The 64,629-nt window shown below is 36.2% G+C and overlaps 1 protein-coding gene and 2 pseudogenes across 2 annotated transcripts; 2 read left to right on the top strand and 1 right to left on the bottom strand.

Annotated features, from left to right (window-relative positions):
- The first annotated feature begins 5,613 nt into the window (after window positions 1-5,613).
- LOC143573308 (glycerol-3-phosphate acyltransferase 5-like) lies at window positions 5,614-8,487 on the top strand (annotated as a pseudogene). Its single transcript, XR_013142407.1, has 3 exons — window positions 5,614-6,167; window positions 6,699-7,202; window positions 7,910-8,487. The product of XR_013142407.1 is annotated as a glycerol-3-phosphate acyltransferase 5-like (transcript).
- Window positions 8,488-13,337: 4,850 nt separating this feature from the next.
- LOC143573310 (sugar carrier protein C-like) lies at window positions 13,338-24,902 on the bottom strand. Its single transcript, XM_077058223.1, has 10 exons — window positions 24,444-24,902; window positions 23,477-24,106; window positions 23,111-23,379; window positions 22,821-23,028; window positions 18,771-18,883; window positions 18,644-18,721; window positions 15,304-15,510; window positions 13,876-14,026; window positions 13,636-13,830; window positions 13,338-13,538 (listed from the first exon to the last, which is right to left on the bottom strand). Exons 1-10 carry the CDS (start codon window positions 24,900-24,902, stop codon window positions 13,338-13,340), a joined length of 2,511 nt encoding a protein of 836 aa, XP_076914338.1.
- Window positions 24,903-56,841: 31,939 nt separating this feature from the next.
- Window positions 56,842-57,950, top strand: LOC143573307 (putative E3 ubiquitin-protein ligase RHC2A pseudogene; annotated as a pseudogene).
- Window positions 57,951-64,629: the final 6,679 nt, after the last annotated feature.

Raw genomic sequence — 64,629 nt, 5'->3', positions numbered from 1 at the left:
TATCTGGAGCCAAACTTTAAATATTTTCTTACAAAATATTCCGGAGGCTTGATAGTTTGCTAAAATTAAAATTATTTTCATAATTAATATTAATTATAAATAAATACTAAATAAAGTTAAGTAAATACTTAATATTAATAACTTACAAACGTCTAGATTCTCCGAAATGGAGATCCAAGCTCGTGTGAGAGTTACTTCCTCCTCCTCCGTCCATGCTAAGTACTCATGCGGCGTCGCCAGATCTATTGGTTCTTTCTTTTGTGTTTACAGCCCACCTTTTAGGTTGAACTGGATGCCCGTGACGATTGAGTCTCCAGCACCGTTTCTGGCTCCGTTTGGCTAGACCTGAACACCGACATGCGGTTTTGGTGGCTGAGGAAGTTGGTATACATGTTTAAGTTCGGGTCGGGAAAAAGAAATGGATAGTTTAGGTTCGGTTGGTTTCCAGTGTACGGGAAGTTGGTTTGTTGTTTTTCGGAGTAGGGTTTTGGCCAAAACTAAGCCATGGATAGTTTAGGTTCGGTTGGCTTTGTGGAGCATGGCATTGCCCAAAAAGGAGGAATGGATGGTTTGGGTTGTATCTAGGATTCATTTTTGTAGATATTTTGAAGAAGAGATGTATTTTTGTATGAAAGATTGAAAATGTTGGAGATGAAGTTTGAGAAGAAGATGATATATGTGTAAGATCCGTATTTTGAGATAAACAAATAAAAGAGAAGTTTATTATTAACTGTGTGTCGTTAGTTTAATTGTGTGCGTGTTTATGTTTGGATAAGGTTTGGTTGGAAAAGGGAGTGGGTGGTGAGGCCCTTGGAACCCTATATATATACCCCAACCTCTTCTCCATTCCATTTCTTTCCACCATCACACACACTTAAGAACGCACACACACTTTCTCTCTATCACCCGAATCCAATCCCGAGCCAAAAGAAGGAAAAACCTCGTGTGTAAACGTCATCAAACACCAAGAAACACGTCCAGATCTTCGGGTTTGTCCAGATCTGAACCGAACCCGGAGCAAAAGGTAAGCTTCGGCCAAAGGGTTAAGTTTTATGGTTAGAATCGACATGCAAGCCGATACAATGATAGATCGGGTTGTGAAATGTAAGAAAAATATAAACTTGATGAGTTTTAACCTCATGGGGGTGTTATAGGACAAAAGATGATGTTTGGACCATGAAAAACACGGGTATACAAAGTTGGCATGACCCGAAACCCATAAAAAGAGTAGAATCGGGTCCTAAGGAAGAATCTCGGAGGAAAATGGCCTTAAAATGGTAAAAACGAAGTAAAAAGGGGTTTTCGCATGAAAAAGGGCTTCCATCGCATGCCATGCGAAACGAAATAAGCATGAGAAGCGAAATGGCCATGCGAAGCGAAACCTTCCCATGAGAAGCGAAATTCCATGCGAAATTTCATGAAATTCATTTTCTGATGCATTTTTGTTAAATGACTGTTAATGAAAATAAAATTTTTCCGAGCTGACCTAGCAGTTCAACCCCAACCAGGGGCTCTGCTCCTTGGACCCTGCTAGGGGCTGCCGCCCCTAGACCCCGCTACCAGGGGCGCTGCCCCCCCCGGACCCCTGTTAGTTGAGGGTTTCATTAATGTGGGTGTATGAAGTAGTAGTAATAGATAATTGACACTCGTGATGTATTACACAGTTAGCCGTGCACAACTCAGGAAGGGGATTACTATTAACGGTGAACGAAACATGATCCAAGTGAGTTCTAGCCCCTTTATCTGTTATGATTTCGGGGCTGTGTACATACTCCTATGTGATAATAAATTTACTTAATTGATAAGTGTATGATACGCGTATGACTATGTATTGAATGTTATTACCATATGATGATTGTATGAATGAGCATGTATATATTTATTATATACATAAGACAGGTAAAGTATGCACATATGATAAATGTAGGGATGATTGACGAGACAAGTATGGTTATATGGTTATTCGAGGCAAAAGGGGCCAGACCCTTATAATATCTGTGATGTTAGGGACCAGGCCCTTATAATATCTGTGATGTTAGGGACCAGACCCTTATAATATCTGTGATGTTATGACCAGACCCTTACATAATCTGTGATGTTTAATGTAGAATAGATTATGGTATACCATAGGGTTTTATGAAAGAAAGTATGTAGGTACGCATGCATGTATGTAAAGTATGTATGAAAGAAGTAATAGTAAGTAAGATATGAATACGTATCTTCGGATGTGTATGGATGAGAATATGAATGAAATGTATGTTAATTGATTAACTAGAACTCACTCAGCGTTGCTGACTTTTAGTATGCACGCAGGCAAATAGGTTGAGGCAACTGGCTTGAGGAGGGACACATGACATGAACTGAAGAGACTGGCATCCACGATGAAGTGTTATGACTGTTTTAATTAATGTTTATGAAAAGACAATTTGTATGTTAAGACAAAATGAATGTTTTGTAATATGATGTTTGAAGTTTTAAATTATTCCTCGAAGTTTTAATTAACTCTGATATTTAGAATTGTGTTTATGAGTAAATCCAACACCAAAATAGGGCTTCCGGGAACGGGACCTTACAATATGTATATATACATTGTTTCTAGTTTTTTTGGTTTTTGACTGTTAAAACAGTCCAAATAAATAAAATGATAATATTTTTAAAAAGTTAACGACGACAAATATATATCGCCCTTTTATCGCGGGGGGGGGGGGGGGGTGTTTATCGCCCTCGTTGCCCACTTGTCATCCATAAATGTCACCACTAATTTGTCAAACAAAACATGAATGTAAATGTTTACATGTATTTTATTTTCATTTTTAGCATAAACTAGGTAGAGATTTCCAATACAAAAGATTTTATTTGCTTAAGATACAGTTAAGTCTAGAAGAAAACAAATAAATTATTACGATTAGGCTGTATGTTATGGTGGGGGGCTTCGAAGCCCCTCCACAGTGCCATGTCAGCGCCATGTGGACACTGGGGGCATCGAAGCCTCAGGAGATAATGCCCCTCTATGATGAGGGGGGTTTCGATGCCCAACCTTTTTTCTTAAAATGAAAAAACCATTACAATAATATATAATATAATAATAAAAAAAAATACAATAATACTAAAATACAAAATAAATTAAATATGAAAACATATAAAAAAATTACAGCTATTTTTAGTCGTCGTTCTCGCCGTCATCTTGCTTATTACTCCAAAGATGTTCAACAAAATCCGATCGAAGGCTGAAATTTATTTCCCTTTTCGTGTTTTTAATAAATTAGCAAGTTTCTCATCTTCGCTTAGTGTAGATCGGCTCTGGCTCATCGTTGTACTCGCCTTGGCAAATTGCTCTACCCTAGTCTTCCAATATCATATTATGCAAGATAATGCAAGTGTACATTATGTTTCTTAACTTATCCATTTGTTGAAAACGATCCAGTTGTCTAATGCTAGAGCAACGTTTCTTTAATACCCCGAATGACATTTCGATGTCTTTTCTGGCCGACTCGTGTTTTTTTCTTGAAATACTGACGTTTTTCGTCAGTTGGGCACGTAAAGCTAAGAACCAACGTGGCCCACTCTGATACCGTTGACTAGATAATATCCGTATTCGTAGTTAACATCGTTCGTGGAAAATGAGGTGTCGGGTGAGACTCCGTCTGTTGAGGCGGTCAAAAATAGGGGACACATTAATCACAGCTACATCATTGTTTGCACCGGGCATCCCAAAAAATGCATGCCATATACAAAGATCAAATGATGCAACCGTCTTAAGAATAATTATTGGGCCATCATGATCACCCCGATGATATTGACCTTGCTAAGAAACAGGACAGGATTCCCATTCCCAGTGTGTGCAATCAAGGCTACCAAGCATCCCGGGAAAACCGGGTCTTTGTTGATGCATATCATATAATTTTTGTACATCACTTTGAGTCGGCTTCCTCAAATAGTTTATGATATAATTGTGGAATACCTAAGTTTAATAAATTTTATAAAATTCATACTCAAAATGTTATGGTTTTGAAATAAATAATTAGAATAATAATACTCACATTCGTAGAATGTGTAAAGCGCCTCACGAGCCACTGTCTCCGACATCTTTAAATACTCTTCCATGGCGTCGCTCGTAGTCCCGTACGCTAGTTAACAAATTGCCGCCATGCATTTTTACATAGTTGAATATCCCGGTTTACCTCTCGCGTCCGGCCGTTGTTGGAAGAATGCATAAACGCGTTCTAAATCACCAACTATTCGTAAAAATAGTTAGCGACTCATCCGATAACCGCACCGAAATCGTTCCGAATCAAAAGTCGCGTCCGGCGAAAAATAATCTTTCATCAACCAGTCATGAGCACCTACGCGATCCCGTTGAAGATGATGCCGTCTTTTTAGTGGTTGTGAGCTTTTGCAATGCTGGACTAAGAGTTGGGCGGCCTCTCGAATAGCACTAAATATCGTGTCATCATCTGAATCCAAATTGGAAATATCGTCGATATCGGGCTGCAAGTTGGGTATCGAAGATGAGTCGGAAGACATATTTGTGGAGAAAGTTTTAAAAAGTTTAAATAGGAGAATGGGATGTTTGTAGAGATTGGGTGAATGGCATATATATATATATATATATATATATATATATATATAGAGGAGAGATTTCAAATGAGAACCCCTTTGAGTTTTAAGAACTCGAAAGAACTCAGTGTAACGATTTTTTTTTTCGATTTTTTTACACATGCGTAATATATATAGGTTACACACACGTAAAAAAATTACAGAATTTTTTACGCATCGAGTCGACTTTTTACACATGTGTAACGGACGTAAAAGTTAGTGTAACCACTTACAAATTTATTCTCTCTCCCACTTTGACTTTTTTGCCAGATTTAATCTCAACCACATATTCCAATCCATTTAATTAAATGTGTGGCCTAGAATGGAGTTCTTAAGTTTTTACAACTCAACATGGTTCTCAAAATATCCCTCCCCTATATCTATATGTATATATATATATATATCTATATGTATAGATATATCTATATATATACATATATATGTATTTTATATTATTTAAATTTGATAACGGTAATAAATCCGTTGGAGGGGGGGACCCCACCGTCACCGCGCCGGCCGTCCCCTTCACGCCAAACCCTTCCGCACCCCCGGCGGTGTTCCCTCCTCCACAGTGCCCTTCTCCCTCCTAGTCTAACTATTCATTAAATAAATGTGTTTCAAAATCACCTTTAATTGACTTTTTATGAGTTATGAATTTATGAATTGGTGATAAATTTTAGATCAATCTAAATAAGTTGTTGGGGTTAAGTTACCAGATATAAAGCATTATTTATTAACTATAGCAATATATTCAAATTCAAACATTACACTAAAGAAAGTTATTAAATAATTAGGAGACGAAAATTCAAATATAAACGGGCACCATTTGCTATATGGATGGTAGGTATAAAACGATAAACGACCTCATTCTTGCATTACATATAGTCAATCCAACTTCAACCTCCATCCATAATCCCATACACGCTTCTCACCTCATCTTCATCTTCAATCTATTCCTAAATTCAATCAAAACTTAACTCAGCAAAACTAAACACAAATTAACAAAACGTACATATTATGGAGTCTGTGGTTTCTGAGCTAGAAGGAACCCTTTCAAAGAACAAAGATCCATTCTCCTACTTCATGCTAGTCGCATTCGAAGCATCGGGCTTAATCCGATTCACAATGTTGTTATTATTCTGGCCGATTATCAAGCTACTCGATGCATGTGGGAAGCCGGATATTAGCTTGAAACTGGCCATATTTCTTGCAACCGTTGGAGTTCCCATGTCAAGATTGAGTCGGTGGCGAGGGCGGTTTTGCCCAAGTTTTACTTTGATGATATTGATTTGGAAGCTTGGAAGGTGTTTAACTTGGGTGAAAAACGGGTGGTTGTGACTAAAATGCCTACGGTTATGGTTGAGCGGTTTGTGAAAGAGCATTTGCTGGCTGATGAAGTTATTGGGAGTGAGCTTGTGGTTAGCCGGTTTGGGTTAGCCACTGGCTTGGTTCGAGATAATGAGTTCGGATCATCGGTTTGTGATCGTGTTGCAGCCATGTTTGGTGGTAGACAACCGGCCCTAGGGCTCGCAAGATGCCCTTCAGATTCTTCGTTCTTGTCTCTATGCAGGGTAAACCAAAATTACAATACATACACTAAGATATTTATAACACGAAACAATCCATTTTGATTGGGAAAACTCACAAAATAGCTTTAATTTTCTAAAACAACTAATCAATTATAGCACGACAAGTGTCTTTTGACGCAATGGGTTTCAGCTTGACGCATCAGATCCTTTGTCGCAATAGATTCAGTCATTTTGGTGTAGCAAATTCACCCCGGTGCAGCGGATCCATGAATGGCTTGAGATCCCATGTGGTCCACAGATTAATAAGATAAACTTTTTCCATAAAATTAATCGAGCGTCTAATTTGTCGGTGATTGTTGACATGTGTCCTCTTACATATGATCGGTGAAAATTATTAGAAACTATAAACAAAGTCAATAATTTATTTTTCCTAATTTCAAAAGGGTAAGTTTATTTTGTTAATATCATGATCAAAATGAATATTTTCGTTTCCATGAAATTATCATGCATGTGCATGAGAGTTATAATTAACAAAAATTAGCATACAAATAATATTATTTTATGTGATTGCAGGAACAACTAAATACACCATACATAATCAAAGACAAGAACCACATCCCACACCAGAAAACCCAGCCGGTGCCGGTGATCTTCCATGACGGCCGGCTCGTGAAGCGGCCGACTCCTTCCACTGCACTTCTCATCCTTCTCTGGATCCCCATTGGTGTCGTCCTTGCAACCATCCGTATACTAGTTGGACTTATATTGCCAATGTGGGCTATTCCTTATGTGGCCTTCGTATTCGGTTCCAACGTCACAGTGAAAGGAGTCCCGCCACTAACACCGTCAGGGTCCAACGGCGGCGTCCTCTTTGTCTGCACCCACCGGACTTTAATGGACCCTGTGGTGTTGTCCACTGTCCTCCAACGAAGTTTCCCAGCGGTTACTTACTCTGTATCAAGATTATCCGAGATCTTATCACCCATCCCCACCGTTCGTTTGACCCGAACCGCCATGTGGATGCTGAGAAGATCAAAAAGGAACTATCCAAAGGTGATTTGGTGGTTTGCCCCGAAGGTATACATAGTTTGTATTTCCTTTTCATTGGTGTTTCTATTATAAATTTTGGATTACAAGTTTTTATTTTATTCATTATATTTAGTTTTTTTCTTCCTCAAATACCAATCTATATATACTATCTAAAACTATATATTTTTCTATTTATGCTAAAACTTATACTTTATTATTATTATTATTACAAATTCACATAAAAGTAATGCATTTCTATATTTTATTCTAATTTCGTTTTATATTTATATGTTTAATTTTTGAATTATTTAATGCTATATAAGTTTTGAAACTGCTACGTACAGCAGTGATCCTAGTAAAACGGTCAACTGAATGACCGGTCTAGTTATAAAAATATTACTTTTTTTATTTTTATAATATTTGTTATGCGTTATAATTAACACAATTACGTTAGTTTTTACTAAAAATAATAACTTGTAGAGAATCATTTTTGCTCCAATATTTATATGTTTAATTTTTAAATTGTTTATAACACCATACCACTTTTAAAACCTTACATCAAACACATAAAACTAAAATGATCATTGTAATTGGATCCTTTTGTTTAGTATATGAACGACTATGGAATTTCTTATTACAACCCGTAGAACTAAAATGACCGGCCTAGTTATAAAACATTATTTTTTAATAAAATTCTATGGGTTGTCAAGTGCGTATAGTTTTTAGTTACTTACTAATAATAATAATATTAATAGGTACGACTTGTAGAGAACCCTTTTTGCTTCGATTCAGCGCACTTTTTGCCGAACTAACAGACCGGATCGTGCCTGTGGCAATGAACTACCGTGTCGGGTTCTTTCATGCAACAACTGCTAGAGGTTGGAAAGGGTTAGATCCAATATTCTTCTGCATGAACCCTAGACCAGTTTATGAAGTTACGTTCTTGAACCAGTTACCAGCAGAGGCTACATGCTCATCGGGAAAAAGCCCACACGATGTCGCAAATTACGTTCAACGAATCTTGGCGGCCACACTAGGGTTTGAGTGCACAAATTTCACAAGGAGAGACAAGTATAGAGTGTTGGCTGGAAATGATGGAACAGTGTCTTATACAACGATGATGGACCGGGTTCATAAGATGGGGAAAACCGTGAGGAAGGTGGTGGGTACATTTAAACCATTTGTGTTTAACTAGTTAATGGTAATTAGTATAATAATTGTTTGTTTTTTTATGTAATAAGTTTTTTTTTCCTTGCTTATTGTTTACGAACATTTTTTTTAATGTTGGTTTTACATTGAAAGGTTAATTAAATAATGTATGTGGATTGATATTTATCTGGGTTTTATGGTGATTTATTTTGAGACAAACTGGACACACAAATTCCTATAATTTCACAAGAGTAAATTGTAGTTTGTGTCACTGTGATTTGGAGCAGAAACTCGTTAGGCCCCTTTAAAAGTTGAATTGTATGCATCCTTGTGGTTGTCGAACGGCATGATCACATTGCGTCCCTTCATTTATTATCCATTTAAAAATCGTTTGAAAAGACTTTTATGCCTTTTTATGATTTTGCAATTGCATCCCTGCCCTTTGTATGCATACAGTTTGCTTGCCTCCTCCATCTCCAACAAATTCAAAAAATTCAAATATAATTCCAATTCTTATGCAGTTCATTTACACCTTTCAACTCATGTAAAAACACTATTTGCAAATTCAGGTTAATTTAACCTAAAATTCATACACACCCATCGTTCATATCGAGTAGGTTAATCATCAATAATAACTTTACACATTTTTTTTATTAAAAACCATCCATAATCATAACACAAGGTTACCATTATTTATAGGAATATTGGTTTTAAATAATCTCAACTATGTCCTACTGGTAAATATTAGTCCCAATTTTACAATTGTCTGCTGACAGTCCCAACTATTGGTGTATTTGTTTTTAACATGCCGCGACTATCGGATGACTAACTCCGTTAGTTTAATGCTTACGTGACACGCCTTGTTTTCAAAAAGATCTACGTGGCAACATTACGTGACATCTGATGTTGAGTAGGCTGCCTTGTTGGACTCTTTGCAATCGCAACCATCGCCAGAACACACGACTACCACACACTTCACTTTTTAGACTTGCTCCAGAACACACGACCACCCCTGCAACCATCGCCGGAACACAGCCCAACACCCGCTGTTGTACCTATGTCTCCGATAGCAACAACTACTTTCCTGGTTGCTAATTTGGTGGGTGTTCGATTCCTTCCGTTAGCAAACCCTAGAACCACAACCACATTCGCATCAATCAGAATCAATTATAAGATCAAAAAGCCTAATTCAATTTCTTAACAAAAATCCCTAATTATATCAAACCCTTACAATGCCAGAATGCATATTCAGATCTCCGCAACCACCATCACCGGAGACACAATCGTTTTTGGCTAAGCTACAAAGTACGAAATTGACGAAAAACATAGTCCGATCTGCTACAAACCAGCTATCTCTCGGCTCGCCATCACCTGGAAAACCCTTCCGATCTGCTCGGAAAAATTATAGTGTCGAAGCCTAGTACAACGCTCCAGATATGCTCGGCTCGCCATTAATCGCAGGTTGCAGTGACGGTGGATTTGGTAGGGTGATATAGGATGGCTGAATGGAGGAATATGATGGTGGCCGGAATGTTGGAGACGGTGGTTGGTTGTGGTGGGAAAGAAAAGGTTGGGAATCATGGATATTATTATTATTATTATTATTATTATTATGCTTGGTTGCCACGTAAGCTACCACGTAATCAAGTCTTTAACAACTAGGCAAGCCACGTAAGCATTAGACTAACGGAATTAGCCATCCGTTAGTCGCGACCTGTTAAAAACAAATACGTCAATAGTTGGGACTGTCAGCAGGTAAGTGTAAAATTATGACTGATATTTACCAATAGGGCATAGTTGGGATTATTTAAAATCAGTATTCCTTATTTATATACAAATTTGATTGAAAAATTTGTACTTGATTAAGAAAAAAAAACAATCACTAAGGAAAATCCTTCCTAATAAAAATTGCTTAGTAAAAAACAAACCTTGATCAACTCCTCTGTTAGATATAATTAGGCATCAAAATGATACATAGGATCAACACCACCAACCCCCGCCTCCTCATTAATATATACTAGATGCCAACCCTGAGGTTCGGCCAACAACTCAACGACCCCCTAAGATGGAACGAGAACTGGGTCAAGGTGGCATTTAACCTGACTCTAGCTAAACATGTAATTGTTACATCAATAAAGCATAATTAACTACACTAAACAAGATTAGTTTTATCACACGTACCTCGAAAATCTTAACTTAAGCAGCGGAAGATTTGACTAAGTCGTTTCGGATTGTGACAGACGAATATTTAACCAGTCACAATCAATTTACATATAATACATATGTTGGACTTTATTCAACCATCAGAAATTTTACACGTGTCAAATACCCAACTTTTATTCAGATTACAAGTCCAACTAGACAAAAGTCTATATTTTTTCCTATTCAAACACATGACACCATTTTTCCCGCATGCACCACGAAGCTCCGAATTATCATTTACCTGAAAAGTATATTAAAACATTTGTCAACACGTATGTTGGTGAGTTATCATTTAAAAACTATGATGTAATAGCTCTCGACTTTTACATCAATTTATTTCTTATCATTTTAATTAATGAGAATATCATTATTAACTTTGAATCTTGCATCTTATTTCTTAAACAAATCGTATTAGTTGTAAACGAGCAAAGAGTACAACACATGCATGACTATCAAATGAACAACACGAGACATACCAAACTCGAAATATTCCCACCTTCGTAACCAGCATATCTTGCTAAATGAGGGGTGTCACCTCGATAGATATATCAATATTTATACGCCCTAGACCAAGGTTAACGGTTTTCCCATTCAAGTGACTCTTCCCATTTAATACGTTTTGTAAAATAAAATGCGTCAATTAAATATACTTTTCCCCAAAACAGTTATATATAAATCGTTATAAAAAACAAGGGGATTTATGAGAAACTCACTGTTTCTAGTAGATGATCGGTTTTGTCCAAAATTAGCTCGTGCCCTATTCATTTAGTACATGTTTTTAACGATTTATTCCCACAATATCCTTAAGTTGTTCTTTCAACTTAAGCGTTCACACAACCCTTTTAGTCTTTCAGAACCCACTGCTGGCTTTGGTTTGGTTAAGTCCAACATATACTTTCACTCAAACACGCATCACAATATTTTTAAGCGCACACACACACACATATATATATATACTCCCTATATTAACTAAACATATACTTATATATATTATAATTAAACCAATTTAATTGTGGATTAAGCCCAATAACTATGATCTCTAAGAGCTTTTCAACGGTTTAGTCAGTGTTTGTTGTTAAAAAAACAAAATAGTTGTACTTACCGGCTTACCGCGTCAAGATAGATTTTCAAACGGCAGAGGTGAAACAGAGGCGGAATCAAGTAAATTGCGATGCACAAACCTGTAATTACGCAACACTTGATTATCAGCAAAATTCAAAACCTTCTTCGTAGTGTCCCAACAACTCTGACCCAAATACATCTGGTTATGCTGCCCGCTACACGGCTGACACCCTATAAAATGAGTATTAAACGGCCGCCGCCAGCTAAACTTCCCATACCCAGCCTCTTTCAAACACTACACATTTAATTTCTCATTGAATCTGTACATTTACATAATTTCTAAATAATTTACATAAAATTTCCATGGTGGTTAACGGTGGCTTGATGATGAAGATGAGTGTGGGAGCTTTCAAAACAAGCCGGTTGCATCGGTGACGGAGGTCCAGCGGTGTCGCAGCTTCAGCTACTTTCACGGTGGCAAGGATTCAACGACGGCGGAGCTTCAGCGGTGGCGTAGAACTTTGATGGCAGTGGCATATTGTGGACATGAGGAAAAGACTATGAAGATTGATTGTGTTGTGTTGTGTTGAGAATATGAAGAATGCATGATGAATATTGAAAGAGAGTTTTTATGAGATGATAATGTATTGAAGAAGGTTGAGGTGTAGGTAAGATAAAGATTGGGTGGGGGTTTTGTGGCCATTGGATGATGGTATAATCACTGGATAAGAATGATTCTCACTTTATTCACACGGATTGAGCTATTAGCGATGACATCAATAGCGGCGACTCCAGGCAATAGCGATGACGGTTGTGGCCGTCGCCGCTATTGCTCGGTGTCGCCGCTAATAGCTGAATTTCTTGTAGTATTTCCAAATTCAGTACTAAATGAAGACCGTCTTTAATCCACTTGTCGAGTTAAAGTTTGTACCGCTTTAACATTTTTAAACACTCAACTTTTAACATCGATATCTCATTCATCTTAGCCCCATTTTTGAACGTGGTTTGGTTTGTTGAGAAACTCTCTCAACATAGAACCCAAACAATGTATTTAATATATTTATATAAATACAATTAGATATAAATATTGATGTCCAAAATTAGGAAAACTATTTTTCTATATTTGTGAAAAATAATATTTTCACAAAAATTCCAGCATATATTACTCTTCCTTGCTTAATATGAATAGAGATCATTAGGATAACTCTTCCTTGCTTAATATGGATAAAGATCATTAGGATAGTTCCTGATCTTTGTAGTGATCAATAATTTTCTTTCTATTTATGGTAAAAAGGTGTAACTTCTCTTTACACTGCATTCTTGGGTTTAAAATACAAGAAAAAGAAATGATAATATTGGATAGGGGAAGAAAGGAAAAGAAATTATATATTTAAAAAGCATTCTCGAGTTAAAATAAAAAGAAAATAAAGTGTTAATTACATTTTTAAGTTAGATCAGAAGGAAAAGATAGGAAAAAAAATTGTAACTTTACAATTATGTGCTCATAGCAACAGCAACCATGTCACATATCCGTGCTAGAAATCCACTAGATTAATTAATAATTATTTTCTCATAGCAACAAAAACCATGTTCACAAAAGCATTAGCGGCTACTAGAATGACAGAATCATTAGAACAGAATATCCCAAAAAGAGTACTTAGAAACTTAATTAAAGTAGCAACAAAAGCATGTTTCTTAATAGCCGTAATGTATAGGATATCGGACTAAAAAAAGCACTGAGTTTTTATTGTGAAAAACGATAAAATTACTTCAGTCAATGGTGGTCATCATTTTTTCTAGCATATCCCTCTGCATAATGTAAGGACATCCAAATAGTGCACGTGTTTTTTCTGGATGTTCCACCAAATAAAGATATGCTTTCCTAATCTCATTAGGAGCCAAATCCAAACTTTGTAGTTCTATGTAGATCACCTCCTCAGAGTAAACATGTGGACAAGAGCTCTTCATTACCTTAATAATAAGTAGACATTAAAGTAGTCCATAAGGTAGATACTATATCAAAACAAAAATGGCAGTCACTCCTAAACATGATGTTATTTTAAAATACCTTTGTATTTTTTCTAATTGCTTCAGCTACATCTTTAATGGAACTCATGATCTTACACTCGAATTCGTCTTGATCTTCCAGCTTTCTTTTCTTTGTAATTTTTGACTTAGTTATAGTCGGAAGCTTCTCCTTTGATTTTCTTGTGGTTGTTTCAGCATCAATATCACCTACAGTTGGAGGAGTCTCCAAAATAACCTCATTGGTTTAAAGCAATTGATCAAGATCTTCAATTGTATCTACTCTAAGCTCATTGTTCATCTTATTTTTCCTCTCTTTTGCAGTTACAACAGCTGAACCCGTTGCTCTATCTTCTGCTAACAAATATAGCAATTCGTCGTAATAACTTACTTTTGTGTTTTTCCACTTTGCAGCTGCAGCCTGCAGGCTTTTCCTGTTATAAAATAATAAATGAAAATCTTTTTATAACGATAAATATATGAAGGAATTATATGAAACAGGATGGAAAAAGGATAATTACTTATATAAATGAATGATATATATGATTAGTATAGTATTAAAAACAAATTATGAATCTTATTTTGATTAGTGTTTCCCATACTTCTTCCTCAGCCTCAATTAAGTTTGTCTCGGGGTTTCATGTAAAGCCACTCAACGTAATTCCCCGAAATAGATCATAACATTGTGAAAAATGGTGTTTTAGAGTTTTGAGTCGGTTCATTAAATGTCCTTTTGTAAACTCCCTTTCAAGATGTTTAGTTAAAAAATTCACCAAATTAGTGTATGCCTGAGAAGTGAATGTTCCACCAACTCTATTCTCATCATCGTGTTCCTTCTTCATAGCTTCAATGAAATACCGCATCCATCTTGGCATTCCATTAAATCCTCTCTTCCTTCACGCTAGATCCATCATTAACTTTTTTCACCATCGTTAATTTCTGTAGAAATGAATATGATAAAACTTAATATATTTGTATAACTATATAACAAACATTCATTGATATAACTAATACAAATAAAAAACACAAAAACAATAAGTACAAGTTTAATAGATAATCAATATTTATGAGCAATTATTGCATACTTTGCAAATCAAGAAACTAAATCAAAACCAATAATCCAAATTATCAAGAATTGAACATTTTTATTTGGAATATAAAGCTAGCAAAGATGCATTTAAATAATTTACTTCAAAGGTCAAATAATGCTAGGAAATATGCATTTAAATAATCTAATGTAAGAAGAAATATCGTTTATTAAACATGACAGATTTATTTGGAAAATGAACATTTTTATTCTGCTTCTACATTGGTTAATTAAAGAGAGACATCATTTGCAAAATTTAAATAAGTACCTATCCAGGCCAAGATCTTAGTTAGTTAACAAATGAGACAAAGACAAAAATAACAATTAACAAATATCTTAGAATGTTGGGTCATCTATATCAACTTATAACTTAAAGTTTAAAGTAAACTCACAGTAAGGTGATAATTAATATAGCTTGTTCTTCCATGATGTTGGCACATTTTTTCTCTGTGTGGCACAAAAACCTGATGCCCTTTTTGTAATATACTACCCAAGCCACTACGATTTAGTAGCCTGTGATCATGTGTAGGTTCTCCTACAAATTGTAATCCAATAACCCAAAAAGAATAGTAAATAAATGTAACCATGCTTACTAAAAATAAATCTAGTGTGTATTGTAAATACAAATTAAAGAAAAGCTGCACTTTAGTGAATATCAAACTTACAGCATCCACAAACAGTTTAAGAGCAACTTCAGCAAGGTACGCCAGAGTCGTTCCCGAGTCAATTATTGTTCCACCACGGTTATCCGATAAGGCAAAAAGTGACAGCTCAATGGACAATGTTAGATCATTAACAGAACTGTTATGCAAGTTCACATTATAATATGGCCTGAAAACATGCAAATTTATATTATTTTGATGTTTTGAACCATATTAATTCAATTAAGAAAAAAGCCGCTATAACCAAAAGAAAACTTACTGGTGATTGAATAATTGGAGTATAGACAATGAGAGAACACATCAGGAGCAGTTCCTGTTGGGTTCGTAGGCCTTTTTGTTTAGGCCTGGTTTATTATTTGAAGTCCAAATGGCAGACGGGAGTAGGGTGGCCAGACCGAAGCCGGCGCAGTTTAGATTTCTTGTTTAATAAGATGCAAACCCTAGACTCGTCTCTATATATATGACGTTATGTACTTGTAATCCCTTGCCACTCAACAAAGAATACCTAGTTGCCACCCGTGGACGTAGGCCAGTTTAAGACCGAACCACGTTAAATCCTCGTGTTCGTTTATTGCTTTCGCGTTCAGTTTCATGTGTGAGTTCAATCCTAACAAGTGGGATCTAGAGCTTAGGTTCGGATCACACGAAGAACACGGGAACCAGCCGAGTCGCCGCCAAACCATCCAGCCGCCGCCACCCTACTGCGCTAGGGTTCCGCCGCCGCCTAGGGTTTTTCGATTGTCATTAGTGTATACGCTGCCGCTAAACCTAGCCTGACAATCGCAACTAGGGTTCACTATCACCGTGTTTGTGGCCGGGCAGTTTTGTCGACCACATTAGTGAACAAGAAAACGATTGGTTTGTAAGCGAGCAAAAGTCAGGTGCGAGTTGGACTAAGAATAATCTTCGACCGTGAATACAAGGCAGGAGCCCAGATTGTATTTGAGGTTCTTTATTTATTATTTGTGTGGTCCTTGTTTTGCAATATAATTGCTTGTCATCATATTAAAAAAAAAGAAGTTAAGAAAACAAATCAAGATTCTATTTTATTGAATAACAGTTGTTAAGTCAGAAGAAGTCGTTTAAAGAAACGAAGAACCAATGCCAACCGCGTTTGTCAGGTTTTATCGTTTTAGTTTAAAGTTTCAGTTTCCGATTTACAGTTCGTCATTTCGCTGCGGTTTAAATAGGTTGATTGTTTAACAGAGTTGAGTAGAACAACCGCTAAGTTCAGGCCCGTGCCACTGTTGTGTCTGTCTCTGTTTTTATCCAGGTTTTCGTTTTAGTCATTGTAATGGCAGAAGACGGAAATGTTTTGATACAGAAGTTTGATGGACAGGAATTTGGTTGGTGGAAGATGCAGATTGAAGCGTTACTTTGTCAGAAAGACTTAGATGTAGTGCTTGAGAATGAAAAACCAGAAAAGCTGTTAGAAGCAGATTGGAAGAAGTTAGACAAGAAGGCTAGGGCTTGCATTACTTTGTCATTGTCGGAAGATGTGGCGTTTAACATCATGAAAGAAACCATAGCACGTGGTATGATGGACGCACTATCCAACATGTATGAGAAGCCTTCGGCAGCGAATAAGGTCTGTCTTATCCGAGAGCTAGTGACAACAAGAATGAAAGAGGGTGGGTCAGTTACAACGCATATCAACAATCTTAATTCAATCCTCTCCCGGTTAGTGTCATTCGACAATAAGTTTGATGATGAAGTTCAGGGCCTTTTGTTATTATCCTCTTTGCTCGACAGTTGGTCTCAAACAGTGACTGCGGTTTGTAGTTCGTTTACAAAAATTACCTTTGATGGGATTCGGGATCTGATTTTGGGAGAAGATTCAAGACGCAGAAGTTCAGGTGAATCATCAGGCAATATGTTAATCATAGAAGGTAGAGGTAGGGGAAAACAGCGAGGCAGTGGGATTAGGAAGAGGAGTCAGTCTAAAACTCGTAAAGATATTGAATGCTGGGGTTGTAAAGAGAAAAGACACTTCAGGAATTAGTGTCCGAATGGTAAGAAAGAGGTGAACGTTACAGAAGACGACATAGATGACGGGGTCAGTAGTGATGAGGCTTTGGTTTGCAGTGTTGAGAGTAACGTTAATGCTTGGGTGATGGATTCCGGTGCATCGTTTCATGCCACTCACTGTAGTGAGACGATGAAGAATCTAAAGTTTGGGGATTTTGGAAAGGTTTGACTTGCGAAAGATGATATTTTAGAGGTTATGGGTATGGGAGACGTTGATTTGATAACTTCAGCCGATAGTTCTTGGACATTGAAAGACGTGAGGGTTATTCCAGGTTTGAAGAAATGCTTGATTTCAGTTGGGCAATTGGATGACCAGGGGCACGATGTTAAGTTCGGGAATGGGCAGTGGAAAGTAGTCAAAGGAAATCTCGTGGTTGCTCGTGGCAAGAAAATGGGTTCGTTGTATATGGTCGATATGTTACCGAAAGGAGTGGATCCAGTTTTGGTGAAAGACAAAATCCGGTTCACAGAATCTTGTGGGCAGAAGAAGGTTCGTTTTGCAAGTAACAAACCCAGAGCCAAAGTGAAGATTCAGGATGAACGAGCTAGGAAGGTTAAATCAATCGAAGGACATCGTGACAGTGGGAGCACAGGACGTGTTTCAGTTACAGTTCTAGGTTGACAGTGGACTAAGAAAACCAGTATTCCAGCTGTAAAAGTCTCTCCAGTGAATTACTTGCTGAATATGGAGAGTGTTTGTTCTCAGGTTATCTCAGGATCCGGTAGTTCGTTACAGTGGGAGCCGGTAGGGACAGAGAACGGGTCAGGGGCAGTTTTAGCCGTGACTGACTTGTTGGAGCTCCGGGGAGCATCAACGGGCCTTCAGGTTCATTGATGAGAAGGCGGTGGCAACTAGAAAAATTTTAATGTTGAGATTACAGAAGTACGATCAGGAGTGCAGACGAGAGTATTCAAGGCCTCCGAGTGAGATATTTTTGGGTTCATAGGCCTTTTTGTTTAGGCCTGGTTTATTATTTGAAGTCCAAATGGCAGACGGGTGTAGGGTGGCCAGACCGAAGCCCGGCCCGGTTTAGATTTCTTGTTTAATAAGATGCAAACCTAGACTAGTCTCTATATATATGACGTTATATACTTGTAATCCCTTGTCACTCAATGAAGAATACCTAGTTGCCACCCGTGGACGTAGGTCAGTTTAAGACCGAACCACGTTAAATCCTCGTGTTCATTTATTGCTTTTGCGTGTGTGTTCAGTTTCGTGTGTGAGTTCAATCCTAACAGTTCCTTGTACAGAAAGCTGTGAAATTACCGATAACCCGCTTTGACCAAATCCAAAGATACCGTTAAGCGCTATTTCAGACTTAATAAATTCCATGGTTTGAGACGTGCTACAACTGCAATTAATATTGTAAAGCACTTGCTAATAACTAATAACTAACTCACCCAAATACAACGTTAGCCGAGGTTGAACCAACACCAATCATGTCTAAATGCATTACATCAGACACATAATAACCGGAAGTTCCACCTACCATCTTCATAGAACTCATTGGAACCTGTTAAATAGAAAACATTTAGACATTTGTTTTATAACAATTTGCTATCATAACAAATAATAAGCATACCTACAGACCGTTTGAAGTAGGGCAGATATCACAGGGCATGTAAGTGATCCATAACACATCGCTTCATTATAATTTCATCATGCTGGTCCAAAAGTCCATCCTCCGCTATTGAGGTTAATTCAACACCTGTTGGGACTGTCTCGTTCATCATATGCACAACGACAAATATAATTTATAATTGATGAGTAAAACCTAATTGCAGCATACCTTGACTATGCAACTCTTAATACCTCTGCCTGAGATTGATTGAGCGACCAATTATGTAAATTTTTTAAGAATGAAATCCAAAAAGCCTTGATTCTGTATATTTCCTTTATCTACTTTCTGTAACATAGATTATATAACAATACTGGATCATAAACTTATTAATTTCATTTAAGTAACATATTCAGTTGTTGTTTGATTCGTATATCTTGAAGTTTAGTTTTATGATTACTAATATTATTATTTTAAGGAAAATCGGAAATAAATAATCCCACCTTTTTTGTATTGGCCGATAATAATCTCACCTTTAAAAATCACTAGCAATGGTCCTACCTTTTAACTATTTTTGTCTCACTGGTCCTCCGTTAAAAAATACTTAACGTCGTTATGTTTTTTCCCTAGTTTCAAACCGATGTTTTAGGGATTTTGATCGGAAGAACGATACGAGTCGACTGATGTAAAACTTATCTAGAAATGGTGATCCAAACGACGAAACAATGTTTCAATTCAGGTGCTTGAATTTCCAATTAACAAAAATCAAGCCATTTGAAACATCGTTTCGAAATAAGTTTTACATCGGTCGACTCATATCGTTCTTCCGATCAAAAGCCCTAAAATATCGGTTTGAAACTAGGGAAATAACATAACGACGTTAAGTATATTTTAACGGAGTACCAGTGAGACAAAAATAGTTAAAAGGTGGGACCATTGCTAGTAATTTTTAAAGGTGGGATTATTATCGGCCAATACACAAAAGATGGGATTATTTATTTCCGATTTTCCTTATTTTAAGCTTATTTAATCTATCCTACCATCACCGTCAGTAGTTGATGCTTCATCCTCGTCCAGTTAGTAACTAAGTGCCAATTTACAAGATATCACCTAAATCACTAAAGCTACAATCCTGATATTGAATTGATAGCAATCGATTATTAAATCCATTAGCATTCTTAATTGGGGGAAAACAGTTAGGTCACATCCAGGACGCAAAACACAATGTCGATTGCACGAATAAAGCGAACAGTAGAATGATGTGACCAAGTATATAACAGCTGAATGAACACAAAATCATGGAGAATGAATTACTTACAGCTTTGACTAAGATCGAATTCCTGCGAGTAGTGGAAGGATTCTTTTCTTTGCAGCTGTAAACCCTAACTGAAGCTACGAACGATCGAGAATACGAAATCACAAATCCCTAAGGAATTAGAGTAATAGAGTGAAACTGCGATGAAATGCAGATGATGATCAATGCAGTTTGACTTGCGGATTAGAGAAAAGGTGTTCGATTTCGCGATTGAATTGAAGAGAGGAGAGGAGTACTAGGGTTGTTGAAGTCACGAGAGCGTGAGAGATGAATTTGAATTCATAAAATGATAGGGAAAGATAACGCATATATTCTCAATCTCGATTTCAGTTTTTTCTTACTTTTTTTTCTATATCAAGGTTTTGTGAATGTGCCACGGGGGCGTGAAAGATAAACTCAATTCTTGCATGCATGTGCATATTGTCAAAGTGCCATAGGAGCGTGAGAGATAAACTCAACATGGAAAGATGGATCTAATTGAAGTTTGAGAATAGCAAATAATGAACAAGTGGTTACAATGATTGCAATGAATTGAGGCCGAAATGTAATCGATGCTCGCCTGAAACGGAAGCATTGAAGTCGTCAGCGGTAACCCCCATAAATTTAACGGAGTCTTATGAAAAGAGAATGAAAATAGGTGTAACTTACTAAAATGGGCATCCTATCTCCATTATAATAAAATATAGACATTATAATGTAATATAGATTACTAAAATTATCATTAAAAACATGTGCCGTTAAATTTTCAGTGACATATGCAACGTGCCAATAGAATGTTAAACTAGTGGCATAAAAACTAAACGCCACTAAAAATGGGTGTTGAGCAAAGATGTTATACGTAAAGTGCACTACAAATAAAAAGCCATTTAATGGCACACAAAAAGTGTCACAAGAAATCAAAGAAGTGCCACTAAAGAATCCTGATGGAATGAGTGACACGCAAAAAAAGTGTCACTAGAAGCGCTACCACTATAGGCTTTTAGTGACACTTTTTTTGTGTGCCACTACAAACTTTTGGGCTTTAGTGACACTTTTCCCGTATGCCGCTAAAAATATTTTGGACTTCTAGCGGTACTTTTTTTCGTCTACCACTATAAATCTTTGTGCTTTTAGTGGCACTCTTATGCCACTACTAATCTTTTGGCTTTAGTGGCAAATTTTCTTCTACCGCCACTATTAGCTTTTGCCTTTTAGTGGTATTTTTGGGCTGCCACTATAGCTTTTGGCTTAGTGTCACTTTCTTTGTTCGCCGCTACAAACTTTGAACTTTTAGTGGCACTAATTTACCTTGCCACTACAAACTTCAAACTTTTAATGGTACTTTGTGGTTTGCCACTACAAATATAGGGATTTAGTGGCGCATTTTCACAATATAAAATAATAATAAAACTCTTAAATACAAATATAGAAATTATAATATCTTCACCACAACCAAAAGTTCATTGACATTCCAAACATGTACTAAATATCCAACTCTCAAATCATGTCGAAATATTAACCATATAAAAAATAAAGTAACAAATATTTGAATAAAAACTGAAAACTTCATCACGCTTGTTAACCTCTTTCATCATCTTCAATCTTCATGCAAGATACCTACTAAGAAAAGAAAGATTTTTCAATATGCAAAGACATGTTTGTTCCCATACCGAGCCATCAACCCGTCCCCTTAACGGTAACAAATTGATCAACCGTATAATAATAAAAAAGACACCATTTAGTTACAAAATCAATCAATTAACATCAGTATCATGATTTAAATTGTTAATCCAACAACTTTTGGTTTAGGATAATACCGTTAGGAATAACTAACTTATCATCTCTAGTGAGTACATCTTTTATTATTCTCGAGTCAGAAGCTGTCCCTTCCCAACCACTCAGTATGTGAACTTTAAATCAAACGTACACGCGCACAACACATTAATCGTCAGATATCCCTTACGACCACGATATCTATCCGCATCTTTTAACTCGAGCCTCAAGCATGTGACCCGTTATATTGGGGTGCACACATGAGGATGATGATGATACAGTTATACTGGGGTGCATACCACGAGGAGTAGGAGGATGATGATGATGATGATGATGATGATGATGATGATGATGATGATGATGATGATGATGATGTTTGGATGGAAAAGCAATTTAGAAGATTGGGTGTTTCAAGAAGTAAACACAGTACTGCGTTTACTTAATATTTAGAAAATTGTATTGGGATATAACTTTAAATAAATTTGTTCAGTTCAATCAGTTCCTGTTTATAACTCTTGTATGTTTTACGTTCAATCAGTTCCTGTTTATAAATCTCTTGTATGTTTTACGTTCAATCAGTTCCTGTACTCTTGTATGCTTTACCCTATTTAATAATCAGTTTATAAAACTTTGCATGTTTTACCCTATTTAATAATCAGTTTATAAAACTTTGCTAAATGAATATTCGATAAAGCGAAAATGAAACATGAGTGTCTGGTGACTTAATAAAGAACAAAATAGTATCTTGAGGACAAAACGAAAACTAATCTCCTTTCGGAATTAAAAATAAAAAAACAAAAAACGAAAACTAATCAATCCTTAGACCACTTTATTTTCTTGATCATCCTTGTTTGCATTCTTAGCATCCGCCATCTCTTCATCAGCCACGGGAACAAATCTTTTCCAATACGGGTGTTCCTTCCAAATTCCGGCCATCTCTTCAATCGGAATTCCCTTCGTCTCCGGCAAGAGAAAGTATACGACAGTTGTCATTACCACCACCCAGACCAAAAAGAATATAAACAATCCAAACCTAAAAACAAACACATGAAAATACATAAGATATGAATATGCATGTACAAGAATAATTTATATCAGTATAGATTATCACTTACCTAAAGGCACATAACATTGGAAGGAAGATTTGTGCAATGAAGAAGGTGAAGAACATGTTAACCGAAACATTAACACTTTGTGCGGCCGATCGTATCTCCAGAGGAAAGATTTCACTAGGCACGAGCCAACCCAACGGACCCCAAGACCACGCAAACCCGGCAATGTATATGCAAATGGCTAACACTACGAGCGCCGAAAACCACATCTCAAGCTCCCCAGGGTTCCCATTTAAACCAAACTTGATACCTATTGCAATGGTAATTAGAACCTACAAAAATAACACAACAGCTTATGGTAAGAACTTACATAAACAACAATATGAGACCCTAAATTACGTCTATTTATTAATAATTCAAATTCTTTACCTGACACACCAACATTTGAATGCCACCTTCAATAAACCAAAACCTTCTTCCATACTTATCGACCAAGAGGATTGAAACGATTGTTGCTAACATGTTAACAAAACCGGTGATGAGAGCAGAAAAGAGCGATGCGTTGTCTCCAAACCCCATGGTTTTAAACAAAACCGGAGCGTAAAACATGAAAACATTCATGCCGGTTAGTTGTTGGAAAAACGGAATAGCAACTGCGAAAAACACTTGTGGTCTATATTTTCGCTTTAAAAGATTAAGCCATGGGTTTGTAATCATCTTAGATTGTTCACTTGCTTCAACGAGATCGTTGTACTCTTCGTCCACATTATCAACACCGCGGATTTTAAGTAATCTTTCTTTCGCTTCTTGAAGCTTTCCACGTTGAATAAGCGAGTTTGGAGTATCCGCGAGCGTTAGTGACCCGATGATAAAGATTATAGCGGGGACGATAGCACCGCCCAAACTCAAACGCCAGCCCCAGCCGCCCTTGATCTGGGCAAACCCAAAGTTTACGGCATTCGCCGCGAGAATCCCGACGGTGATCGAGAGTTGAAACAGCACGTTGCATGCGCCACGCCACTTGTATGGAGCCACCTCCGAAAGATATAGAGGCACAGACTGTATATACAAATATAAACATTAAACCAAAGAACATAAAGTTGATAATATTATTGTTTTATATGTGTGCCAAGAAAAACAGGTTAAATACTTTAAATTTTTAATTACAACAATGTTTTTCTGTTTTTATAATCTTAATATTAAAAGTAGCATAAAGTAAACTATACTTGTGTTAAAAGTAATCATAAATAATAGCGATATCAATTATAATAAAAAAAATTATTCACTATATGTATCTTAAGTATAATTATATTTAAGTTATTATATTGATCAAGATCAAACTCTAACGTAACAAAGTAATATACAATAAAACAAATAATAAATATTAATGAATTACCTGATTAGCAAATCCAATACCGACACCAAGAAGAATCCGGCCAACAATAAGCATCCAGACCGAAACAGCAAAGCCATTTAAAAGTGCCCCGATGCAGAAAGTGATACCACCAATAAGCATAGAAATTCTCCGGCCACAAGCCTTGGTTATAAAGGATGCAGCAAATGATGCCAAAAGCGCAGCCAGATACAACGAAGACGTAAACATTGTCAACGTTGCACTATTAAACTTGCAATATTGGTTGCTAGAAGCTTTGATTTCCGACTCCTTTTTGTAAACCTCTGGGAAAAACTCCTTCAGAAACGGTGCCATGGATGTCACACCACCAGATATTCCGATATCGTACCCGAAAATAAGACCTCCACAGGCAGCCACCAAACATGTTATTATGACTTTCCTTGTGAGTTCTCCAGGGTAAGCTTTTGAGTTACCGGAAGAGATCACACCACCACCAGCCATTGTTGAATAATGAATAGAATAGAAGAATGAATAATAATAATGAATAACAACTTGGAAAAACAACGTTGTATTTATAGATGTAAAGATTGTTGTGTTGTAGTTGTAAGCGGATTCTTAAATTCTGTTTGTAGTTTATCCATTTAGGATTTTGTGTTTATCTTTTAATTTAATATGTTGAATTTGAATTACAAACTATATGTTATTGAGATTTGTTATCTCTAGTTTAAATCTGTTATCAAAATCATGGATATATTTATTTGTGACGTTTTATATAATAAATAATCCGGTTAATTAGGGTTTTTTACTATTGTTTTATTTTCCTATTCTTTGATCTTAAAATATTTTCTTAAGAATGACTCTCTTAGCTTTCAATTATTTTAGAATAACAAAATATGAGGTTTGTATCAACTTCATAACGAAAATAAATATATGACGTTATCACCTTTAGTTTTTTACAAATTTCATAGACTAGTATGATGATGCAAAACTTAATTTGGTACTACACCTAAGCCTCAAATTTAAAACTTTTAGGTATATATAAAAATTCATTATTTGAATAGGATCCAAAAAAGTTTAAAATTCGAACCGGATAATCAAATTCTGATTTCAAATACTCTATCAAGAATGTTCAAACCAGAATCAATTATAATTTAAGATCTCGAACCAAGCCAATCCAAATAACCCGAATTCGAGTAACATTTTTATTAATTTCCTTTTATATAATACAGTTAATAGTTTGGGCTTGCGGCTAAAACTCATGGGGCTTTAGAAAAATCACTTAGAAAAATAGTCCATTATGGGCTTACTATCTTTAGTCAACTATAACATTTATGCTGACCACTTAACCTAGCCCGCTTCTATCCGTTATTATGTATGATTTAGATTATTCAAGTAATGATCTAGCTCTTTGTTTTGTAATTTTGGAAATTTAAAATTTTGTCATTTTTCTTTAATTTGCTTCATTCAAATAGACCCAAATACTTCATATTGCACTTCATTATCAAATTCCTTACCATGGTCGGTACGAAAAGCATAATTATACAAGCTTGTTGGTTTTGAATCTTGCAGGTCCCCTAACACCGGATCTAACACAACGAACGAATTTTGTTCTAGATAAGCGATCGAGACGGGTGCCATATAAACAAACGATCGAACAAATAATATAAAGATAATATTGAACGACGCTGTAAAGATAATATTGAACGACTCTGTAATCGATGAAAAAAGATTGTTAATATTGAACAAACCGATCCCACCCAAGGTGAGCTCCCCTTGAGTGGTTGTTTACAACTTAAAAAACACACACATACATACGACAAATAAAGTCCTATTAATAGCACAACACAAATCTGCTAGAAGCCTTTTCCCCGTTGAAGCTAAGCATGTGCACCGAAGCTCTCGTCTCGGAACCGGAATTCACGCCCACTTTAATTATTAGTTTCATCATAAATATATTAGGAGTTTCGCCATATTGATATCGCAAGTCACAAATTATTGGCCTTACAATCACCCCCTTGCCTTGTGATATTAAAACTTTGTCAAACCGTGTCTCGCATCTTCACAAATCATCCGATAAATCGAAGCCTCTTCGTTTCAATTCACCCCATCAAACTATGAGCCACCTAATTTCATTCATGAAGGAGTTCTCGCTTCTTTATCCATTCTCTCGGATCTTAAGAAATATAGGTTGAGATGAGGTCGAATATCCACAAATCGTTCTCGAAATACCGGCTTCAACGGTCGAATGACAAAGCTTATTAATTCGTTCGAAGGTCACCTTTCGGATTCAACATCTCGAACGCCTTGAAAATAATATAGAAATAACAAGTTTTGAATGCGGTCAAACAATGATGAAAACCCGATTCATTTTGACTTACCTTGGTCAACCCAATCTATAACCAACTTGCAGCCCAAAAATGTGGTTGAAATTTAAATTTGCATTTGGCCCAGAAGATAATCCACCAGCCCAAGTAAATATTCATTGTTAAACGGACCCAACAATTAATAACTCAACCTAATTTGCAAATGAAATTCATCAATTTTAATCCACCAAAACACAAAAAGCCCAAGCCTACATATGAGCCCAAGAACCGCCCAACCTTCACCTTTGCAAAATTGAAGCTCTTCCAGTATAGCGATGGTCCCATTGATGACATCCAGAAACCCTAGAGTCACACACAATGACAGCACCACCATTGTGACCCTTCTGGAAAACCAATAACTGGACACCGGAAAATCAGGTTCCGGTCACAGCTGCCAATCATCACTTCTAGATCACCGGGAGAGCCCACCGTTCAAATGCGCACCAACGTCATGGGTCACCGAGCAAACAACGGCCGCTAGCCACCTCCGCCGTTAAACGCCACAATCAAAGTATTACCACTACCCATGGTCACCGGCTACCACCCTTGGCTGGAAAACGGTCTTCTGACCAGCCGCATGCTATACATCATCATCATCGCTTCTCTCTAACATCACCAGCCGCTTGTTTTCAGGTTGTCGGCCCTATGCCACAACCTCCGTTCGCTGCAGCTTCTGCCAGAAAAGATGATGATGTTGATGTTGTACCAGGTCATACAAATTTCATATCTGAGATGCGATGTCTTCATATTTCTTCATTAAAACCTCCATTAAACTTCATAAGAATATTCAAATGAACCTATAAACGTGGCTAAGAATCTACATTTACACACAAGACGAACTTCAAGCATCTTTATTTCCCCAAATCTTCACACTTTATTTTCAAACATCAAACTTTATTTCCAGAACTTCAACGGATCATCAAAAACTTCAAGAAATTAACGTCTCGGTTCAGGTAATCGCGGAATTAGAAATCGAATATTAAGAACAAAGTTGAATGAGTTGATTCAAACCCGCTCTGATACCATTTATAGGTCCCTAACATCGGATTTGACAAACGAAACGGATTTTGTTCTTGACAAGCAATCGAGACGAGTGTGGTGAAATCAAACGATCGAACATATAACGTAAAGATAATAAAGGATAATGAACGACTTTGTAATCGGTTTAAAAGATTGATAATATGAAACGAACCGATCTCACCCAAGGTGAGCTCCCCTTGAGCGGTTGATTACACCTTCAAAAAAACGCACATACATATGACAAATAAAGTCCTATTAATAGCAAAACACAAATCTTCTAAAAGCCTTTTCCCCTTTGAAGCTAACGCGTGCACCGAAACTCTCGTCTCGGATCCGAAATTCACGCCCACTTTAATTATTAACTTGACCATAAATATATTACGAGTTTCGCCATATTGATATCGCAAGTCCCAAATTATTGGCCTTACAAATCTTTCTACTTAAACTTTTGAATTTTTAAAAAGCTTCATTTTTGTTTTAATAAACAAATAACTTTAAAAATCGTCCATTTAGTGATACACCATGTTCTTAGCTTTATGAGACTCATGGACTTGTGTATCATTTTTGCATGCATCACAAAAATAACAATCAAATTTCAATTTAGACACATCTCTAACAATATCTTAATTTGGTAACTTTGAAGTAATTTCATACCAGCAAGTCCTAATCTTCTATGCCAAAAAGTTGAATTTTTAACTACAGATGCTATAATCACCAAGTTGATAAGTATATAAATCATTTCTTCTATGACCATTAACAAGTATTTTATTATCTTCCCATATTATGAAATCTCTCTTGTTAAATGTCACATTAAAACCATTATCACATGATCACATTTAGATCATGATCATAGTTTCCATATTATGCATTTTCTCTTGTTAAATGCTCTCCACCGATAACTTTGGACAATATGAAGCTCTCTTTGTTCAAATAGATTAATAACTATGTCAAGGTGATCCTTTGTCTTCGTTTCCTTTTTTAATAGCCATGGAAGGGTTATATGTGGCTATGGAGGATGCTATTGAAGCATGTATTTTTAATGGACCTCGGATTGGTAGAAATGGAGAATGTATCTCTCATTTATTTTATGCAGACGACGTCATATGTTTAGGGGAATGGTCCGAGGCAAACATATATGGTATTGTTCAGATCTTGAACTGTTTTTATTTGGCTTCAGGGTTAAAGTTAAATTTATTCAAATCTAATCTATATGGTGTGGGAGTTCCATATGAGGAGGTGGTGTTATGCGCTTCATCCATAGGATGTCTTCCGACTAAAATTCACTTCACCTATTTGGGTTTACTGTTTGGTTCGAGTAAGAAAAGAGTTGAAGATTGGAAGGTTATCATAGATAATTTCAAACTCGTGTTTCAGTTGGAAGTCGAATTTATTGTCTATTGGAGCCAGAACTCTTTTAAACACTTTGACACTTGGAGCTTTGGGAATATACTTTTTTCCTTATTCGTTGTACATCCAAGTGTTTTGAAGATTTTGGAAAGAATTAGGTTTCGGTTCTTTTGGGGTTTTTAAAATGACGAAAGAAAAATTCATTGGGTGGCTTGGAAACAAGTCATAACGTCTAAAGAAAAAGGAGGTATCGAGATTGGTTCCTTGGAGGCATTTGACAAGGCTCTTTTACAATAGTGGCATTGGAGGTTTGTTTCAAATAATAATTATTTGTGGGTTAAGATGATTAAAGCCATACATGGATTTGAAATAAATCCAAATTATCGTGATAGTAGCGGGTTGGGGTCAGGTGTATAGTCGTCTATGTGTAACTCTTTTAATAAACTACATGATTTGTAAGTAATTCCTCTTTCCGCTATTCAAAAAACAAAAAAGATTGGAAACGGTCAAGAAACTAGATTTTGGTTAGTACTACGTTGGCAGTCAAGTATCCTCGCCTTTTTGTGTTGGAGATGGACACACAGTGTTTTGTTAATCAAAGGGCAGATGGTGTCTCTTGAAATTGGAGAAGAGAGATTAGAGGAGGAACCGAGGAAGAGAAAGTGACCAATTTGCTAATTTGATGGCTGCGTTAGGACACCTAAGTCTGACGGATACTTAAGATAAATGGGTTTGGAGTTTTGGGGATATGACAGACTTCACGGTTAAAGGCGTTAGGAAGGTTATTGATAACGTTATCCTTCCGACCTGGGTTCGAAAGACAATATGGTTCAAATTTCTTCCTAGAAAAGTTAGTATTTGCGCTTGGAGGGTGTTCCTTAATAGACTTCATACGAGAGTGAATATGGTGAGAAAGGGTATAGATATTCTGAACTGTTTATGCCCTGTTTGTAATGATCGTGAGGATTCTATTCATGTTTTTAGTATGTGTTCAGTGTCTAATCGGATTTGGGGTCTTATTGCTTCTTGCTTGGCCTTCCATTGTCTTCCTCTTTAGCTCCGGTTGAGCTAATGTCTTGGTGGGATACGTTGAGAATTCAAACTCGTAAGTAAGATTTGATCGGTATGAATATTTTTATTACTTGGTGGATTATTTGGAGATTCAGAAATTACTTGGTATTTAAGAAGGCTCACCATAACAAAGAAACGCTATTTGATGAAATCTTACCTTTCTCATTCTTGTGGTATAGTAGTAGAAGATGTACATGTAATATTTTTAGGATTGAGTGTCTTAGGAACCCTCTATTTTATTTGTAATGTTCTGATTTTCTTGTTCTAGCTACTTGGTAGATCTGTTTTTCTTTTTTATATAAAATACCGCCTTTCCAAAAAACAAAAAATTGAGCCAAGAGTTATGAATTCTCTTGGTTAAATTGGTATTGATACTTTTATAATCTTACTTTCGTCATTCAAAAACAAAAATAACCTTGGTTAAATTGGTACTTTATTGGCGCCCTGCTAGTCATTTTATAATGTTACTTTCGTCATTCAAAAACAAAAATAACCTGCTTCAAACTACTCTGAATTTTTAAAATAAAAATTATTTTCCTATGTTTTAGTTATTTAACAACTATTGTTGTTACTATTTTTTTTTTGTAAAATATAAGAGAATAAGAGATAATAACATAATCATATTTATGTTATAATATATGTTATAATATACTTAGTGTTATAAGATATGTGAAACCTTAACCGTAAATTTACTTTGGCTAAAATATCATAACTTACTCTTAATAATTCCTATAAACATCGACTTAAACGCATGTGATAACCACAATTCGTGTATATACCTTGCACTCGCATATAATCATCAAATTTTCTTGTTGTGACAAAGCTAATTTCTAATATGTAACCACAACTTCACATTTGTTCTTCGTGTTTGTTAGATTTAATGTTCTTTTTGCTTAACATGTCTTTCTTGGTAGGGAACCGGGTGCTTGAAGTCTTGAATTGTAATAAACAAACTTGACAATACGGATAAATCAAATATTAAACGCAAAGATAAATCAAACTGAATAAGGGTAAACCGTTGAATAACATTGCTAGTATGAGAAGTTGGTGCATACATATGAACCAACCATGAATATAGATTGCTTTTTTCATTCTTGAGGTGTTTTTTTTTTTAATATAAAAGAAATGAAAGAGAATAGAATATAAATGTTAGGGCTTTTTTCTTTCAAAATTTTTCAGCCAAATATGACCTGATTGTGAAGGAAAAGTTTATAACCCATTACAATATTACTAATTTACCCTATTTATGCCTCTTCTTCTTCTTAAATTCAATTAACAGAGATAGACGTGCTATGCTGCTTGCCCTATCAATAATTGAGGTATATTTGTAACATCCCGAAATTTCAAAGTGATATTAATTATATTACTTACTAATAGAGGGAAAGTTTACTCGGGTTGTCAGGAAATAAATAATAGAGTAGGAGTTGGTATGAGTCGGGCTAGTGTTGGATTAATGGAGACGGGTTAAATGAGAATGGGCCTTAGGTCCATGGGATTTCAGGGATATAAATATCCCCTAAACCCAAAAATATCTTCATTTCCTTACTTTCTACACACACTCCAAAAACACACACACCATCTACACCGCCGCCGGGCCGAGGAGAGGAACGGGCAGATCCGAGAGAGAGAGTGAGAGAGAGCGATTAGTGTGTTAACAAGTTAAACAAGATCCAAACAAGCTCAAAAAGGTATGATTCTTGATCTTTGAAGTTTAAAAATCCAAGCTTTTTAGTGTATAAGCGACCGAAAATGGTCGGAAAGCGTAGTGGGTGATATTGAACCATAGCAAGGGTGTTAAAATCGCTCAAAATGCTGGACAGAAACCGAACAGCGGCTGATCTGGACAACTTCGCCTGCAACTGGGCAACTTCGCCTTCAAAGCGATGAACTTCGCCTGCAAGCTAAATTCGCCTGATGAACTTCGCCTGCAAGCTAAGTTCGCCTGATGGCAACTTCGCTGTAAAGTTAAGTTCGCCTAACTGGTAACTTCGCCTAAGGCCAAGTTCGCCTGATGACAACTTCGCCTGAAGCCAAGTTCGCCTGATGGCAACTTCGCTGTAAAGCTAAGTTCGCCTAGCTGGTAACTTCGCCTAAAGCTAAGTTCGCCTAAGGTTAACTTCGCCTAGAGCTAAGTTCGCCCGAGGGTTAACTTCGCCTAAAGTCAAGTTCGTTTAGAAAATAAATTAAAAATCTAATGAAAAATGTGTTAAGACAGTTAATGGAAATAAAATTTTTCCAAGCTGACCTGGCAGCTCGACCCCAGCCAGGGGCTCTGCCCCTTGGACCCTGCTAGGGGCTGCCGCCCCTAGACCCCGCTGCCAGGGGCGCTGCCCCCGGACCCCCGTTCGTTGTGGGTAGTAGTTAAGACTGGAAAGATGATATGAGTAGTGATAGTTGTTTGATACGTGTACTTGTTATACAGTCAGCCGTGCACAACTGAAGAAAGGGATTACGATTAACGGTGAACGTAACCGTGTTCAGGTGAGTTTCTAGCCCCATTCCTTGTTATGTTTTCGGGGCTGTGTGCATACTCGATGTGTTGTTAATACATTTATCCTAAGTGATAAGTGTATGTCATATGTGATATATGTGATAGGTATGAATGATTGCTTGTCGGTACGCGAACAATCTTCGGATATTGCGCGTACTGTCAGGTTATAAATGAAGGTACGAATATTATATATGGAAGATGTACGAATGTTTCAAATGAATACTTGTCGGGGCGTGAACGATCTTCGGATATTGCACGTGTCGACAAGGGGTATGGTTGTTAAATGAATGAGGTAAAGAATGCCTAGAGTGTTCTTATGTTATAATGTAAGTATGTGTATATAGGTACACGAATGGCATGTGAGTTCTACGTTCGACATAGTAAGTTAGGATGGCAAATCCCTCTAGCTTCTGTCGGACATAGACTCGGCTGGTGATGGCGTAGTTAAGGACTGCGAGCCTTATACGTGAAGTAGATGATATATGTAGACGTAGATAAGGACTGCGAACCTTATACGTAATGTAGATAGGCGTCAGCATAGGAAAGGACTGTGAACCTTATACGTGCTGTATTTGTAGCATAGGGGAGGACTGCGAACCTCGTACGTGCTATGAATTAGGTTGCAACATAGGGAAAGACTGCGAACCTTGTACGTGTTGTGGATGTATTACAGCATAGGAAAGGACTGTGAACCTTATACGTGCTGTATTTGTAGCATAGGGGAGGACTGCGAACCTCGTACGTGCTATGAATTAGGTTGCAACATAGGGAAGGACTGCGAACCTTGTACGTGTTGTGGATGTGCTATGGTATAGGGAAGGACCGCGATCCTTGTACGTACCATAAATGGTGAACATAGGTAAGGACTGCGAACCTTGTACGTGTTCACGACCTTGAGTACAGGTATAGACGGTGGACTATGAACGTACTCTCGGTTTACTGAGGTTAGTGATTGTAGATATATATGTATGTATGGTAGCAAGTATGTATGTGGAACAGAAGGGTAACTAGTGAAGTATGGATATGTATCTACGGATATGTATGTATGTGTATGTATTGTATGGCGATCGATTAACTAGAACTCACTCAGCGTAGCTGACTTTTAGTATGCACGCAGGTGAGCTGATTATAGAGTTAGCATGAGGATGGCACATGGCATGGATTGAAAGGCTGGCATCTGAGGAAAGAAGAAAAGATTCAATGTTTTGTAACAAATGATTAATGTTTTATATTCCGCGAAAAGTTTTAATGAACTCTGATTTGTAAGAACTGTGTTTATGAGTAAATCCGACGCTAAAGTAAGGCTACCGGGTTCGGGGCCTTACAATATTTCAATCTCCTTTTTACTTTATAATATCTAGGTTTTCTTTATCATGTGCATATTTTTAGTTTCATATATGTGTACACAATTACATGTAGTAATTTTTCTCCGCATAATATTCTTAGTTAATACATATGTTATGAGATTGATTTTTATATAAACAATTATGTGATGCAATCTTAGATGATCAAACTTGTATACAAAAGTTCATTAGAAATTAGGATTGAGCATTAAAACCGAAATAACCTAACCGAAACCGATTAACCGAGAATAACCAAATTGAACCAATATATGCTCGCCCTATTAGAAATCAATATTAGAATTGATACTAAAATTATTTGGATACGTAGATAGACTTGCAATGGATGACGAAATATATCTCAGGACTCAACATTTAGCTGCAATTAATTTGGTTTCTTTAGTGGCGGCTCTTATTATACATCGTAGGAGATGTAATAGAAGACGTTCAATTAATTCGAGATGATGTTGCATAATCAAAAAGTACGACAAGAGATATTGCACAATCTCGCCACAAGTGGAAAATGTCGTAAACTTATCCGAATGAGTGAGAATGCTTTCATGATATTATGTCATAAGTTGAAGAACGAATGTGGTCTTCAAGCAACTCAGCGTATGTGCGTAGAAGAAGTTGTTAGATTTTTACATATAGTAGGCAATGATTTGAGAACTAGCCATGTCTCTTGGTTATATCGTCGATCAGAATCAGCCATAAATAGAAATTTTCATTGAGTTTTGAATGCAATATTATTATTAGAAGATCAGTACATTCAATAACCTACTGGTGATATAGTTTCAAAAGAGATTCAAGAAAAAAAGAGATTTTATCCATTTTTCAAGGATTGTATTAGGACAGTTGATGGAACATATGTTTGTGTGAGAGTGAGTAATAAAGATGCGGCTAGATATCGTGGTCATAAGGGATATCCGACGATTAATATGTTGTGCACGTGTACGTTTGATTTAAAGTTCACATATGTTTTGAGTGGTTGGGAAGGGACAACTTCTGACTCAAGAATAATGAAAGATGCACTCTAGTGAGATGATAAGTTAGTTATTCGTAACGGTATTATCCTAAACCAAAGTTTGTTGGATTAACAATTTTAAATCAAGATACTGGTGTTACTATGTTTATAGGTAAGTTTTATTTGGTTGATGGTGGTTTGCCTCATAGAAGCACCCTCGTAGCACCTTATAGAGGTGTTAGATATCATTGAAGGAGTACTCTTCTTGTGGTCTTCAAAATACACGTGAGTTGTTTAACCTTCGTCATGCATCATTACGGAACTCCATTGAACGCGTTGAAGAAAAAAATTGCTATACTCAGAAGTTCAAACGAACCTTTTTACTCGTCTAAGATACAATCTGACATATTTCTGGCATGTTGATTTTACACAACTTTTTACAAGAAGTTGATCGTGACCAAGAACTTAATGTCACATTCTAGTAGCCGCTAATGCTTTTGTGAACATGGTGGTGCTAACAAGCCCACAATGAGATGAAGAGTTGGCTGGTCAATTATGACCGTTGGTAACAGTTTAAAAACTTATTTTGATTTTGTTTTTACACTTACAAACGCCTTCTACTAATTTTATACGCACTCTTTTACAATATCAATTTCTCTCTAAACCATCAATTTGTTTGGGGCAACCAAATTCCCGGCGGCCGTTCAAAAAAAAACAAATCCCCAAACGATAATTAGGGTAGTGTCACAAAGATGGACCCATGAAGAAGAAGTAGCGTTAGCAAAAGCTTGAGTCTATGTTTCCGAAGACTTGGACCTTGTGAAACAACAAACGTCAAGTTTTTGACCACGAATTTGTAACTATTTTGTTTCAAATGAAGGATCAAGCGATCGTACATAGCACATAGTGTAGTTGAAATGGAAAAAATATGGTAAGATAAATTAATGCTCGCGATAACGACACGTATGAAGTTATAACGAAATCAAAAGGCGATGGAATTAGGAATAATATTTTTATCTATTTGTTTATTGAATAAAGTGTTATTTCAAGTATTTATGAATTTTTAAATTTATAATCTACGAATTTTATTTATTTTTGAGTTTTTAAAATTTTAATTTATTAAGTAGTTGTTTAATTTGAATGTCTTCGAGTTAATAAGGAGGTCGTTGAGCGTGTTCAAACGGAAGGAATTCAAAAAAGATGTCATATTTTATCTAGTACTTTTATTTTTTTAGTAATTTAATGTAAGTTTTTAATTTTAATGTAATTTGTTTTATTTAATGAAATATTATTTGTTAAAAATATTAGAGAAGAAAATAGAAAACAAAAATTGAGAAATGATTATACGCAAGTTTTATCACTACATCACTTTTGTAAAACTAGTCATTACTGATTAGGACGTAACGTGTCATGCAACCTTCCATGTGCTTAATTACCACTACTCGAGTTCTTATCATCTTTTCTTGACACTACAAATGAAATACGACAACGTTGTCGGTAATAATAATAATAATGTCGCTCCCACCATACAAATGTATGGTCAGCAAATTTAATAATCCATAAGCCTCCACTTATATATTAATTAATTCTAGTTTTTATGCCTTTTATAAACATATGTAACCTTTTATTACTTAATAGATACTAAGTAAAATATTTAATCAATTAAAACTTTGGAATATTATGCTACCTTACCGTCCTTGCTAATTTAAAATAATGAAAAAGAAAAATAATTAAAAACGAATAACATAAAAACATTCTATTTGGAAGCATCCTAAATACCTGAATGAAAATTTCTGAGACGAAATTTCAATCATCCATACTGATTTTGATATTCCAATTCTAACTTATCCCGAAACATCATTAAGAAGGAAGCCTACCATTCTGAAAAAATTATCTTGAGTCAGATTTCAAACTTGATACCATAAGATCCTAGTATTTATCATAACCATCATGTCATTGGACTAGAAGGACAATGACAACATACAAACTAATAGTTAGCACAAAATCTATATCAAAGGGAAACATAAAAAATACAAGATATTTAATCTTCAATAAATGTGACGTTAAATGTTAGGTCTTCAATAAACCATAATTATCTCTACTACATTTAGAATTCAAAACATCCCTCTTTCTAAAATTCTACATTCATGTTGCCATCCTTTTCTTTTATTATTCCTAATATTATATCTATTATATTAAATTACAAAAAGTAGGTTTCCACCCGATGTTTAACCGTCACAACCATTTCCAACCTTTTTCCCAAAAATTTTCATTTTATTATACCTGTTTTGTGAAGTTTATACTATATATTAAAAAAAAAAAGATAATAAGAAACGATGTTTGACTTTTCCGTCACGTAACCCGAACCGGAAAACCAGCCTATATAAATAACCGTTACTGTCGCGCCTAAATACCTTTACCGAAGGGTATAAAACGCCAATTCACCGGCGGTTATAAAACTACCGCGTCTAATGGTTTAACCGTCACGTCGATTCACCGGAAAACTGCCGGTGTAAATAACCGTTACCGGAGGTTATAAAACGCCCCCTCCGGTCATTTATTTTATAAATCCATCACAAATGGTTTCCTAAAATAAAATTGCTAACCCCAATTTCACCTAATCAATAGCATACGAGTAACGATTCCGGAAATAAGCAGCGGTCCTTAGAACAAACAACGGCACGAAGAAGATTCTCACAAGTAATATGAGCGGAACAACGATTCTGGTAGTAATATCAGCGAACTTAGATGAGTTCAGTGGAAGATCTTCAAATTTGATGGATACCCGTTTAAACTCGATCCGTTTCAAGAAATCCCTTCCATCAAATTTTTACTTGAAATGGGGGATTATGCTACTGCAAGGGTCGGTGATAGAAACAAAGAGATGGTGGTGGTGAGAAGAAGAAGAAGAAGATGGTAGGTTTGTTGTGATGTCACAAGTTAATTTATCATTCATATCATTGTTTTTGTTCTGCCCTTTTACCTACTTTGTGGTTTATTCAATTGTTTGATTCTAGACTGTCGCTATCTAGTCAAAAACAATATAAATCAGTGTCTTAATCACCTTAAACTAGTCAGGGTAAGTAGGGTGTCGAATCACGAGTAGTATGTGGTCAGTGTAAAGTGCAAACGATTCCTAACATTATGAAGTAATTCAATTAAAGTGCTGATCACACTAGCAAACAATTTTGTTTTATAGCAAACAAACAAATAATCAGGGATTCAATCAGTCAACAAAGCAAATCACACCCGGGAATCCAAGTAAGCAAACCAATAGCAAATTCATGCACATAACAGATAAACAAATAATCAAATTCATGCACTAATCATTCTGATCGAAATAAACCTAAACTGACGTTGCGCACAATAATACTAGACATCAATACTCATAGATTAACATCAAAATAATTACAATCAATCGTTCTAGTACATGAGAAAATAACTGAAAGATTACAAACTATACATCCCGGGTATGACTTTAAGGATCTAGCCGCGTCTCGGCATCTCTCGGGCTTCGGTTATGATGGATAGGATCATGCACGAGACCTTGAGATGATTGGAAGTGATGGTTCTCCTCTCTCCTGCTCTGAAAATCACCTGGATAGTGAATTCTGGCCTCTAGGGTCGTCAAAACGAACATAACATAAAAACCCTAACTTTCCCGTCTGTGCGGACCATCGCGTAGCGCGATGGTCATATGACCATCCCGTCGCACTACGCGATGGTAGGTAACCTCATTTTTGGATTCCTCTCGTTGAGAAACTGTGACATTTGAGCCAAAACAAGGTACACCTCAGTACGTATTTACCGATTAAGCAAATAAACGCCTTTCGCGTAACAAACGAACGATTAACCGAACAGGTCGGGTTATGACCCAGATATCTCGGGGGGCCATCTATGAGTGATATACGTTTAATACAAGCTAAAACATTAGAAATATGGCCTTAGTTTGATAGCAAACAAGTTAAACGAAAATATGCTCGTTTAACTACCCGCTATAGATTTAAACGCAAAAGATAGTTACAAACCAAGCATCGTATCATCCGTTAAGCCGAAAAAAACTTACCAAACACTTATTTGAAATGTTTTAAGCGATCCATGAAAATATTTTTGATTTTTACAAACATATAGTATGTTTTTATAATTTTACACACAACTAGCCGAAAAAACGCTCGTTTTCGCGCTGTTTAACGCACCCGATAAGTTTTTCGCGCCAAAAACCGAACCCGAACTAAATTTTGGACCGGGATTTTCGAATTTGGGCTTGAAAAACCAGATTATTGGGCCAAAACAGCCCAACGGGGAGGCCCATGGGTTCCGATCGGCCAGCCCACCCCCACCCCCATTCTTTTTATAAAACTTGTTTTACAAGCTTGGTTATTCATTTTGGTTTATAAAAACTGAGGTCCAAGCAACTGCAAGCTGATTTTCCAGAAAACCTTCAAACCCTAAGGTAAGAAGCTTAAATAAGTAGCTTTTGTACTTGTTTAACCTTGTTTAATACCATAAAAACATGTCTTGGTTACTAAAAATCATTCCTAACAGTTTAAAAATCCTAAAAATGTTCCATAAACATGTTTTGATCATACACATGGTAAGGAACCTGCTTTGATAGTTTTTTTGGCCATAAACACCGATTAAAGGGTTGAAACGATGTTTTTACGGTTCAAAAGTTCGTTTTTGTGCACTAGCCGAAACCCTAAGTTAAGGGCTGTTATGTTGATGAAATATTTCTTGGTTTGTGATATAGGACTTGTATCTATCTTGCTTAGAAGCACAAGAACCTGAAAACTTGATTAAAAAGTCGGAAACGAGCCAAACCCGCTAAGGTAATGCCGAAACACTCGCTTACGGGCTATTTAGGTTAAGGTTGTGATTTGCATATTTTTAGGACTTTAAATTTTTCAGGGACATCAGGGACCATGTCAATGAGTCCCTTTTCAAATTTGGTAATTTTTCGACCTTCCGAGAATATTTGGTGAATTTATTACCGAATTGGGACGTTTATTTGGGAAAAATAGCTAAAATACTTCAAAAATTATGAAATTTTTCTGGGAACTCATATTTGATGTATTTTGATCACATATGAATTTTGGGATCATTTGGAGAAGTTTATAGGTGTTTTGTTTATTTGCGTTCGTGTGAATTTTTACAGCCGAATTTGGGTCGAAAAGAATATTGCACGAGCTTTTTACATTCTGAAATTGATACAGGTTGTTTTGGGACATGATTTTAGTATTCAGGAAATTTTTTGGAATTTTTGGAAATTGTTTGGGGTAAACGGACGATTTTCAGGCGAAATATAGCTGATAAAATGAATTTTTAATAAATCAGTAAATAAATTCCAGAAATATTTTTATAAAAATCTACATATTTTAATTGATAAGTGGTTAAATTTTCATAATTTAATGATTAACGGTTAATTAATTATGCTAATCTGAATATTAAACAAATTCAGTTTTTATAACAACCGGCAAGTTCGCAACTAGTGAATCTGCGGGAAAATCAAAACACCAAGAGTGATCAAAAATCATATGTTTGGACTAATTAAGTGAAAATGAACTTTTCTATGTGAAACCTGGACAATCCGGGTGGATTGTGCGCGTTTCTTCTCAAATCAAACTGAATAAACGGAAACGGGCCCCGTGGCTAATTCGGGACCCCAGTATGTGATATTTCTTTATAACTTAATCATGTTATTACCAATACATTTACCCAAGCTTATTTTCCCATAACTGCTTTCTGAACGCGTAAACGAGCAACTTGGCCCAGCTGGGAAAACGGGAGTCTGAGCCAAGTTTGGTTTTAAGTATTAGACATTGAACAACATCACAACCTAAGCCTATTGCCACATTCTGGGCGTTCCAGCTACACCCAGATTAGTTATACAGCCCAATTTAGTATTGAGATTATAATAATATTAAAATATTAATATTATTATAATATTGATTATAGGAACTACTGATAGCGGACTGAACAAACCACGAGTTGATACAGTACTGAATATCTACTAAACCGTGAGTTTCATGACCCCACTTTTAAACTGTTTTACGAACTTTTGGGGTGAAAAGCATGTTTGATTAAATATACATATCTGAAACATGTACTGATGTGAATTATCTAAGTGCTAACACACGAAAGTCCCCACGATCACAGTGATTAACTTCGAGCCGGTGGCTTGTGAATAGTAGTATTGGTTTGACAAACCCAAACGGAATCGGCCTGGTTTCCTTGTCACATAGCGCTGTTTGCACATGACCATATTTATACAAACAGGCTATGTAGTGTTAGACATAGCTACCGGGGCATGTTGTGGGCGGAAGGGGAGCCACAGTGGTTGATTGAGTGTGGGAAATGCATGCACGCAGCACATACAGTCAAGGCTTCACTGTAGCTTAGCATAATTACATCATTACATACATACATACATACTTATTTCATGATTACAAGTGTTAACTTGTGAATACTCATTACTGTTTTCTTGAAACTCACCAACTCTAATAGTTGACCCGTTTAAACTGTTTTTCAGGTGTACCTAAATCGGAGTAATTTGGTGATCTGTTACTTGCCTGAAGTGTGTGGTCGATGCTATGTGAATAGAAGCAAGGGTGTTAGTAGTAAGAACGTTTAGTTAACGAATTAGTTTTGTTTGTACCACCTAGACTGTAAAATAATGATAGAACAAAGAAATGTAATATATTGTAAATTAGTTTGTAATGTTTCTTTATAAACAATGTGTTGATACCAGAGGTGTCTGTTACATTACCGTTTTACGCTTCCGCATTGTGCTAGTCGGGGTGTGACAGAAACCCAATATTCATATATTATGGGTTCCGTAACTCATTATCTAGCTCAGGATATGCTCGTTTTACTTTCTGGTCGCTTTCTGTGAACCCATCTTGTTCAGTTTTAGCATCGGCTTTAGGTTTCTCATCCAAACTCTTCCCGAATCCTTCTAACACTTCCTAAGACTTCAACTTATGCTCTAGTCTTCCCGAGATATCATTCCATGCTCGTACAAGTTTCCAATTTAACATCTTTAACGATCAATGACCTGAAATACAAAAGCACGTATAAAGTACCAAAATTCTAACAATATACTAAATAAAACTACATAATTAACACATTAATATATATACAAAGTATCCGAACATCACATCCCCACACTTATCTTTTGCTTGCCCTCAAGCAAAACTCTAAAGCAAACATCAACCTCCATCATAGGTATATCAATTATCACCATTAATACTAGCAAGGTTTAAGGTCATACCCAGTTTCCCAAACTGACACTTTCTAGATTAACAACCCACAAATACAGTTAATGCTACAATAAAACTATAGAACCGCCCAGACAAGTGTACTTTGTTTCCGGCTAAGGCATACATGTTCATACCCCTCACACTATCAACACTCAACTCGGTTTAATATCTGAACTAGCAAAAGATGTGCTAGTATATGTCTCTGCCCTCAAAATACCTAATATGAGTTACAACTTAATATGCTTGCAAATCAGTCTTATCTCCACCCATTACCCACCGGTTGCATAAATACTCGGACTAAGGTTTTGTTGAGGCTTAGGTTTGGGTGCGGATTAGGCTTATTTAGTGACTCAGGTGGATGAACCCAGTTAAACAAACCAATATACAGACTCACGAATACAAACGAACCAAATACACAATAAACTGCTATTTACATACTCGACTGCTAATAACAACTGAAATACTAAACTGATAACTTCTTTTTGTCTTTTTGCTGATTTTTCAATTATTTTTTTTTTGCATCAATAACTGATATTTACAACTCTGAACTTTACAACTTTACAACTCATCTGACTAAGTACAACTCGATAACGAACTGGATTTCATTACACGGGTAAAAATATAACAGTGAAGGCCAAGGCTGAATCGGTGTGTACTGTGGGTTTAGTAAATGAAAAGGTAAAAGGTCCAAATGGGCTCCTAAAGGATAATGTTGGTTAAGGAATTTATTTAGTAGGGAATTATGTACGGAACGGGTTTTCTAAAGTCCTAATCTCCATACAGGTGGTGGTATTAAGATCTCGATAAGCATGTAACAAGCAAGTTCTAATTCTGTAAAACATACTGGTTTCCCTCAATTAATGACAAGACATATTTTATATCTATCGTATAATATGTGTATTAAGTATAGGGGCTAATCTCACAATATGTCTGGAAATAAAGGCTGCCGATATGAAACATGTATACCCGTCCCCTTGACTCGTTATCCCTGCCTAAACGATTCCATTTTCAACTTCTCATTTTAAAAACATTTGTAGGGAAAACTATCGAGAAGCTGAAAACCAACCATGACTAAAAAACTCTAACTTGGCATTAATAGCAATAAGTGACAGTTAATAACTTAGGTTTTTGAATACTGTTCGAAATACTATCGGGCAAAAAATTTCAATTTTCCCCCCATCCCCACACTTGAGGTTGACATTGTCCTCAATGTTAAAATTTTAAAACAATTAACGAGCATTTGAGGGATGGGGTTGAAATTGACTGTTTGACAATTTAAAAACTCGGGACTCTAATGTGATGGGCCTAAAACTAAACTTATACAATTACACTTCTAACATTTAAACTAAAAATAAAAAAATAAATTATAAAACCGAAAGCACCTGATATGAATGATAATGCAATGCTAACGTAGCCCGCAAACTCTCAACAACACTTGTGCACACTCGTCTCCGCCAAATACCAGAACTGACTAACCAAATCTGCAAAATCTCGAGACGTGTAGAAGCAAGCTTCTCACATGTGTAAGACATAGGTCTTTCAAGAGTCATAAAAAATTAAGTTTTTTTTTTAGAAAAACTAATTACCGAGCCGAATTATGTAGTTTCATAATAAATTTTGTTAAACGAGTTAAAATGTTAAAGGACCTAACTCACTTTCGTAGGAATCACGGTTGCATTTAGTTTTTCAACAAGCCCTTTAAATCCCCCCCCCCCCCCCCGGTAGCCCGGGTGGACGAGTGGGGTCACGTGAGGGTTTATAGTGAACTACACCCACAAAGTTTCAATACAACAAAATATACACGTACCTGGATTAACCACAGCAAAAAAGAACACGAAAGCACTTTGGGTAGCTTAACTGAAACCTCGTTTTCTGACATAATTTTACCGCACACATCAAAATCCCAACTTTTTTCTTGTGGTATCCCCACACTTAGCTTTTGCTATGATGGTATGCTTGAAATACAATTAGTAATATAAAAACAAAAAAAAATTGCAAACTAAAAATACAAAATGTACAATTACCGCCCTTTTGAAAATTTTATGATATTCAAGGTGGGCGGCTGGCCCGCTCCCGTGCGACCTTCTCATTACTTACACTGTCTTCCTCAAGAGGTTGCCTCCAACCTTTTGGCATACCATAATCCGGCCCAAACATTTCCAACCTCCATTTTGCATCACATTCAGGTGGTTTATTTATCTCTTTGTTTTTCGTCTTCTTTCCCTTTCTTGTTGTTGTTGCTTCCTTACCATCTCTAACCTCATTCACTCTCTCATTCCATTCTATTACCTCCATGCTACCCTTTAGCTCATTCCTGTCAATCACAAAACATTTCTCTTGTGTGTGATCCTTGCTCAAGAATTCACACTTATCAATAAAAGGGTTAGTAGCATTTTCAAACAATGGTAACCGTTTATCACGGTCTCCACACTTAATTCCCAAAACTCCCTTAGCACAATCAATTACCGCATGTGCTGTGGCAAGGAATGGCCTACCCAGTATGGCTGCAGATTGTGTGTTATTTCCTTTAGTATAATCAAGTACAAGAAAGTCAACTGGGTAGCAAAATTCATCCACCTGAACCATTACATTGGTAACCATGCCCCGAGGAAGTGTATGAGTTTGATCCACCAACACCACGGTGGTGTTTACACTTTCTAACGGGCTAAATTCATAATGATCAAATAAACTACCGGACATGATACTAACACATGCTCCAAGATCTAGAAGTGCCCGATCAGTTTTAAATTCCCCAATTTGAATTGATAAAAATGGCACTCCCGGGTCTTGGAGTTTACTTGAGGTGGTATTATCCTCCACCTCCTCATCTATCATGTTGGTCAACTTACCATTTAAACATTTTTCACAAGTGCAATTTTCACAAAAAGACAATTCATCTGTTTTTAGTTTCAATTCATTTTGGAAAATTGTTTCATTTTGACCAACACCGTCATTTTCATCACTAACATCATTCACCACTGCCTCAAAAAACTGTGGCGGTGAATCACTTCAACACAAGTAATTTCAAAATGAGGTAAAAGACTTACCGCGTTGATGTGAACATTATTTTCTTTCTTAGAGCTTGAACTAGAATGTTGCGGGTTTACTGTGGTATCGCTTGATAACTGACCCGCGGTTTTCTGAAATCTCGCCACATCTGCTGTGAGTTGACCAATATGTTTTGACATTGCTTCTGAAGACTTATCCCTCAACTCGAACTGTTTATGAGTTTTCTTTTGATTATCTAACACAAGCTTCAACAATGCATCGAGTTTTGAATGTACCGACTCGTCTGTATTACCTGAATTACCCTTCTGCTGGTCCTGATTTTGATTACCCGACGAACTGTCACCCCGGTAACCATCTCTGTTATACTCCCGAATGCTATTCTGATTGTATGAACCCTGCTGATAACCGCCCTGGCGGTAGCTGTTCTGCTGTCGGTTCTGACTGGACCCCTAAAAGTTCGGGTTTGACTGACCCGCGGCGTTCCCGTAACTGAAGTTCGAGTGGTTCCTCAGGCCCGGGTGGTAGGTGTTTGAATTAAACCCTTGGCCTTTGGAATCCCCGTACGCATAACTACCCTCCTTCTTGTCGGGATACTCGTCCTCATCAAACTTGGGGCAATTTTCTGTCTTATACCCAACTCACCACACTCTGCACAAACCGGGAACTTCACCCTGACTTTACCAACCTCTTTCTTTTTCTCTCGTCTATAACCCGCAAGTTCTCGTTCCAACTCTGCAATTCTGTCTGACTTGCTCGAGGCTGATTTAACCGATCGGGTGGCCCCGTGTTTCGTCTTCGATCTGCAGCTGCCTCTGACTTGGAATCTTCACACATAAACTCCAAAAAATCCAATCATCTTCCTTGGGTTGATTCAACAACTGACTATTACAAGAAGCTTTCAAATTTTTTCTGTCTTCATATGTTAACCCGTCAATGAAACACTTAACCAATTCCTACAAATCGATCCGATGGTGCGGGCATTTCCTAATCATTTCCTTATAACGAGTAAAGGCCTTGTGAAACAACTCACCCGGTAACTGTAAAAAATGTTGAATTTCCATTCGGGCCTCGATGGTTTTTAACTGTGAATAATACTCGTTAAGGAAAACCTGCTGCATCTTACCCCACTTCTCAATACTGTGCATCGATAGCGAGTTGAACCAGTGTTTTGCTTTGTCTTTTAGTGAAAACTGGAACAACCGCAACCGAACCTCATCATGATCGTATGTACCGTCACCGATAGACCAAAAAATAGCTGAAAAATCTGACAAGTGTGAATACGGGTCTTCAGATCCCAATCCGCGAAAGTGGGGAACTATGTTAATGTAGGACGGACAGGATTTGAATGTCGGTTGTCCCTGTATTTGAACCTGTGGGACAATCGGTGAGGCACCATCTAAAATAGCCGGTCTGAACCGACTGTTAACACCCTGAACCGGAGGCCTATAATTCCTTCGTCTGGCCCTCGGTTCCTCAAAACCTACCCGGTTAACTTGAATTGGATGTCTTCGTTCCTCCCGATATCTTCCAATACCATCTCTGTCTCGGTTTCTGTTCCTCCACCTGTCACCTCTCATCATAACCGGTTCCTCAACCTCCTCATCTGCGTTTCTCGGCTCAAACCTGTCATTCCATCTAACCCTCCAATCATCCCCATTACTACCGTCATTCCTCGGTTCTCGTTCCTCCTTATCTCCCTCTTCTTCGTCTTCAGTATGAGTGCTGACATGATCAAAATCCAGTATAATCGGCTGTCGGTGACGAGGGGTATTGTTCGGGGTTGATGGCCCGGGTATGTCAAGTTTTCGGTTTCGGTTTCAAGATTGTCGGGCTGAATTTTTTGGTTATGGAATGGTGGGTGGTAACTGGTCATTGTTTGGTGGATTCTATTCGGGTTGGAAAACATTGTTCTCGGGTGGTGGGTTTTGGTTTTGATTCTGGTTCTGGTTCTGACCTTCCATGTCTAGCTGTCTGATGTGAGCTCGGTTCTGCCGAGCTATATGTTCGATTTCTGGCTCGTAAATCAGTGGAGAACCTCTTCCTGAATGGCGGGTGTTCATAAACCTGTTACCTGCAAAAACTACACACCTCGCGTAAAATGGAAAAATAAAACTAAACTAAAATTAAAAACAAAAACTAAATTAAACTAAACAAACAAAGAAATCAATTAATCACAAAAACACTAAGCGCACTAACTCCCCGGCAACGGCGCCATTTTGATGCTAGACTGTCGCTATCTAGTCAAAAACAATATAAATCAGTGTCCTAATCACCTTAAACTAGTCAGGGTAAGTAGGGTGTCAAACCACGAGGAGTATGTGGTCAGTGTAAAGTGTAAATGATTCCTAACATTATGAAGTAATTCAATTAAAGTGCTGATCACACTAACAAACAATTTTGTTTTATAGTAAACAAACAAATAATTAAAGATTCAATCAGTCAACAAAGCAAATCACACTCGGGAATCCAAGTAAGCAAACTAACAGCAAATTCATGCACATAACAGATAAACTATCCTGTGTCAACTACAGACTGACTAACCGGTTAAACTATAGGCATCCACGCTCGCTAACACACGGCACTGGTTATCAAACGGTCCCTGCCAGTGTGACTCAACTAAGGGCAAACGTATGCTTTCACACAATTAACAGGTCAAAACAATCCTGTAAGCAATTATCATAGCACCTGGCACATTAATTGTTCTGATCGAAATAAACCTAAACTGATGTTGTGCACAACAATACTAGATATCAATACTCATAGATTAACATCAAAATAATTACAATCAATCGTTCTGGTACATGAGAAAATAACTGAAAGATTACAAACTATACATCCCGGGTATGCTCGAAGGATCTAGTCGCGTCTCGGCATCTCTCGGGCTTCGGTTATGATGGTTCTCCTCTCTCCTGCTCTGAAAATCGCCTGGATAGTGAATTCTGGCCTCTAGGGTCGTCAAAACGAAGATAACATAAAAACCCTAACTTTCCCGTCTGTACGGACCATCGCGTAGCGCGATGGTCATATGACCATCCCATCACGCTACACAATGGTAGGTAACCTCATTTTTGGATTCCTCTCACCGAGAAACCCAAAATTCATATATTATGGGTTCCGTAACTCATTTTCTAGCTCAGGATATGCTCATTTTACTTCCTGATCTCTTTCTGTCAACCCATCTTGTTCAGTTTTAGCATCGGCTTTAGGTTTCTCATCCAAACTCTTCCTGAATCCTTCTAACACTTCCCAAGACTTCAACTTATGCTCTGGTCTTCTCGAGATATCATTCCATGCTCATACAAGTTTCCAATTTAACATCTTTAACGATCAATGACCTGAAATACAAAAGCACGTATGAAGTACCAAAATTCTAACAATATACTAAATAAAACTACATAATTAACACATTAATATATATACAAAGTATCCGAACATCATTGTTCCCCTCAAGTTCACATATATATGAATAACATTTCAACTCTAGGAATTTTTTTATAACCTTCACATATTAAACATTACATTTATTTATTACAATTTGTATCCGAAGAAATAGAAAATCACTCTCATTATGTAATTTAAATTAATTATAATTATTAATTTATTTCTGTAACTAATTTTAAGTAATTTTCTCTTAAAAAACGTTTAATATGACGTTTTGCTAAACTAATCGATAAAACAACCCCTTACATTTCGACAAACCAAGGAAAAAGGAAACAATGTACCCCACACTTTTAACTTTAAATTTTTCATTCAAATGTGGATTTTATTACACAGTTTTAAATAACATTTGCAAGTGTCATGCATGCCTAATTTAAACCTAAGTAGCATAAAATAAAAGCTATATTTGTAATCATACAAATATAGCTCTGTCGCAACGCGTGGATAACAATGCTAGTATATATTAGTTATAAAACGAATATACAGTCATTTTCAGTCTGCTTAGATTTGCCCTCTTCTCAATCATAACATGTTCAACATGTTTAAAAACGTTTTTTATTTTATTTTATTTAAATCATAATCGGCCCTCTCAGCTTAAATACTCATTTTACAGAGAGTTAAACCGTTAAAAGGTTATCTTTAAAATAAATTATTAATGATTTATTTTTATATAACCTTATTAAGAGTAAAAATAACTCATAAGGTTAAAAAACAAACTTCCTAGTTTAGTTTAAAACTTATTTTAACATATTATACAGATGTTGGATCAGGGCCGTCTCGAAATCGTTATAAAAAATTTGGCCGAAGGCGAGAAAAAATTGAAGTCTTTAATAAAAAAAAAGTCTTTTTACTGAGCTTAAATAATAAAATTTTTAAATTGGCTTACCGATTATGAACTGACTTGTGCAGTTTTTTCATATAAAGATAAGCTTAAATGAATTAAATAACAGATTAAACTTTCTTTTTTTTTCATATATACTTTCATCTTAATTTTCATATTTACAGGAATCGATAAGGAATAATAATCATTGTAATCAAATAAAAAAACCACGCAAAATTATTCTAACATATTTTTAACAATAACTATTCACATAAACTTGTCTAAGATCGCTTATTTTAAGCAACTTATGAATTATTAAGTTTTAAAACAAATTAAAAAATGTTTTATATTTTGTGTTATTGTAAGGGAAGTAGGTTAATGAACTAAAAGGTTATGACTTATTAAAAGTTATGAAGAGGTAAAATATGAAATCCCATACACCCCCTAATACCTTGGACATACTAATTACTATCCACCGCCGCTAGACACGTTTGGGATCGCTAGACGAATAACCACTTAATATTTGTGGCTACAATTCATATATATGTCAAAATCGAGGTTTTAGTGTGCATTTTCTTATTCTTATTTTTTGTTATCTTTATCATATCTTTATTATCTTGACTCGGGACGAGAGAATTAGATATAATTTGTTAAAATGTGCATCTCTTTGAGGACATGGTTCAGGATAGGATTTTCTGAAGACGTAGAATTAAGGTTAATGACCCGTAGGAGGAGGGGTTATCTCTTTTTATAACTTTTTATTATATTATTTTAATTATTAGTATTTTCATTTTCTATTTATGGTTATTATTATTATTATTATTATTATTATTATTATTATTTAGTCTATCTATTATAAATGTTGCTTAAATGCTACTACTAGTATATTGTTTCTAGTATAGTATTAATATACTACTATTTTCTTTTCTTACACACACACACACACACACACTAGTTTGAGACCCGTGTATTACACGGGGAATTAATAAAAATTATAATATTTAAACATTAAACAAAATACAATCAATAACACATAACACACAACACAATTAACATATATTGTTAATACAATTACAACTTACATTAAAATTACAGGAATTACAAAACAAACATTACGCAACTATTTTACAAATAAGAAAATATTTCCTTGTACACTACATTTGTGGTTGTATTGGTCAGATTGCCTTGTTTATCAAGAATCAGAATCTTTAGCCCACACCTGCTTGTAACTCTTGACAAGGCGACATATAGCTGTCAATGTAAGAACACAGGTTCTTTCAATTACAAACCAACCCTAGATAATGATTGACCTTGGCTTTTATTTATGGTTATCGCAAAACATACTGTCAGGGAAAACTATCGTCTTTAATGCATTTAACTAATTCTCGCCTTATCATAGTAATTCTCACCTTAACCTATGAAATTCTAATACAAATTAAAGTAACATATTAGGTCTACTTTTTTCATTGATAAAAATCCTAAAAAGCCAAAAAAAAAAAAGAAAGACAAAAAGAAATCCGGTTTATAACTTGTGTCACACGAATTAAGGAAATTACACAACTAATAATCCTTGATTTTAGCTTCCATAGTTAAACAACTAATAATCCTTGATTTTAAATTTCTATAGTTATCTTGAATAATTTTAGTAAAGTAATATTTTATTAAATATGTTAATATTTTAAACAAAAATGTAATTGTAATATGTCAATGTAAATACACATATTGATGGGAATACACCTTCATTTCATCTTTAAATTATTATGGTTTTGTAAAATAAACCAATATTAATATTATAAAATGGATTTTGAAACACTGCAGATTCAATAGATTATTTAGTTTATTATCATCATGTCTATACAAGACTCTTTCTGTTTTCTTCGGTTAAAGTTAACAAATGAAATTATGTGACATTTGAAGGTTCCATTGGAAGTAGGAAAACCGTTTACTTACAAGATGTTAAATGGGGTAAAACTAAGTCTATCTAGCGATCATCAGCTCATGAATGTGGGCGTTGCAGTCTCACTTTGTAAAAGTTGGCTGCATATTAAAGGAGAATGGTAAAAACTCTTCAACAATGTGAGTTTTTAACGGGTCAAAGGCGGGTCGAACAGGCGAAACGTTGCCCACGTGTGTTTAGTGTATAGAAGCTCCTAATTTTATTCAAAAGCTTCTATTATTGACAAAGTAATATGATTTCCTAATCGTATTCGACACTAGTTATTGATCAAATAAAAGGTAAATTACACTTCTCGTTCTTAATCTTCGTTAATTACAGAAATCATTCTTTATGTTAAGGATTGTCACAAATTTCCTCATTTACACAAATTGACGTTAAAAGCTTCTATTAGTTTTTTTAAAAATGACTAGTTTACCCTTACAATCAAAAAGATAATAAACTAAATAATCAAAAAAATAATAAACTAAATAATCTAAACACCTCAATTCCCCATTAAGCTATAAATTTGATCCGAACCGATTTACTAATTGTAGTAATATAAAACAATAAAGATTCATACCCTTGCAGCAGTCGGATTTGGCTCCTTAGCAAGAACCACGTCATTTGTATCTTTCGTTTTAGATCGAAAACAATGGCCAAAAAAACTGCAACACATAAGCAATAGCCCGGATGCAGCCATGGCTGTATATTTTGTATGTTTTCTCGAGTTTCTATTTTAATTGAATCGAGTAAAAATCCCTCAAACAGTCAAACTATAAACCATCTGCATAATAACACAACTATGCGTAAAAATCCAATTTTTACCCATAAAAAAAAAAGTAAGTCACATAAGTAACAAAAAATATATACCTGAAAAGGATCTAAATCATGATTATATAATTTAGATCTTTTTTGAAGGCCATTGTTAAATTTAACAAGTTGTTTATTGGTTCATTGAACTGAGTAATATGAGAGAATCTTGATGGCAAAGTTATAATGTTTTTAATGTCTATGATATTTTGGATCAAGAATCATATGGAAGTTGTTTTCTTCACATTATGAAGTTATTTCACAGTCATCAATGAAGTCAACCAGATATCTTTGAAACCCTAATTATAAAATCAAATAACTTAAGTTACGTTCTTTATGGAAATTACTTGAAAGCTCATAAATAAATAAAATAAAAAATACTGTGATTCTTGATTTAGATTTGGTATTTCAACAACCTTAAAACTAAAAATCCCTAAAAATGAACCAAAACAAACAGTAAGCTATTCAAGATTTGAAAACTAAACACCTAAATTCCCCATCAAGCTATAAATTTGATCCGACCCGATTTACTAATTGTAGTAATATATAACAATAAAGATTTATACCCTTGTAGCAGTCGGAGACGGTGGCACCAAAACCGGCCTCACATGATTTGCAGAGAGCGACGGAGGCACAAATTCAGCCGCCATGGGGTTTAATTGACTCAACCTAATTTTGGCCAAATCGAAACCATCAAACGTCACTTAAACAAAGAAATTGATTTTTAATAATGAAAACGTCAATTAAACAAAGGAATTGAAAACGTCAATTAAACAAATAAAGACATGAATCTAGGGAGAGAAAACAAAGGAATTGATGTTTACGGTATGAATTAGAAAAATTGAGCTTCAATTAAAAAGACCAGATCCAGAACAGAGGGAATGAACGGTCTTGTAGCTTTAATCAGATATGGGAGAAGGCTGCCTAGGGTTGATATTTGGGAGCTAATAGCGGCGTTGCTTTTGGGAGGGGTGGGCTGCTGCATCTAGGGTTTGTTATTTGCGAGAGGCGACGAAAACAATTGGTATGAGTAAAATACGGATCCGGAATAAATTATTTGAACGGGTTGACCCGAATCCAAAATAAATAACATTTTAGTGGGTATAGGTTAGAAAAAGGGAGGAGTCATGAGAGCATGATAAGTGACAAAATATGGTACTCTTTTATTAGAGTAGTAAGATATATATATATATGTGTGTGTGTGTGTGTGTGTGTGTGTGTGTGTATATATATATGGTTAGGTTAAAATAAAAACACACTTGAGTTGTGAAAACTCTAGAAACTCATTCTCAAACACATGTTTTTAATTAAAGTTTGAATCATGTTGTCCACAATTAAAGTTAATAAAAAATGTAAACATAAATATAACTTTTTCTCTCTTCTGAAAACATATAAAAAAATTAGTAAAAGAATGTTAAAAAATAGCAAAACAATTTTTTTTGATGTTTCGATATTTTGTATTAAATGTTACAACATATATTACATGTGCAAAAAAAAACAAAAAAAAAAGATGTTACATAGGGTTTTCACAACTCAAATGGGTTTTCATTCTATACTTCCCCTATATATATATATATATATATATATATATATATATATATTTTCACAACTCAAATGGGTTTTCATTCTATACTTCCCCTATATATATATATATATATATATATATATATATATATTATAGGGGAAGTATAGAATGAAAACCCATTTGAGTTGTGAAAACCCGTAAAAACCCTATGTAATATCGTTTTTTTTTGCACATGTAATATATGTTGTTACATTTAATACAAAACATAGAAAAATAAAAAAAATGTATATATATATATATGTGTGTGTGTGTGTGTATATATATATATATCTTACCTCTATCCCTAAGGATAGAGAGGTTGCTTCCAGTGAGATAATATAATATATATATATATATGTATGTATGTATGCATCTTTTTTTGGCTAACTAATTTATGTTTATGATTAACATCGGTACCATCAATATTAACCGAATTTATATCGATTCGCCACCACAACATTTGTTTTTTTTTGTTAATGTTGATACCGATTGAATTCCTGTTAGTTCACCACCACTAGCCACTAGCCAAATGAGCCCAAATTACCAAATCTTCCAACTATTCGTATGAAGACAACCCAAAAATATCCAAAGCTACCAAAATGAACCCAAATTGATGGGGGTGATGTTCAGGCCCGGCTCCGAAAAGGCAAAAAAAAAATTTGGGCCGAAGACGAAAATTTTTTTGGGTCTTAAATAAAATGAGTACTTTGTTGGGTTTAAACAGTTTAATTTTAATATGGGCTTAATTAGTTATAATTTAGGTTCTGTAAAAAACTTTTGTATAAAAATAAGATAAATGTGTCTTAGATGAGACTAGAACCCATGATCTTTTGGTTGGAAGTAATACCTCTTTGCCACTAGACCAAGCTAATGTTTATGTAAAGAGGTAAACACTAAATATACATATTGTTTTAATAAAAACACATATAAATTAAAAAAAAAAAACCGGGCTTGGCGGGTTGCGGGCCTGTGGCCGTCGATCACTCAGCCCCCCCTATGGGCCGGCCCTGGTGATGTTCGTGTATACCTAAATAGTCTAGCAAATCACATAATGGTCCATCATACACAATCATTTTTCAGTTTTAAGGTGTATAACCAGTTACATGTACCCGAAAAATGAAAAGAAGGGGCCGGCAGCCATGTACCTACGTAAACTGAACTACCCAATGTCTGAATGTGTTGTACCCGCATGTGCCCCACCTCCTTACCTAGTTATCATTAATTTTTAAGAATGAGTGTTGCTAAATAGATTCATTTCGACGGTTCGTGTGAAGTTTGAACAACACATATGTTGACACGAAGATGTTCGCATAGACATGAATGCTTTGTCCGCTCCCACCGACCCCACTGCTCACGTATATGGATGTTCACATTTATAATATTTCACTTTGTCCTTCCTATTTAATTAATAATGTTACGAATAACCCATGTAGTTTAAACATATGTACCTTATTACCAATTTACTTCTTGGCTTAGTTTATTATCTGATATAATATAATTATTTTATTGGATTTTTTTAATTTATTTTTATATTTATTTGTTGATAAATATGGTTTTAAGTTTAGAACAATCATCTTTTATTATTGTTGCTATTTTTAATTGTTTATGTTTATGGCAATCTATTTTCATTATAATATGTTTATATAAGTAAATCTAATTCAGTTATTTAATACACAAAATATTATCTATCAAGAGAGGACGAGACATTTATATGGGTAGGAAGCATGGCTTTCAAACCACATGATAACGTCGTCCGTCGCTACCCCATGTGGGTAGGGTGCATGGCGATTCCATGGCAAAGGTTGGAGTATAAAATAAATTAATAATTAATTTATTACACGTTGGGTAGATGCTATCAGTAATTTTGTAGTTTGTGGGTATTTAAGGATAAAAATAATGAGACAATGAAGGATTAGCCGGTGCGGTAGTACCCATTTCCCCTATCATATGTTTCAATCAAGGATGCAAACGAGTTGTAACTCATGGAGAATAGAATTTATACATGCTAAATTGTTAAACACAACACTTGAGGTCAAAACTTGAAATTTTAGTGTTAACAGATATTTTATTTTCATGTTAAACTATCTAAAGGATACTAATCTTTTAAAGGATAAAAATTCACACTCACATAATACATTAACGTTTCAAATGAGATTTGGATTCACACCTTTTGATTACTAAATCATTTTGTCATCTTAATATCATTAAATATATTTGTGAAGTAAATACAAGCATTCAATTTCTTATTAAGACCGATACTATATTAAACTATTATCTTATAGGTTAAATAAATACTTCTTTAGTTACAATTATATCAATTATACATAGACGGTAGTGGTTACTAAAATAATGGAGAACATCAAGTATTTGTTGTTTCTTTGGAAAAAAAGTATCCTTTAAGTCGTTGAGTTGCAAGATTGATGCAACTTTTATTTTTAATTTTTCTGTTTGTTTGTTAGGCCCAGCTCTTCACTAGTTTATGACGTTTGTTTTAAGAAAGTTACCATTAAAAATAATAATAATAATAATAATAATAATATAATAAAGAGACATAACAATCATCTATCGTAACTATAGGGTAACATTTAACCATCATTCATTATTTCAGGGATCAAAATGCCCATTTTAAACTCAAAATCCCCAAAAACATTGAATCATGACTCATGCCTCTACATTGATGCCACGTGTCCATTCACCACAAGCTTTGATGACTGCCCAATATACCCCTTTCAAATATTCTCCAAATTCCATACCAATCCACACCGATTCAACATTTGCACTCCAATTTCTCACCAACACAATTGAATTTTGTCATTTTAGGGTTCTTGCTAACCAATTTGGGGATTTCGTTCGGACATCCAGATTTCAATAATCACCCACAAAAATCAGTTCTTTGTTAACCCAATTGTCGTTTCTATAAAGGGCCTTCGTTAATTTGAAACTGCTGATGATTTGAGAATTCCACCAATTTGACGAGCAAATTAGGGTTTCAAAATCCAAGTATTAATTAATTAATGGCTGGGTCTTTAACATCATCATACTGGTGCTACAGATGCGGCCGATTCACCGAATCTGTATTTTGCTCCGATTGCAACGGCGGATTTGTCGAGGAGATCCATAACCCGACCCGTTTACCTGAATCCACTGTCTCGGACTCTCACAGAACCCGTTTTCCGGCAGCTGATACGTATAGCACCGATGATAGTCCTACCTTTCGCCGGAATAGTAGGAGCTCAGGTGACCCGGTTATTGTCTTAAGTGGTCGTCCGCATACCGGATATGAGATGTTTTATGAAGATGGATCCGGGTCGGGTTTACGCCCGGTACCGATTAGTATGTCGGATTTTTTATTGGGTTCGGGTTTTGAGCGGTTGTTGGATCAGTTGACTCAAATTGAAGCGACTGGGTTTGGGAGAGTTGACCGGAACCCGCGCGCGTCAAAGGCGGCTATCGAAGCGTTACCAGTGATAGAAATTGAAGAGAGTCATGTCTTGAAGGATTCGTATTGCGCGGTTTGTAAAGACCCGTTCGAGTTACAAACCGAGGCTCGCGAAATGCCGTGTGATCATTTGTACCACTCGGATTGCATTCTACCGTGGCTGAATTTGCATAACTCGTGGCCGGTGTGCCGCCATGAGCTCCCGCGGGAGAATCAAGATTCGGGCTATGTTAATAGAGTGACCCGAGAAGAGATCGGTTTAACGATATGGAGGCTGCCAAGTGGAGGTTTTGCGGTGGGGAGGGGTGCAAGGGCGAGTGAGGTGCCGATGGTTTTTACGGAAATGGACGGTGGGGTTGATGTTAGAGGCGGTCCGGTGAGGAGTTCATGGGATTCAGTTGGAAATGGTAGGCGTGGCGGTGGCGGGTTGAGACGGGCTTTGGGTGGTTGGTTTTCGTGCTTTGGTGGTGGTGGGAGGAGAAGGGGAAGAGGGTTGTCGTCTAGTTCGAGTTCAAGTTCTGATGATGGAGTGAATGGTGGAAGTAGGTTTATTCCTGCGATCTTTGGCAGCTCCTCGCGGCGGCGTAGGGCGTGGCCATTTGATGTAAATGATCGGCCTCAAATGTGGTGAATTGGGTTGAGTTATTTTGGATTTTGATTGTAGTCAAAGTAAGTTAAATGAATGGGAGTTTTATGTGTTCTTGATACACATTGTTCCCATATGTCCATATGTTTTTCAATAAACTCAGTAACTTCCATAATCTTTTTTAGATCAGATGTATAGTTATTATGATCATCAGATGTATAGTTATTATTAGTCTTGTATTCGAGATTTCGGATGTCTAGACTAACACTAAGAAGAGGCTCGCAAACTCTACTACTACTCGTTGGCTTACCTTTAACATAACTCTCTAGTTTATGGTGGGAAAACACTACTTTCTTTTTTTTTTTAATCAAAAAAAGCATTGAAAAGCTCTTTTCCATCCTCCTATCTGTCGGCAAAGATCGTGTGAATGCTTTGGATGCTTCTACATAGAATAGATCGACCAGTTCCCGTTCTTTTCCAAATCAAGGAGAATCTTCGAAGTTAAAACAAAAATGAGATTGTTATCCAAGGAGAAAACGCTTCCCCCCCCCCCCACTCTTTTGCCCCGCCATGCCACACAATCCATATATAATGACCGGCGAGTCGGAACATGTATGAATATAACCACACGGTATGCCGAAACTAAGCAAGGTGGTTCAATATGGAAGTCTAGGTATCTACTTAAGTGGTCTGCAGATGTATCGTTCTTTCCTTCCCGTTCTCGTGCGCTCCATCACCCGCTAACAAGGCAAACTCAGATAATTGCCTCCTATCAAAGTCACTGAAAAGGAGATACTCACAGTCGAGCTTTTGTTCCACTTGCACCGCCTCGTGATAGAACAACCATGCGAAAGGATTCGGATAGTCTGACCACCCACACTTAGGACCCGAATCGACAAAAAGACCTTGAGAACGTCTGGTCAAAGTATATCTTGTCTTTACCAGAGCGACTAAAAAGAATTGAAGTTTAGCACATATCCGTGAGATTTTCAATTTTATTTCTTTCTTATAGATGAAAGAAGTAAGGTGATATAATATATATATATATATATATATATATATATATATATATATATTCACTGATGAAAAATATATCAAATTATCTATTTTGATTTATTTTATTAAAAGTGAATTATATATTTATTATTTTATATTTATTTTTACTAGAACGTTATACTTGTTTCTGTTTTGCTAATGTGTTTTTTTATTAATTATTACTATTATTATTATTATTATTATTATTATTTATTTATTTATTTTTGCGTTATTACTATTGTTTTGTTATTTATTTGCGTTATTACTATCGTTTTGTTATTTATTTATTTCTTTATGGCATTTTCATTATTTTCTTTGTGTATAATATACAGGACTTTATCGCGAGCTTTGGAGTTATAATCATAACAAGAGTGACAATCATCACGAAAAAAACAAATTAATTTTGGAAGTTTTTTTAAAGGGTATTTTTTTCATTATGTGAATTTTTAAAGGGGATGTATCATGTATGCTGTTTTAGTTTAGTCAGAGTAAATATACATTTAAGGAAGTTAAAAGGGATATATGTAATCCTCTCTTAATAGCTAAGAGGAAAAACATAAGATTGATCCAAGAAAATTATAATCATGTGATTGCTGCGTACACTCAAATGGCAAAACAACCCAAACTTTACTTGTATGAAACTTTGAACATTTATGACATTCGAGTATAAGATAAGTTTTAAGGGTTTAGGACACATATGGATGTTTTAACTTATTAATATTAAAGGGACGTGGTTAAAGCTCTTAGATAAAGAAGGTCAAGAAAGTGTTCATTAATCGAATCTCGTTAAGTGCTCCATTAACAGGTGTTTTATTTTCACGTGTCCAGTGATGAAAACAAATAATTCATAAAATGATTGTATTAGTCCGATTCATTAGTATTAGACCTAGCTGAACTATGTGATCATCTACTTTTACAAAAGAATCGTCTACTTCTACTTCTCGTGCCAATTATCTAAAGGACTTCATTCGTCATTTGAATTAAAATACAAAACACACATTTGTTGGATAAGATGTTTTTAACTTGTAAGTCATTAGAATCAATTGAGATCAAATTCAATTGTGATTGAATTGATCATTGCATGCCGAATTAAGTAAATTGGACTAAGAGATGAATAAGTAAAAAATTCGTCATTGACGATTTCAACACTAAAGAAATGTGCTTACAGATATAAGCACTTGTAGGTCCTAGATACGGGATTAAATAACTAATTCTTGAATCAATCTCACTTGTAAGATAGCAGAAATCACTTACAAGCAACCGAGATCTGTTATTATCCAAAGTAGAAAAAAAGAGAGGATAAGGTAGAGAGAGAGAGTAGGTGAGAGTTGGTAAGCTTTGATAAAAGGTTGTTGTATGCATGGAGGCTTGCACTATTTATAGTTCAAGCTCCGTGCATCTTTCTTTCATTGCATGGGCCCAAGATAGGCTTTGTTTACATTGTGTCAAGCCCAAACATTACAAGAAGATACACGAAAGCATAGCTTAATCTACGATTAACGAAACTAAATAATACAAATGACTATATTACAACATAGGGCCTAACAATCTCCCTCTAGTCTTTAGTATTATCTTCAGCTTTCATCTTCAGTCCGCCTCGTACTCGAAGGGTGAATCATAATCAAATAGTTGTTTGTCAACAATGTAGCGAACATAATTGTTGAACTTCCCAACTATTGCATATGTATTTTCCTTCCCGTGATCTTCAAGCATACGCGTAGGAGACTTGTACAACTTCAAAAAATCCTCCTTGTTGAGACCGAGAAATACGCGAAGAGGATGCATGGAGTTGCCTCTAATAACCGCTTCGCCAGTATCGTTGTCAAACTCCAAGTAGAGGAAATCATGAAGCAGGTTGGGCATAAATGATTCTCCATGGTAAATCTCACAACCCTCCTTAGCATATTGTATCTCCATGCCTTTCTTCCTTTTCCGGTTACTGGATCGATTTTGGTCAGATGTAGATAGGTTCTCCCCATCATAAGCTTGAAATTGGGGTAGTTCTTTTTTGCCTCTCGGTGCAGATGTCTCTTGAACCAACCCTCCCGCCTTTTCTCACCTATACCTTTACCAGCTGTTCTTTTGAATAAATTCATGTCGAGATGAGACAGCGAATGCATCTCAGTGTGATGCAAGTAGGTGAGGTATCCGTTTGCATATCTGATAGCCCAAGACTTGCTGTTGGCATGTCATTTGTGATACAAGATGAGAGAGTCATCGTGATACAGGTAGTTCCTGCATCTGACACTTCCACGTCTGCTGAAGCAATGCCACTTCCTCTTTCTTTGCTTCGGCACATCATCAGTAGCGGGAAATGCAACAACAGCATTAATCTGTTGAACTGGATCTATTACCTCCGGTTTTGGAGTATGCAGATTCGGTGACAAGCTGATGTAGTCCTCATAGTCAGAGTCCATCTTCTTCTCGACTTCTTGTGGGTCAGTACTTGTAGGAGAATCAACCTCAAAATAGACCGAAACTCATTCAGAGCCGCATCCCGGTCTCTTATTTTCTTGGCAACATCACCAAACGAGGGATCATCACGTGGTACATCATCATGTGGAGTAGATTGATCACCTACTCCACTGCCACCACCAACACCGTCACCACCATTACCACCAATTATTTCCATCAGAGTCGTCATCATCTCATCCGACTCATCACCACCACCACCCTCCTCGGTCGCCGCCACCACCACCACCACCAATCGTGCTAACTACAGCATAATCACCACTAGTACCAGTAACACCAGCTTCACTACTACCAACACCAACACCACTACCCACACGAAGAACTGTAGCAGACTGTCCCTTTTGCTTTAAACCATCATCTTCATCCTTAGAATATTCCTACCTTCTTGATACACCTCTTTAGATCATCCACATCTAGATCTGCCATCTTCATACCTTCAGAGACGGTTAGGTGTTTGTTGACCAGGTGTTCATTGATCTCGATTTGAGACTCGTTCAACTGGCTCTGTTCTTCGATCTCAACCTTAAGCATCTCGATCTCTGACCTGTCTGAGGACCCTTCATTACTTTCAAGGAAAGCAATCATTGACTCCAATCTTTCATTTTCACATAACAACCTGTCGACCTCTAAGTTCAAGTCGCTTCTTAAACTTGCTTCAAGGTTGGAGGAGGACGACAGGTCATTCTCAAGAAACACAATTCTTGACTTTAGCCTTTCAATTTTATCATGACATTCAGCTAGGGACAGAGATTTGTCACTCAACAACTTTGTTGATTATCCACTCGTGACTGAAGTCCAACAACCATGCTCTCGTGTCTAGCATTCTTTGCTTTGTCAGCATCTCTTTCTTTCTACTGTTTCTCAATTCTTTCAGCCATCACACCCTTTTATTTCTCCGACTCCATCATCTTCTCCTTCTGTTTCTTTACAAAATCCAAAGCAAACTTCTCCCGTTCAGCCCATTTCTCATTTGATTCCTCCAAGGCCGCAATCCTATCTAAGATAGGATCTGTGTATACTGAAGCCTTCTTCTATTAACCACTGGACAAGGGTTTTGGGTTACGATTTGGGTAGAAGGTGGTTATGGATTGTAAGGGCATGGCTATGGTGTTTTCTAGGTGGTTAGGTTTAAAGGTAAGGTCTGGGATTGGGTTAATGTTTCGGTAGATGTCAGGATGGTAAGTGGTACGGTAGATGGGAGGAAGTGAATGTAGAGGTCCAGATAGATGTGGTCCTAAGGGGTGAGGTAAATAAGCTTGGGGACCTAAATGGGGAGGATCTAGGTGAAAGTTGTTGAGTTTCGGTTTTAGGTTGATCAGGGGAGGTTGTAGGTATGTCTAGGTCAGGTAGGGATGAGCCATGGCAGGTGTTGTTTGTGGTGTGGGAGAGAGTTCGGGGCTACTCACGGGTGAGTCATGTAGGTCAATCTTTGAGGGTTGTTTTGTGTTTGGTTTGGGGCACATGAACTTGTTTACCTTTCATGGAGGTTATTTGGCATTCTAAGGTTTTGGGGGAGGCTGTGTATAGATCAGGTTGGGAGGTTTGTGGTGGAGGAGTGGTGGTTTCTGTCTCACTGGCAGTAGTCAGCTTTATAACTAAGGACGTGGGCTCTTGGAGTCCCTAATTTTCCTTAGTCTCTTCAGTGGTTGCTCAAGTTCTTCTTTTTTGCTCTTCCTCTTGATGGGAAGAACCACCAGCAGATGGCTTGCTAGCAGCCTTCCTCTTCTGTCTCTCAGCCTTAACCTCTTTCTTCTTCTCAACCTTCTCAACTTCAACTTCTGCCTCAGTCGCTGTCTCCTCATCATCTGAGTCTTCCACATTCAATCATCACCAGCAGGTTTAGTATCAGCAAATAGACCAAACTTTTCTCGAGTACCTTTTCCTCTATACTTGTAACCTCTTCCTTTTGTACTCAACATAGACTTAAAAACAGCCTGTTTCACCATCTTAGGTTGAACTGCTCTTTGTTGATTAAGCAAGCCATCAATCAACCCAATCCGTCCTCAAACTTTCAAAACCACCTCTCAGGGCAGATAAGTAGTGTACGACTATATGGAAAAAATATCTCCAGTAAGCTGGAAGATGCCTCTTCTCTAGTGTCTTCTATTTTGTATCATATCCCATCCTGTCAAGTGTCAACCATGGGTTGCAAGTCACTCTTCTTGAACTTCTTAAATAGGTGATCTACAGCATCTTTGATGTTCAACACCCGTCTAATGTCAGCCTAAACTATAACTATTTTCTTCCTAGCTACTTCACTTGTGATAGTATCTTTAGCCCCCTTTACATTTTTCAAAAACTCCTCAATAAAGAACGTGTGAATCTCGGGATTGGCTTTGATTGCATCAGCAAGTGGAGTTTCTCTAAGTCCCTTGATCATGGGGATGAAGACACTATGCTTCTTGCTTTTTGGAAGATCTAAAGGACAATACTGGTTATGTTGCTGCAAAACATCATCAAGTTGAAACATTAGTATTACTAAGGTAATAATAGAAAATAAGATTTAAACATAACAGAAAAGAAAAAGAACTGAAATTTTGAAAAAAATTTCTAAGTGTCGAAGAATCGCATCGCATAGGAAATGAAGCGCATCGCATGGTTTTTCAATCCGAAGCACATGAGTATTTCAATCACATCGCATGGAAAGTGCGATACAATTCAAATGTTAATGCGATTCAGATTTGTGCGATGCGAGTCAGAAGGTCTATGTGATCCGACTAAAATCTTATGCGACTAAGATGATTTATGTGATCCGATTCAAATCGTTATGTGATGCAATTTAAATATTTATGTGATTCGAAAACACAACATTTTCCAAATTTCAATTCCTTTACAATCCAAGTGTCACACACCGTTAAGCGATTTGCGAAAGCGTAAAACGATAATGTAACAGACACAACTGGTATCAAACATATTGTTCATAAATAAACATTACTAACTAATTTACAATATATTACATTGTTCTGACTTCTTCTACAACTAGGTGATACAAATCCAAGCCAGTCCTCTGACTGCTTTACTCCTCACTAGTACACTTGCATCAATTCACATAATCTCGATAACAGTCCAAACATGTAGCACATAAGCGATCTACTTCACTTTTCTGGACACCTGAAAAGCATGTGAAAACAGGTCAACTACGAAAAGTTGGTGAGTTTCATAAGTTTCAAGGAAATCAGTTCTTCGTACCACACGATCATTGTTTTTATGGATGCGTGTATGTAAAAATGTATTTACGTTCGGATTTATGTACATCTGTATGCT

This window comes from Bidens hawaiensis, unplaced genomic scaffold (genome assembly GCF_021521415.1).
Source record: "Bidens hawaiensis isolate Kalapana, Puna unplaced genomic scaffold, B.hawaiensis_p1.1 tig00026376_1, whole genome shotgun sequence".
In the NCBI taxonomy this organism is placed as follows: domain Eukaryota; kingdom Viridiplantae; phylum Streptophyta; class Magnoliopsida; order Asterales; family Asteraceae; genus Bidens; species Bidens hawaiensis.
This window is presented reverse-complemented; position numbering and strand designations above follow the sequence as displayed.

Excerpts from the sequence above, each read along its gene's own strand:
- LOC143573310 (XM_077058223.1), bottom strand. The coding sequence starts at position 24,902 with ATGGCTGGTGGTGGTGTGATCTCTTCCGGTAACTCAAAAGCTTACCCT. Across the intron at positions 18,884-22,820 it reads ATGATCAAGAAAATAAAGTG|GTTCCAATGAGTTCTATGAA; the intron begins GTCTAAGGATTG and ends TCTATTTAACAG. Across the intron at positions 13,539-13,635 it reads CAATTAGAAAAAATACAAAG|GTAATGAAGAGCTCTTGTCC; the intron begins GTATTTTAAAAT and ends CTTATTATTAAG.